This window comes from Anoplopoma fimbria, chromosome 19, assembly GCF_027596085.1.
Source record: "Anoplopoma fimbria isolate UVic2021 breed Golden Eagle Sablefish chromosome 19, Afim_UVic_2022, whole genome shotgun sequence".
Lineage (NCBI taxonomy): Eukaryota > Metazoa > Chordata > Actinopteri > Perciformes > Anoplopomatidae > Anoplopoma > Anoplopoma fimbria.
In genome coordinates this window covers 13457610-13522381 of record NC_072467.1, presented here as the reverse complement: position 1 = coordinate 13522381, position 64772 = coordinate 13457610, and the positions used below count along the sequence as shown (strand labels likewise).

Sequence of the window (64772 nt, the reverse complement as noted above, 5' to 3'; positions counted from 1 at the left end):
TTTACATGTCTTTAACTGGTCACTGATTGGACATAGACTCTATACTCTGCTTTAAGTTTTGAGGGAAGTGGCCAATTCTACGTAGCATTTTTACCTTTTTTGAATGTTTCTAGATGCAACGGGCACTTGTTTTTTATTAGACAAAGCTCCAATAAGTCCACTATGCATTACCTGTCCAGCAACGAGCAGCAGAAGAAAACAATTAGCAACTAGCTGGTGAACATATTGCAGCAGTTAGCAGTCAAAGAGCCAGATATTTCCCTAAGGAGCGGGAGGAAACCAAAACAGAGCTATGAAGAGAGTGATAACCAACAAATATTCAGTTTGGTCCTTTTTTTAAATGTCTTTTTTGAATTATTTGACCACAAATAACAAATGATATCCACCCCCAGGTGAGACACCCTATTTACTGATCAGTTTTGAGATTTTGGGGTATTTTCTACTATTTTGTCTATTTGCGTCTGTAGATTTCTTCTAAAGCTTCCAAAGTTATAGATAATGCATAATTAGCATATTAAACATAACAATTCAGAAAAGTTGTCACACAAAATGTTATTGTCTTAATGTAAGTAATAAACTGGGGACGTTTAATTGTGATATCTATTAGGTTGTTTTTTTTAACCCTATATACCTGTAGTGTCTTCAGAATTTAACAATTCAAATCTTTAAAGGTAGGTTTCTCCAGTTTAGTTTTTCTTCTCAGACTCTGAGCCAGAAATCTTAACTTCAGTAGCACTAACTTACATTAAAATTTCCAGTTTCATCTATATTCTGAAAGTATATATATAGAGGGATTTATTCATATGTCATTCATAGACTCATTTGTAGAACATTTTATTCCTAAAAACATGGACAAAGATTTTTTTGGTGCTGTTGACAGTATTTTCTGATTTATGAAGTGATTAAAAGAGATATTAAAAATTTCCTCTGTAGAAACCTTTTTATTACATTTTATTTTGTTTATTTGCATATACTGTATGCAACATATATATAAAAGTGAGTTTGAAGTTTGAACTGTTGGAGAAGTTAGAAGCCAATAATGGCTTATAAATATACCTCCCTATTAATACTGTCCTAATGCAAGTATTGACTGAGGAAGTTTCATGGTGATATCTATTTGGTAAATGGTTCACCTGAGGTTTCTCCCATTAAGGGGTTATCTGTCTCAGCAGGTGTCAGCAGGGTCTTAATCACAGGAAAGCCAATCGTTCATGCCATTTATTTATTTGTGCAAAGGGATGACATAATTTAATCAGGTGTCTCCCAGTGTCCTCAGGAAATCTTCCACACACTGGCAGTCTTAATAGGCACTTGGGCACAGTTGTTTGTAACACAAGTAGCACTTGAATTGTACACCTGCAACTACCACAATAGGCGCGTACTGGGAGAGCTGATTACAGTCTATTACCCAAATCCAGAAAAACAAACAGGTAATGTCACAGATGATAGAAATTCTCTATGTTTTTATGTTAAAAGGTGAGTCAAGTAATATGTGAATTCCATTGGCCTCAGTTATGTATGCAGGTCAACAAAACCTCAGTGGCTGTTGGCATTCCAATAGAATGCTGCAGGGATGACATCCTGTTCCGGGACATAGGATGTCGCATTTGTACAAATTGTAAAGCCCTCTGAGACAAATTTGTAATTTGTGCTTTTGGGCTATACAAAATAAATTTAATTGAATTGAATTACATATTTTTGTAGGACAACGTGGAAGTTAGCATCTTTCTGGATCCCTCGGCAAAAAGCCAATGGAATTTTCCCATTGGAGTTTGGATTATTTCAGAAAATAGACTATGTGTCAAACACAAGTTTCTGATATTTACAAGCTTTGTTCAGGAAGATAATCCTCAAAAATGGACACAACTCATGTTTTTTGAATGGTGAATGCAATCAACAGATGTAAAAAGCTAAGCTTAGGCTATAAAACAAACTACGCCATGGTTTCTACTCTGTTTTCATTTTTTTAAGACACGTAAAAGCTTAAAAATTCAGCAGAGGGGTATTTACTGTCGATTTTATATCGAAGGATAAAAAGTTAAAATCTCTTAAGTTTGTGTTAACCACATACCATTCAAGCATCTATCCAAAAATCCTATCCAAAAAATGTATTCACTGCAAGACGAGGGAACCAGAAATGCAAAATGTAAACTCATGTCTGGGTTTTAGGCATAGACAGATATTAAGTGGATGTAGTCGTTATGACATCAACCATTGGTTTGTGGAGGGCCTTTTGGCACCCACCATCTTGGATTTTGGCCGTCACCATCTCGGCTTTTTGCAACCAATGAATGGAAGTGACCATATTTGGATTGCGGAGGAGTGACGTAGAGACGGCGAACATGGCTCTGGTAGTGACCTGTCAATCACATGGTAGCCTTGCCCTAAAGCATACCCTGCTTTATGGTCTATTTTGGGACAATGTTTTACTAAATGAACATCATGCTGTATTGAAGAAGACTTGGAACTAGAGATTGATACCATAAACTCTGTTTACAATGTTTACTGAGAAAATAAATCAAGTGAGAAGTAGAGTCATTTTCTCATAGACTTCTATACAATCTGACTTCATTTTGCAACCGGAGGAGTTGGCCCCGGATGGTCATTAGAGAGAATGCAAGTTTAAGACACTTACACATTGGTATCCCTTTTCAGAACCACATGTTGCTGCCTGGTTTTAAGACTCACTGTTGGAGCCTTGTTGTTAAAACAACAGCCTTCAATGTGAGTACTGAAAGCCAGAAATCTCCAGGTAATAGGGAAGTCGGTAGTATAGAAAAAATAGATCCTATCAAAACCCAGGAGATTTATTAAAATTATGATTTTTTTTAAGCCATGGGATGGTGAAAATCTGAGCGATTAGCCCTTTAACCTCAGTTAGGAGTTTATATGCGGATGCTGCCCCGGAGAAGTGTTCAAGAACAGAGCGACCGGTGTGGAGGCTGAACAGATGCCCTCTGTTCCTCCGAGGCAGATGGGCTGGCTCAAAGCCTGGCTGAATCTTCCCAAATAATGCAAAATCAAACGCACCCAGGGGTGACGCACTCACACACCGACAGACGCTACGATTTGCACACTTAAATGCACAGACCGTCAGTCACACACATTTGGAAATGGACAAATAAACATGCACATGTGTACAGAGATGCAAACAAACACAAGGGCAGAGTCGCGCCCACACACTCCCACTCACACACACACAATTCTAACTGCCGAACATAACGTGGTTTTAAACCAACAGCTATGCATCATCATCCACAACACTTGCTTTTTGATGATGTACTGGTATTTTAGATCCGCTGACCACTGAAGCTGACAGGATTACATCACCTGGCTCATAGGCAGATAGCATCTTTAGTGATCACTTCAGTGCAGGAGCAGTTTTATTGCACATTATGCGTGAACGCTGTCTTTATACTGAGGTAGTTTGTATTCATAAAACCTCCCCACGGCCCCTCTTTGGTTGCAAAAATCAAATGTTGAGTGGTGCCACATGGGAGCGGTTACAAAAACACCCTCATCGCCTCTTAAAATATAATCTGTCGGCAAAATTAATCAAAATCTCTTCTGCTAAAGATAAGTTGTTATGCTTAAGTTGTATTTAACCAATGCTATTATTGCCAGACTGGAAGTTTTTTCATCATTTTCTGCATGCACATACAGTGGATACAGAAAGTGTCCTCACATTTTCTGCATGCTAAAATCACATTTTTTTATATGTCAGCAACCCATCTTGATAGAAAACAGAAATGTAGAAATTTTTGCAAAGTTATTAAAAAAGAAAAACTGAAATATCACATGGTCATAAGTATTCAGACCCTTTGCTCAGTATTGAGTAGAAGCACCCTTTTGAGCTAGTACAGCCATGAGTCTTCTTGGGAATGATGCAACAAGTTTCTCACACCTGGATTTGGGGATCCTCTGCCATTCTTCCTTGCAGAATCCAGTTCTGTCAGATGGTGAACAGCCATTTTCAGGTCTCAAAATTGGGTTTAGGTCAGGGCTCTGGCTGGGCCAGTCAAGAATGGTCACAGACTTGTTCCGAAGCCACTCCTTTGTTATTTTAGCTGTTTGCTTCGGGTCATTGTCTTGTTGGAAGGTGAACCTTCGGCCCAGTCTGAGGTCCTGAGCACTCTGGAGGAGGTTTTCTTCCAGGATATCTCTGTACTTGGCCGCATTCATCTTTCCTTCAATTGCAACCAGTCGTCCTGTCCCTGCAGCTGAAAAAACCCCCATAGCATGATGCTGAACCACCATGTTTCACTGTTGGGATTGTATTGGGCAGGTGATGAGCAGTGCCTGGTTAAAAACACATACCGCTTTAGAATTAACGCCAAAAAGTTCAATCTTGGTCTCATCAGACCAGAGAATCTTATTTCTCATAGTTTGGGAGTCCTCCATGTGTTTTTTAAAATATGTCTTGCACTGGATGTCGGGCCACTCTGCATAAAACTGGTGGAGGGCTGCAGTGATAGTTGACTTTGTGGAACTTTCTCAAATCTCCCTACTGCATCTCTGGAGCTCAGCCACAGTGATCTTTGGGTTCTTCTTTAGCCCTCACCAAGGCTCTTCTCCCACGATTGCTCAGTTTGGCTGGACGGCCAGGTCTAGGAAGAGTTCTGGTCATCCCATACTTCTTCCATTTAAGGATTATGGAGGCCACTGTGCTCTTAGGAACCTTGAGTGCTGCAGAAATTCTTTTGTAACCTTGGCCAGATCTGTGCCTTGCCACAATTCTGTCTCTGAGCTCCTTGGGCACTTCCTTCGACCTCATGATTCTCATTTGTTCTGACATGCACTGTGAGCTGTAAGGCACCTCCTTGTATAGACAGGTGTGTGCCTTTCCTAATCAAGTCCAATCAGTTTAATTAAACACAGCTGGACTCCAATGAAGGAGTAGAACCATCTCAAGGAGGATCAGAAGAAATGGACAGCATGTGAGTTAAATATGAGTGTCACAGCAAAGGGTCTGAATACTTATGACCATGTGATATTTCAGTTTTTCTTTTTTAATAACTTTGCAAAAATTTCTACATTTCTGTTTTTTTTGTCAAGATGGGTTGCTGAGTGTACATTAATGCTAAAAAAAAGAACTTTTTCGATTAAGCAAATGGCTGCAATGACACAAAGAGTGAAAAATTTAAAGGGGTCTGAATACTTTGACCCACTGTATATGTATAAGAATAAGGTTCACAATAGAAAAATTAGAAAAACACTAGAGTAAGAACATATGTCAGCAATAGAGTACAAAAAGTAACACTGACACCACTGCAAAATAGAATAGCAATAACAGTGAGATAAATTCACAAAAATAACGGAACTAAATAGAAAAACTGCATTCTAGCAACATAAGAATAAAAACACTGACAACTTTCATTGGAATGAACGGGCCTCTGCCTCCGACGCTGTATCCAGTTCTCTTTATACATCCATGGGTTTGACCCATGGATGGGTCAAAAACTGGCATCAAACTGGTCAAAAACTGGCATCAAAGCTCGGGCTCTTCTTGGGGGCTTGTGCTGGCAGCCCCAACAACCTCCGCTGTTACCTGAGAGGCAAAGTCCAAGGTAGTAAAGAAAAAAGCAAATTACCCCTCACTACTGCTTGTGAAGCTCAAATGCTGTGAGCATGAGACAATAAGTGAGGGAGCCTCAGATGACCCCTGGGTCAGGCTGAAAGATGTCTTGACACATGACACGGCCGATACTTTGCACCTCAGGTATTATGAGTTTTTTTATTCCCATCCCAAAAAACATCCATTTGCTCAACTGCTAAAGAAATAAGAATGTCATTTGGTTACCTGGAGTTGTACAGAGCTTACCTCTGACCCTGGTCTGACTTTTACGAGTCTGAGATGAGTATTACATCAGTAAATTTAGCTGGCAGTGTCAGCTAGACCTCGGTGAAGGGCTCTGTGTACTTTTTCTGATCTAACAGCTGTGTTTGACCTCCACACTCTTGTTATTACATCAATTGCGTGCGCTAGAAAAATGGCCCAACGGCCACGGTGAGGTAAGGCACGTAAAATAAATCACTTCAATCATTTAAACCAGAGTCGTCTACACAGAGAATCCTAATTCTTCTCTTGTTTTCAAATGTTTTACTTTTTCCTCTGTTTTTTAGCTGTATGTCTTCTTTTCCATTGCATATCTGCTTGTTTATACAGAATCTCTATGGCCAGATTGTTTGTTAATGCAGCTAAATCTGTGTTTTCTATACAAACAATGTATCAAATGAAACTATGTTGCTCTGTTGCAATGTGTAAACAGGCAACTGTTTGCTATCAAGGTCGCCATATCAACTTAGAAAGTGATAATATGTCAAAGTGACATCCACAACTTGTTTATAGTGGCCCCAAGTGGCCAAAAAATAGGCTATTGCAGATGCGAGAAAAATTTGAAAGTCTAACTAAGTGTAATGGATTGTGATGTTATTATACTTTTTTTATGGGGGAGTAGGGGGAAATATGTCATCATAACATAACAAAAAAGTACAGGTATCATTAACACCAGAAAATGCTTCCCTTATGAAAAGAAACAAAGCAATCACTGTTTCACTGCTTCACCATGAATTGTTCAATAATGTTAAACGGTTTTATCCTATCAAACAAAGAGCAGTATAGGTAGCTTTCTGAGTCACTACTGGACGAGTTGTCTGGGCAGCATGTCAGTGTGGAGAGCTGTGTTGACAGCGTTGAGAAATGCTTGCAAACACTACATTGTGTAACTGAGTAAGATAATAGAAAATAGGTTTACTTTTGCGAAGGGCATAACTGACTTTCTGCTCAAGATGAAAAGGGAACAAGACAGAAACCTCTGAGCAAAAAATAGGCTAAGAATGAAATACAATCCCATCTGCATAAGATAAGATAAGATAAGATAAGATAATCCTTTATTAGTCCCGCAGCGGGGAAATTTGCAGGCTTACAGCAGCATAGAGTTAAAGTGCACACAAGAGACATAGTAAAGAAAGACAAGATAAAAATAAAAAATGAAAAATAAAAAATAAAAATAAAAAAACAAGTATTATAAATAAGCAATAAAAACAGTAGAAAAACACAATAACTGAAATATAATATTTACAGACAGAAAAAAACTATTTTAACTATTATTGCACAGTGTTTTTATTGTCTTTATTGTTTTTATTTGCATGAAAAGCCTAACAGAAAGTGGAATGTTCAAATATTTCTTGGCAAATATAATGGCAACTTCTTTGGTCATTACTCAAAGTTTGAAACTACTCTTTGCATGTTAGCAAGGTGTGAAGACACCTAGGATACAAAGGTTAATGCCAACTTTACATCTTTAAATTCAACTAAAAACCTTCAGAGCTAACATTAGCAAAGTAGGCATCATAAACGAGGCTACGCTAGCTACTGAAGATATACTGAATGTATACACATGCTGTTTTTGCTTTTTAATGATTGTAACAGTGAATAAAGTTCATTGTCTTCTGTCTTTATAGCCAGGTGATGTTGTGGTTCACTTTTAGACTGAGATCTGTAGCTTTAGCTTCTATCTTTATCTATTTAACCTGTTTTCTCTGCTGAATCAGTTTGATACTCTGGATCTATACTTTAAACTCATGTTGTAGACCCTTCTGTCTGCATCTCTTTGAAATTGCCTTTTGTTTTTCCCAAAAATTAATAATGTGCATCCAGTGGGTGCAGTTAGTGACAGTGTGGGCTCCATGGTAGCTCTGACAGCTTGATGGAGTAGCAGCGATGGGCAGGACTTAGCCAATTCTGTGGGTCTCTTTCATATAACAAAGAGACTTTTTATATATCTTTTTTATATCCAAATATTGATCAATGTGGCTTTAAATAAAGGGTTTTGTGGGAAAATAATTGTGAAAATGTACCATACTCTCTTCCCATTGCTTCAGAGGTCAGCAGAACCCTCTTCCAGTTATGTGACATCAGTTTGATACTCATCCTTATATATATGCAGCTAAAACCACTGCCAAGGGACATAACAAAGGCTTCACAGTCAAGTTATTTTCATGTGTTTGGAGCTATTTGCCGATACACTAAAAGGCCTAATACTTTACAAACACACGCATAAAGGGACAAGAGAGACACTGAGGCGGGGAGGCCTTTATTAGCTCCACCACCGGGGCTTTAATGTGACATTTAATCGCTCTCGCCCCTTCATTACCTAGAGAAAAGGTCAGCTGTGTGGGGGCCCCACTCTCTCAGGTGTTTGAGCCCCCTTCACCCCCGTTTAAACAGCTGCTACCCAGGAGAACACTGTGGATATTACCTTCATTACTCATGTGTTGACCCGGTGAGAGGAACCACATCTTTGGCTTTTTGCTCATTAGACCTCGGAGAAAAAGGAAAGGAATGCTGAGGGACTTCATGACATTTGCACAGTGTTCAGGTAGAGGGGAGGCGCACACAGTAGTGTCTGTACTGGCTTTGACTTCTCTAGTGAGGTGGGACAGCTGCTGCTTGGATAGCAAGGAGATGGTGGTGGTGGTGGAAGTGGAGGAGGGAGGGGTTGGTGGAGGCAGAACTTCCTGTCTGTCTCTCCGCATCCCAGTGCATTGAGAAATAACTGAGCTCAGTGAAAGCCGCGCATTCATTCAAAGACCTTCAGTGGCGCTGCTGAAGCCTGGAGGCTCAGTTGGGATTCAGCGGCGGAGCTGAGAGGAGATAGAGGAGGGGGGAAGTAAGACAGAAAGACAGGAGAGAATATAAGGAGAGGGAAGAGAAAAGAGAAGAGGAGGATTTGCGCACCGGATTGGAGACGTTATTTCATTCCTCAACAACAACAAAACCATGGGATGGATGCTTCTTTTTTTTTACGCATGAAAACTTCTCTTCTCTCGACTAAGACCACCACTTTTTACGCACAATTCACCTGGACATAAACACATTTTAGGATTTCGCGGATGCGTCGAGGGCACCGGACCTATCCACGGGTGTAGCCGCGGTGCTGTCTGTGTGTGTCTGTGTGTGTGTGCTGTGTGTGTGACAGAGAGAGGTGGTGGTGGTGGTGGAGGATCAGCCGGAGTGGCCGACCAGTCAGAAGGATGCTGGAGGGCAATGCCTGCAGAACGAGAGGATGAGATTTGTCGAAAGGCGCTGGAGCTGCTCTCCGACCTGTGCTCCAAGGGGGAGGTGCAGGACGACCACTGCCTGGATTTCATCTACTACTTCAGGGACCTGGCCAGACCGCGCTACACGGACTCAGGTCGGTGCTCCTCAATCTTTCTTTCTGACAGCTGAAAGTAGATCCGGAGTCCGGAGTTTTTTTTTAATTATAGGAACCCGCAGCTGTCCTTAAAATAAACATCTAAAATATGCGGTTTTATGGTCAAATCGATTTCATCACGAGCTCCGCAGGGGGGATGATCAAAAATGAATTTCTATTTTTAGAGGAGCATTCCGCAGACTTTTATCTCAAACCGCACAGCTTCTCTTAAACTTTCCAAACAAGGTTTAAAGAGACATACATACATAGGGATATAAAATGATCATCTATCCTTTCGCCTCATGCACACCACACTGTGTTCCACCCAGTTCACGAAATGCCAAAAGAGTGTGATCTGTGAACTTGTTGCTTGCAACCATTAGCGCCCACCAGCAGAACCTAACAAAGCACTTCAGGACCAAAAATATATGCGTGTGTGTGATTTGTTTGCTAATCCACTACAGCATCCATCTATCATCCTCCTCGCACACACTTGAACCGCGTGAGTGTTGGTCTGGTTTCTCTTTTACTGTGGCGGAGAGGGGGGGGTGAAGCCCCACCCGATATTTCCCCAAAGCTCCCAGCACTTTGCAGACACGGGTCTGGCGAAAACAATGAAGACCAGTGGTGTATAATCCAGTTATTTAAGACTCCGAGTATGAGGAGGGGTTGGCAATTGGAATTGGAACTTCTTTGATATTGATATTAGAAACAATGTTGGAGGCCAGTCTGGGAAAAAAAACCCATCTTGTCACACTTTGAAACTTTAATAAGACTGTACATTAAATAATTACACATACACAGCACGTTTGACCACAAAAATCGACAAGAATAATGTAGGAATATTTCAAGAATAAATCACACAAATACCAGAAATGTAAGTTATTTTCTTGGAGGATTCTACAAAACCAGTCATCTCTACTGTACTGTGATAAAATGTTCAGTAGAGAGAGAGTGTGTGTGTGTGTGTGTGTGTGTGTGTGTGTGTGTGTGTGTGTGTGTGTGTGTGTGTGTGTGTGTGTGTGTGAGTGCATTTGTGTGTGCTTTGGGCATGTATATGCATATCAGAGCCTTAGGGCTGTTTGATTATCTTTCCTATGCATGCATGGTCTACAGTGTACATACAGTAGAGAAGGCGTGTTTGTTAATTCATTTCTTCCCATCTTTGTGTGTATGTGTTTGTGTATGAGCCAGTGTTTACATGTATGTTATTTTTCTTTTTTTCCTAATAGCAGCTGTGGCTGGGCCGCTGCCTTTAAACATGTTACAATCCATCATTAAACATGTATGATGAAGAGGAAGTTCAAGCTACCAGAGTGGTTCCCCTGAGGAGCCATGACCCACTTCCTCTTGTATTAGACTGCTCTAAATGCACGCACGCACACATGCACGCACACGCACGCATGCACAGGCACGCACAGGCATGCACACACACACACACACACACACACACACACACACACACACACACACACACACACACACACACACACACACACACACACAGTTTGATCCACAACAAACAACTATCCCTCTTAGCGGAGAAGGGAGAGACTTGGAGCTACTGCTTTCTGATACTGGACATTTTTCTGCAACAGTTTCAAGAAAGGCCCCTATCCAAACAAGTGGTTTTACGCTCACAGATAGAGCGACATGAGGAATGTAGTTCTTCTAACGCGCCATAACAGGCACAAACGTTATCAGCCCACATGAAACTATAATGTGTACTTCTTGATCCTCCAGAAATGTATCAAAATAGTTCTTAGTCAATTAAGTGCTCAACACAAAATTCAGAGTGTGCCTCCATTCGGCTCTCAACATGGCGACTGCATGGCCGGGGGCTCGCAGCTAACGGTGCCGATAGCGTTAACAGTGCAGTCAAGGTAACAGTGCTTAAAAAGCTAAAAGTGTTTACGTGAGGGGTAACTAGAGGGTGGGTGCTACATTGTGCAACGACGCTTTGGTTAGGACAGCGTTATTAGCTTTAACTGCTGTATGAGGGATCATGTCCTTATTTCCGCAGTGCTGGGGTGCTGGGGTGAAGGAACATCAATCATGAGAGTTACAGGGTGGTGTCTCTTCACTGACAACTTCATCATGAATTTTACGGAATTTAAACAGAAGTAACAAGTTTTTTGCCAGACAACACCACCCCAAATATTAAATCTACACATTACACTTTTTGTGAAAGGTGTAGACAGAACAAACAGGAGTTGCTAGAGACATGACAAGGGCCTGATCCCTCACCACTTTTCCACCACCACCACCCCTTCCTAATGTGTTTATGGGTCCAAGTCAAGCTCACCACTGCCAGAGGTTAAACTGGAATATCTATGATGGCGGTGAAGTGTTTTCTTTTTTTGCACCACGTGGTACAGCCATTCAGTAAATCCAGTATTTATAGTAAAAATACATCCTCAGCACTAAACCTTTAAGAAGAAGGGAGTAAACTCTCTTCAATGTCTCATTCACTAGATACTTGCAGAGCAGCTCCCCTCACTGACCGAAAGAACTGTCAACTTGTGTGATTTACAGGATTTTGACATTAGCCTTTACTATTCTTTATGTTTACTGAGCCTTAAGCCTTTTACACATATCAAACTAGCAACAAACTGAACTTTCTAATAATCTGAGACTAAATTGCAGAACACCATGGCTGTGATCTGTACCCTAAACTATCACAAACTGCTGTGTAACTTTGTATCAGACAATCAATGTGCTTTGGAAGGGCCATTCTGTGTCTGTTATTTTACCTTTGAGAAAAAAATGACCCCTTAGAAAGAAAATGTGCTCTATTTTTGAGTGTGCAGCCTGCTCCTCAGTGGACCTCCATGGAGGCAACAGCTGTGGGTGCTGGATTGGTGACGCAATTGCAATGCTTTTTTTTTCTTGTCCTCATTTGTCGTCTCACCATGAGGCAAATAGGCTGGGATACTGAAATGTTGTCAGTTTTATACATAAGTTTATACAAATAAGTATGTTTTCATATATGTCAACTTCCTCATTAAGGTTGGTGATTGTCCAAATTTGGAAAAAGTTTGGTTGAGTCAGCTCTGCCTGAGTTTTTGGACCACCATACACCAAACGATCAAGTGAGCGTGAGCATGACACAACTCTTGAGGCGGATCATCCAGGATAAATAACAAGTTAGTAAAATTACCTGGAATTTCGCTGGCACTGGTATCAACTACTACATTTCTGGTATATTGACATTCAGTCATTCTTTCTAAGGTTGGCATTACTCTGGTGGCTTGTCTCATTCATTTACATCTGATTATGCCAGGGCCTCCATAGACAGTTCCAGGGGGTATAATGACAAGAAAATGATCTGATCCCGAAATTTTCCACAAAACACAGATTCTGAAGAAGAGTCGGCAGTGGATTGGAGTGTAACTCTGAAGGCGGCGTTTTTTTGGCTACTACAGATTCAGATTTAGTTTAGCTTCAATACTTGTTATTGACCCGGATTGGGTAACACTAGATATTAGTTAACCCATCAATATATTTGCGTTTAAAGCCCCACCTAAATTCTATGTAACTACAAGTTATTAACTTTATTCTTTAAATATAAAACAGTTGCTTTTCAATCAAAAGCAGCCAATTATACAAACAGGAACTAAAGGTAGCCTCACAAGTTGTAACTTAACTTACTCCCAAGTGATATGTTAAACTTAACTGCTAATCCTTTATAAATGAAGGCATGACTTTATAAAATTGCTTGCACCGCAGAGTAAATGCGCCCGCCGGTGTAAAAATATATTTTCTACATTCTGAAACTGTGGCGGGACAATTAAGATTATGGCAGGCCGCCACTGTCTCTGTAATTTATGAAAAAAAACAGGCGGTGTTGCAGCAGACAGTCCGCAAACTGTCTGCATATGTTACGTGCTGCCATCCTGTTAAACTTAAAAGCAGAAGAGACTGATGCAAGTCAATAGCCACAACAATGTTCCATGGAAAGATGAAATGCAGAAAAGACTTTCATTTCCTGGTCTCCATGATGAGGGATTGATTAAATGTTTGGGGAAATAGGTTAGCTGTCATTACACCCTTGATTGCATTTTTGAGGAGTGTTGCCAGGCAACATAACATTATTGGATACTTGGCTTAGAAATCTTTGAGCCCCTGGTGATAATCTTGAATGAGCTCAATAAAGTTAATGGCTCTCGTCTTGTTTTCTCTTCTCTTAATCTGAAATCCACCTACTCACAGCACTCATTTGAATCCCCGACATACAACTACATTCCTTCAGGTGTTATCCATGCATAAGTATCCCATTTTTACCCCACTGCAATATAAAAGTCGTGTATCCCCATGCTTCCCCTTAGAACTACACTCCCATGCCCTTTCACCTCAGTTATTGTCTCTTATTGACCTGCTGCTAACTTGGCTGTTGCAGCTTATTGAGCTGCACTCAGTGCTGCGCTCCCCGGAGGATGGAGTATCGTACATTGAAGGGTTTAATGAGATGGCTGTAGCTCGAGGCCCGCTCTCTGACTGAAGCAGGCAGCGGAAAGATAAATTGGTCATAATCATCAGCCTCCGTTACTTAATCTGAATGTGGTGTTAATCATTTTTTTATTTAGGCAATGTTTTGACCGGTCTGGCAATGTTGAGCTAAATGCAAACATGCTCACATTGACAAAGCTGAGTTGCTGTTGCTTAGCAGGTAATGTTTACCATCATAGTTTAGCGTGTAAGCATGCTAACATTAGGTCATTAGCATTAAAAAACAAGTTACAGCTGATGCTAAATGGAATGTTAGATTGGTCATCAACCAAACCCCCAAAAAATGATGGTATAATATTAATGGATCACCAAAGCTTTGGTATGACAAAGTTAGGACATGAATGTTTACCAAATGAAATGGCAATCCATCCAATAGTTCTTAAGTTATTTCAATTTGGACCACAATGGTAGACTTACCAACCTGCAGATCCATCCTCAGAGCAAATTATTAAAAATCATTATAAGCGGACCTTTCACCTCTCTTTGGGAGCATCAGTAAGTCATTTATAGTCCAAAATGGAAATACAAAGCGTAATTGTGTTAAATTAATGAGAATTTCAGATGATTCAGCCTTTCAGCTATGATGTTAACACCGGTACAGTAGTTTAATTCAAGGTTATTATGTGTGTAGGTGTGCTGGTTAGTAAACAAGAATAAACTGGCATCATTGTGAGTACCTAGTGTGTCTCTGATCAGTGTCTGCCCTGCTCAGGGACTTAACAGTGGGTGTGATGGGCCTATAATGAACCTACCTCACAGGCATGGTGACCTCTTGGCCTTTAACCACTCATCACCAGTAATGCTTGCAACCACAGAGATAACCAAAATAAAACCAACGATAAAAAGGTACGTCCCCTAACTGCCTGAAGTCAGTGGTTGTTTGTGGTTATTATTATGATGTATGGAGTTAATAAGAAGAAACAAAGCCAAGCACAGAGAGGTTTTGTGTGGCAGTCTGTGTTTATACAGTCAAGCATCCTAAGGAGTTTATATTTGAAAAGCCTGCAGCACATGATTCGCGAAGATTCAGCGTGGAGGTCATTCGATTTTTAAAGGATGATTTAATAACGGCAGTTTGGAGCAGGAAAACGCCGATAGCAGATTAATTGACCAATATTGGGCTCTACGCCTAATATTGGTCAATTACCATAACCACGTTGTAGGTCTCCTCCCTTAGCCTAGACTGGAAACAAATGTGAAGGATTACATTATGCCTGTTCCAGCCTTTCTGCATTGGCAACTGGTAGTTTTCAAATGATTGTAGTGATTGCATTTAGTTCAGCTCCTGGTCACCTCTTACATCTTCTAACCCCTTGTAGGTTGTAGTGGGCCAAATGTACTTGCTCAGATGGACATGCAGCATTTTAAAAATCTAAATTAAACGATTTCAGATTGTTGTAAGGCTTTGTGTGTGTTTCACATGTCCTTTGTGTTTGATTGTAATTCACCAAACATTCCTTGACCACCAATCTGCAGAGGTTGGCATGTGTCCTAGGGAGAAAGCGTTTTCATCCCTGATGATAATGTATTCTTGGTACAAAATGAAAGAGATAGAGTTGGGAGGGACAGGCAAAGCCATGCTAAATTAGTTTTCAGGAAGTTTCGATGTGCACTGTAACCACAGCTGTACAGATCATGGGATTACTTTTGATATTGGAGATAAAATCAATTTATGGATGTATATTGTTTCCAGACAGAAGCTACTCTATAATTCAGCTCCAGCAGAATGTGTATGATGTCGGTGCCTTTTGATTTGTATGTGTGAGAAGAAAGGCAATCTGTCGGTAGGGTGCTGAGGGTTAAACACTTTGAATACAGAATAAAGATTGCACAGATGGATACACGCACACTCAAAAGGTTAATGAATAAATCCTAATTCCTGCTTGGAAACTCTCCTAGCCCCCGACAGGAGACAAATGTGATGGTGTGTCTGCATGTGTTAGTGTGAGCGCATGTCACAATAACCAACATGATCTCACGGAAGGCGTGTAAATAGAACACCACTTTTTGAGGACATTTCGTGTGGCGTGTCGCGCATTTTAAGCGCTTTTGACATTTGGACGCGCGGTCGCAACAAAACTACCTGGTCAAAAAAGGTTGTGGTTTGGGTTAAAATAAGGACGTTTGATGCATAAATTAATTTACGTACATTAGCTAAATAGCCAACAGAAATAAGTTGACGGTTCGAGCAGAACATTGGACACGCAAAAATAAAAATGCGTTGCAATAAGATGCAAAATGACTTAAGAAATTGGCACGCTACTTGGTGGGACCATGCTGCAATATGGCAAATGCAAAATTAAACATGCAGGACTGGGAGCAACATTTAAGTTTCATAGTTGGGTGCTGGTGGATTCTCTTTCTGCTCCTTTCTACAGCATAGTTGGATAATCAGCCGCCCTAGAGTGTGTTGTTGATTCTCACAACGCCTCATCAAAGGGAGATTTAGTCAAAATCAATAAAAGCAGCCATCTGTGTGTCTGTTCGCTTTTGGGTTTTAAGCTTGATTCGCATCAGAGGCAGGAGAACGCCCATGCCAAGGCTTCTATCAGGAAAAATCCATTTGCAGTGTTGGACAATGAGAATCAGACTCTGATCTCTCCCAATGATGTGCTTCCTGGTGGTGAGACATTCTCTCTGTTGCTTCAAAACCTTAGATGCATTTCTTTTATCAAGTAATGCAGAATGGACCTTTTTGACCATTCTTGCATGGCACATACAATTCAATTCAATTCAGTTTATTTTGTATAGCCCAGAATCACAAATTATAAATTTGCCTCAGAGGGCTTTACAATCTGTGCACATGCGTCATCCTCTGTCCTTCCCTCACATCGGCACAGGAAAAACTCCCCTAAAAAACATACGAGGCAGTTCACCATGATTACGGCACATTTACCACTCTAAATTCCTAGCTCTTTTATAAGCTGTAGCTTATTAAACTAACTTTAGCTCCATGAGTTGGATAAAAACAGCGTCTCAAAAATAGTCTTAAGGGGAGATACAGTTGAATAGGGGAAAAAAACCCCTTAAAGATATCACCATTAAACTTCCCCAGTTGATTTCTTACATTAAGATAATTAATGTTATGTTTAAATATGCAAATGAGCCATTATCTTTTAATATATGATCTTATTTGCATTGGATAAAGCCAGGTTCAAAATTCTTATTTCATTTAGTTGACGAATGGAGTCAACGTTTTTTTACAGAGGGAATTATATATATATTTTTTTATCACTCCATAAATCAGAAAATACAGTCAACGGCAATGAAAAAAAGAATCTATTTTCACCTTGTTTTTAGTCATAAAATTTAAATCAGGCTGTGAATGATTTATGAAGAAATCCCTCTGTAAAATCCTTCAGATTATAGATAGGAATGAAACTGGAAAGTTTGGTGTATGTAAGTGCTACTGAAGTGGATATTTCTTGCTCAGAATCTGAGAAAAAACTAATTTTGAGAAAATAGCGTTTAAAGATATGTTTTGTAAAATTAAAATAATTTTGATGATGTGAACAGGGTTAAAAAACACACCAATAGATATCCCCATGAAACTTCCCCAGTTGATTAATTACATTAACACAATGTTATATTTATATTACACATTTTCTGAAATGTTTGATTTTAATTTGAAATTGAGGCATTATAATAATGCTAACTTTTGGTGAATTTAGGAGAAATCGCAAATCGACACAGTAGTTAAACATATACTTAAATGTATTGTGAATGTTTTCGTTCCACTACATGTATGGAAGCAAAATAGCCCAACATCTCAAAGTTCACACACAATTCTCACTTGATGGCTAAAGGACTGTGGCTATAGTTGCATGTTCCAGGCAAAAAAAACCTAAATCCTCAACCAGTTAATGAAGAAGAAATGGAAGGAGCAGAAATTGGTATTGCAGTGAAGGCCTAGTAAATCCTAGCTTTATTAATATGATGAAGAAACATGTAAAGCCAGGCTGTGTTTTCATTCTAACAACTCATTTGGCTATCTAGCTTACATACTTGGACATTCGACACCAAGATTAGTTTAACCCCTTTGGTTCTTTTTTGAAAAGTGTATGTTTTAACTTATAACGTTACAAGAGAAAAGGCTTTGAGGATGAGAACAAGAGTACTAGACAGGTCTAAACATGATTAAGGTTTTTGGAAAGTCTAAAAAAGGATTCCAAACTCTTTATACAAATTTCATAGTCACAACATTAAAATAGCTCTTCAAAGCATAATAATTACATATTTGTTGAATGTATTTGTCTGAATATACAAGTAGGGCTATACAATTGATTTCCGAGGAATCGCAAAATTGCTACAATTTCAGTCATAAATACCATTTTAAATTAAATATTGCTAATATTTGATTCACATTCTACAGGCTTAAGAAAACATCTTTGTTTGGTACAGGTCCCTTCAAACATCCCACCAATTGAATATGTTTTTTAAGTAAAAATGAGAGTAATGATGTGGAAAATATCATTCCCACTAATGTCACAAATCATACCGCAATTGTAATATCAGTCAGAACAATCACAGTTGGATATTTTAAGTAAAAGAGAGCTTTTTGAATTATGGTTATGATGGACATGTATGTTCTTTGTTCCGAAAGTACCAAATGAGAACTCAGCAGGGGATTTTACTGCCCTATTGTCCACCTAGACTTTGATGTCAGCCACCTGTAATGCCTTAGTAAGTATTACAAGCTTTATACTTGCACCAGTTTTTCCTGCATACATAAACTCAAACAACCCCACCACAGACAATTACACTAATCAAAACCTCTCTAACCTTTTTTTGTAATTACAACTGTCGACTTCCTTTTGCTTATTGATTATTGAAGCTCCTGGATCCAATTAACTGCCACCAGCTGTACAGGGTTTAGACGTGGGCGCCTTGATTACATCCTGCAAAAAGGACTTGAAAAGCGGAGACACCATGCGGCTTTAGAAAAGGTAACTGAATGAATCCAGGGGCTGTTTAACCTATTCTCAAAGCCAAACTTATGAAATAAGGAGCAACAGTGTTTTCAATATTTATTTATTTTTGGTCTCAAATATTTAGAAAGGAAGACGGTTTGAATGGAAAGTGGAAAGCCTTGGATGGAATCAAAGTTTATATAAGGGGAGAAATTACTGATATTCGCTGTAATTTCATTTATATTCAGAAAAGCTGAAATCTGGCAGTGGAATATTTCTTTCAAAAAATGTTTTTTTATACAAATGAATCACCTTTTTGGCACTTCAAAGCCGGGGCACAGCGGAACAAGCTGCATCTCCTGTCCTGTGAGAACATAAACCCTGCACTGTGTTGGGGAACACTCGCTGTATATCATCTCTCCGCTGCTTTCTATTCACCCCAGCTGGTGGTTGTGCCCATAGCTGCACACACAAGAGGGCTGACTGTGTTCCTGCCAGCCTCATTTCACAAATCTTAGCGCCTACTGTGCTCTGATAGCAGCGCTTTGCAAACATATTCATATCACTTTAGGTCTTTGCCCATTTTATTGGGATATTAAGGCTGGGGTTGGTGATCTTCTCTTTAAACATTCTTGGTATATTTGTTGTAATTCTCTTTACATTTCGACAGCAATCAGACAAATCAAATGCTCTGACCAAAAAAAAGACAAAAATCTGGTATTTGTATCCTTGCATTCATTGAACGTCATTGCCGTCTTCTAGGAGCTGCTAGCTTAACAGCTGTGAGTGCTAACACTATTCGTGTTCGTTGTTTACGTTCATAATGAACATTGTTTGGGAATGGCTTTGGAGGTAGGCTGGAAGGGACAAGCCCGCAGGGTTGCCGCCTTGGCGACTTTTCCCCTAGCAACTTTTTGAGCTAGCACTGCTAGCTGCTTTCATTGGAAAAGAGTTAGCAATACCGGGCTGTTGTTTTTATGGTTGGATATTTTTTTATTTATTTAGTGTTCTAGTGTACTCTGAGAAGTCACACAAACCAAGGTGTCAACCAACGCTCTTAACGAGCCATCCCCCAGATCAGAAACAATTGCTGTTGTTCAAGCTGTTTTCTTGAGCTTTGATTTTTGGAAACATTGAAGTCTGAGCCAACTATCATATTTGCATTTTCAGGCGTAGGACAAGCTGTTCTTTAAAAATCTGAGAGGGTAAATCAACACTGAATTACATAGCGGCAACGTTGCTGCACCGCAGTCTGTGGGCTAACATGTTCAGTCATGTTTGCTGTGCCCTAATCGGTGATGTCAAAGCAGGTCGTTCTCTTTTGACAGCTGATGGACGCTGTGCCATGACATCACTGTGGCCCAATTTGCAACATGAATGAAAATGGCAATTAAATGGACATAAAATAGATCCTGAGCCTCCCTACTCTGCCCATGTTCACAGCCCCCTGCTTTGCTGGAGAGGCCAACGGTAATTGTTGCGATGGATACCAATCAACGCCGCAATCTCCACATCTTGTGCCAGTTAATTACATGTTCTATGCCTTGACTTGATGAAGGTGGCATGTCTGTGGCAGATATTTACACTGCTTGTATAGCAAAGATGATGAGCAGGAAGCTGGCTTACAGTGTCTTCAGAAAGTATTCAGACTAGAGGGTGACACAGGAGTAGATTTTTCGCTCCACTAAATTCCACAAAAACTCCCAATCCCAGAATAATGACTTCCATCCTTTTTGTATATAATAACTGATCTATTGTAATTATGATTCACCTCCCATTTGCTCCCATTGACTTTTTCGTTTCCTTGATGGTGAATAGTCAAATTGACTCGCATCTATAGACTGTATATACGAATTGGACTTAGTCACCCATTGTTTTGTGGACTATGGTTTTGAAAGACTGGGTTCAGCATTTAGGCCGTCGCCATCTTGGTTTTTGGCCATCGCCATCTTGTTGTTTCCCAACCAGAAGTGACAGAGGGTGGAGCTAAATACAACCAAACACTGACATTTTGAAGTGACCAAATTTTGCAATTACGTTTCTTGAACTGAAAAGAACCTGTGAAAAGGTTAAAGCTCTAAGACGAAAACAAGGACGACTCCCAGGAGACAGCTGTTCTTGTACCATAAAGTGACAAAATTGATTATTTAAAATTAAACCATGTTTTTACTTAACCTGACCAAATAGTTTTGTAGCGTTTTATTTTCATTTTACTACTTTAATTACCATCCAGGAGAAAATAGGTTTTTTGATCACTTCAGTTCAACACAGTGATGCTTAATACATCTATAAATGAGTCCAGTCGTTTAGAAAAACATACAGTCAGGTCCATAAATATTTGGACATTGACACAATTTTGATAATTTTGGCTCTGTACACAACCACAATGAATTTGAAATGACACAATCAAGATGTGCTTTGAGTGCAGACGTTAAGCTTTAATTTGAGGGTATTTACAACCAAATCAGGTGAACACTGTAGCTATTACAACAAATTATATACATGGTCCCCCCTTTTGAAGGGACCAAAAGTAATTGGACAAAGTAACATAATCATAAATCTAATTGTCACTTTTAATATTTGGTTGCAAATCCTTTGCAGTCAATTACAGCCTGAAGTCTGGAACCCATAGACATCACCAGACGCTGGGTTTCATCCCTGGTGATGCTCTGCCAGGCCTCTACTGCAACTGTCTTCAGTTCCTGCTTGTTCCTTGGGCAGTTTCCCTTCAGCTTTGTCTTCAGCAAGTGAAATGCGTGCTCAATTGGATTCAGGTCAGGTGATTGACTTGGCCATTGCAGAACATTCCACTTATTTGCCTTTATAAACTCTTTGGTTGCGTTTGCAGTATGCTTCGGGTCATTGTCCATTCAGTTCAGATAATATTGGCCGAAACACTTCAGAATTCATCCTGCTGCTTTTGTCAGCAGTCACATCATCAATAAATACGAGGGAACCAGTTCCATTGGCAGCCATACATGCCCATGCCATAACACTACCACCACCATGCTTCACTGATGAGGTGGTATGCTTTGGATCATGAGCAGTTCCTTCCCTTCTCCATACTCTTCTCTTTCCATCATTCTGGTACAAGTTGATCTTTGTCTCATCTGTCCATAGGATGTTGTTTCAGAACTGTACAGGCTTTTTTAGACCTAGAACAGGTCTTCCTGTTTTTGAGGCTCACCAATGGTTTACATCTTGTGGTGAACCCTCTGTATTTACTCTGGTGAAGTCTTCTCTTGATTGTTGACTTTGACACAGATACGCATACCTCTTGGAGAGTGTTGTTGATCTGGCCAACTGTTGTGAAGGGGTTTTTCTTCACCTGGTAAAGAATTCTTCGGTCGTCAACCGCTGTTTTTTTCCTTGGTCTTCCGGGTCTTTTGGTGTTGCTGAGCTCACCAGTGCTTTTCTTTCTTTTTAAGAATGTACCAAACAGTTGATTTGGCCACACCTAATGTGTTTGCTACCTCTCTGATGGGTTTGTTTTGATTCTTCAGCCTAATGATGGCTTGCTTTACTGATAGCGACAGCTCTTTGGACTTCATATTGAGAATTGACAGCAACAGATTCCAAATGCAAATCCCACACTTGAAATGAACTCTAGACCTTTTATGTGCTCCTTGTTAATGAAATAATGAGGGAATAACACACACCTGGCCTATGAACAGCTGATCAGCCAATTGTCCAATTACTTTTGGTCCCTTCAAAAGGGAGGGACCACATATAAAATGTCTTGTAATTCCTACACCGTTCACCTGATTTGGATGTAAATACCCTCAAATTTAAGCTGAAAGTCTGCACTCAAAGCACATCTTGATTGTTTCCTTTCAAATCCATTGTGGTTGTGTACAGAGCCAAAATGCTGAAAATTGTGTCAATGTCCAAATATTTATGGACCTGACTGTAACTCAGAGATAGTTCAGAAAGAATACAAAAAAAAAAGTTGAAATATGGATGCATATTTTTCTTCTTCAATTAGTTTCTAATTGAAACTGGGCCCTGTGTATTTTCATCATAAAGACTGGAAATGCTTTCTTTTGAACTCAAGGACTGGACTCTAATTGCATATATAATTGAGCTCATACACATATCTCACATTGTGCCTGAGCACTCTCCGCTGTCCCATTAAGAGATGCTCTCAGCTCTTTTAGCAGGGAGGTCAAATGATAACGGAAAACACTGTTGAATAGATTTGCAATGCAATATGAATATGACAACTGACAAATGTTAAAGCAATGCATGTTTATCATAATGTGAATAACCTACCTTGGATGCTGCTTAGAGTATTACTGATATGGCCAGTGTATCATGGAGAATGCAAAGCATTGTACCAAATAAGGACACTCAGTCCGATGGGTACAAAGAAAACTTCAGACGTTCTTTTTCTGTGTTGACTCTGATTCAGAACGACTAGCAACAAAGAAAAAGAGAGCTGAAGAAGAAAGCGATGGTGGAGAAAGATACAGAGAGCACAGTCATATCTCTCTCTGTAACTCTTTCTCTCTTTGGGATTGAGAATGAAGATGTCATGTTACTACATAGCTAGCCACCTAGAAAAAGTAGTGACAGAAGATGGCAAGAAGCACGTACATTTACTGTGAGGAACTAGTTATGAAACAGTATCAATGTAATATGGATGCCCCTATATAACCCACATAAGTAAACAAGACCATAAATGAGAAGGTCAACTTTTTTCTCCTCTCTGAGAGCCAACATGGACACAAAATGAAAATTCACGGTAGTAGCTTTAAATAGACATATGTTTGATCGATGTGAAAAACTGCTTCTAGTAAAAAATGAAGACAGCGGAACATTACCACAATTAATGGTTGAATGAAAAGAGTGAAAAAAAACGACTTCGGAACACCTTTTCAGTCCTTCGTTGTCCCATTTATGTCCAAACATCCAATCATGAGAAACCATGTACAATATAGTGAAATACATAGGAGCAATCCTTCTTGTTTGTCTAAACTACATGTTGGAGTACTAGAATAGAAAGCAATTGACAGACAGGGTGAGACTAGTGTGGAGAATTGTTTTGGGTTTTAATGGTTTGGATTTGATCATATGCAGATTATATTGTGTATACAACATACTGGGTCTCATGCATCAGAGTAATCAAATTACATTCACTTGAGTCAGGTGAGCCTGGTGAATTTTTTTTATAGTCTTTCCTTCTCATTTAGCATTCTGAATAAACACAGTCTGTCCTCCCTGGGGAGCCAGGTTTGTCTGTGCCAGTGCTTTTCACTGGCAAAGCTGTGTTCACTGTTCATTGAGTCCCCCCCTCCCCCACCTCACTCTGCCATCTCTAGATGTATCGGTGAGCCTGTTGTCCCTGCTGGTGACCACCTGTGGTCTGGCTCTCTTCAGCGTCTCCCTCTTTGTCTCGTGGAAGTTATGCTGGGTGCCACTGAGTGGCCGCTTCCTCCCAGATATCCTCAAGGGGGCGCACTTCCTGGGAGGAGACCAACAGCCTGTCCTCACAGAGGTAAGGATGAGAGGTTCACATTTACAAGTGAAAGTATTGATGTATTGGGAAACATTCAATTTGTCATATGACTATTTTCTGAATATAAACTGAGCGTTGATTATAGTATCATGTATAAAATTTGGATGAATTCTCTGTGACATGACCCATGGGTTTCTGAAGAGCCGTTGTTAAGCTCAAAGTGGGTGGCTCCAAGCCCTTGACATGTTGCCCATGCCAGCTTACTTGCAGCAGCTCCCACCTGATCTCGCATCCATCTTATTCAAGTTAATTTATAAAACCAATTTAGCAATGGGATTTATGAGGGATTGGCTTAGTAGCTTATCAAGAGCCAACACAAGAGAGGCTTTCTTGTCCCCAATGTTAGCCTTTACTGCAATTCCACTGATTAAGTCAAGCGGATGGCTAGTCCAAAAGGAGAATATCAATAGCCTGATGTGATTGTAAGCGAAACTGTTGGCTGTTGCCACTATTGCGTATTTGCATTGCTGTAACTATTACAGAAGGTGCTGCTGATGTCTGCCATACAGGTGGACGGGGACGAAAGGGAGTACAGCGAGGATTGCTGTATGAAGGAGCCTTCAGGACCCCTCACGGCTGTGGCTGTCCCAGAGTCAGGCTTAAAGATAAGCCACACGTCGCCTGACATCCCACTGGAGACCCAGACCAAGGTGGAGAAAAACCAGGTCCACACTCTGGCTAGGGACCGGGTCCAGAGACAGATTACTGAGCCTACTTCGTCTGTACGGTCAGTACACATTGAACCACAAAGCTACTGTTCATCTTTTTGGTGTTGGCAGATTAAAAACAGATGGACACACACAGTCACATAGTCACAGACACCCAGATCTCTGGGTTCAGAGATACCTTTTCACAAAGTTGAAAGCATACAATACATCAGGCTTAAGGTGGCTCCAGCAGTGGCCTCGAAAATAGTTTGTGTTTTTATATGTCCACTTTTACACTTTGTTTCAGACACAACTCCATCCGTCGTCAGATGAACTTGTCCAATCCGGACTTCAACCCTGCTCAGTTCCAGCGCCAAGAGTCGCTGTCTGGTTTGGGCCGAATCAAACCAGAACTCTACAAGCAGCGATCGGTGGACGCAGAAGACGGACGCGGCCCCGACGGCTGTGGGCGTCTCCTCTTCGTCCTGAAGTTTGACTTTGACCTAGAGCAGCTGATCGTGAAGATCCACAAAGCCCAGGACCTTCCTGCCAAGGACTTCTCAGGGACGTCCGATCCTTACGTCAAGATCTACCTGCTGCCCGACCGCAAAACCAAGCACCAGACCAAGGTGCACCGCAAGACACTCAACCCTGTGTTCGATGAGGTGTTTCTCTTTCCTGTGGCGTACACCGAGCTGCCGAGCCGCAAACTGCACTTCAGCGTCTACGACTTTGACAGGTTCTCTCGCCATGACTTGATTGGCCAAGTGGTGGTGGACAACTTCCTGGATCTTGCCGACTTTCCCCGGGAGACTAAATTGTGCCGGGACGTACAATACGTGACCTCGGTGAGGAAGCAACTTTTATCCTTTTCCTTTAATTCTATCACTATGTGGCATTCTGTCTTCTTCTCCTCCTTTGCACCACTGTTTCTACATGTCTTAGTAAAGCTTTCCATTTGTTACTGTCAATACTACTATGGGTTGATAATAACACGCAACTGACTAGAATGTTGCAGCATGTTTGCAGTTGGATACATTTGTACGTCTGTTAGACCAGCGGTATCCATACCAGCCTAGATCCCACAACCTTTCTTGAGTCTGGCCAGAATATGCTCAAACAATCAGAAAGAGCACAAAAACGTGTAACAACAGCAGGGGGAGGGAGATATATCAATGGACTTGTGTCTAATTTCCCCTTCAAGTGGAACTAATCTGTGGTTTCAGGAGACAGAAACATAGAAATATACTTAGACGCAGTTAAATTTTAATGAAAGCAGTAGGAAACACTTGGGGGTAGTGACCCAGATCTACACTGACATAAGACTGGGGTTGGTTTGACAGAGATACAGCGACACTGTCTATACTACATTATTCACTTGGATAGATCTACAGAGTTGGTACACTGAGTAACTCAGTAAGAAAGTTATAACCTCCTGCAAGGGAATTCCTCATGGTCCGCCAGTGTTATAGATTGATTGTAGACTGGGGTGTCTCAGTTTGGGATATAAACTCTGGTTTTCTGGTTTATTGGCAAACAGTGTCAGAAGACAGTATACTTTGCTCATGAGCATGATTATGCAGTTCATGGAATGACATTACATAAACATGTACGATTCCATATTAAATGAATAGTTTATGGTATATAACTCATAACAACTTTTTCAGAAGTATGAAGACAGGACTTACACTGGTTCCATCTACAGTCTGACATTGACTCCAATCCAATCAATTTCCATTGGAATAGTGTTGATTCGATTTACCGCTAACCAATCCCTAGAGACCTATGTATGCGCCTGAATCCAACTACATTTTAAGTTATATGTTGCCATGACAACATACTTTTTGCTGGTGTTTCAAGAGTGGAGCGGAGCCAGAAATAAGAGAAAATGTGTCAGTAAATATCAGAATTGTATACAGTATAATGTAAAGGTAGAGTTATTTAAAGCTTTGAATGGGAAGACTGGGTTCTGGAGGTGTGCAGCAATTGCCCAAGATTGGTTTTGCCTGTTAAATCCCTGGCGGCGGCCTTGGATTTAACAACCTTAAAAATAACCAGAGGCACCTGTAACAAGTCCAAGTATTGTGTACGGGGCAAGTTTTAGAACCTTGGAAGCAATACTTGAGTAGGTTTAGCAAAAATCATAGCAAATGTTACAAAATCATGCCACTTTCTCGGAATCTGTCTGATGATGATTTAACCTCTGGGGGCAAGAACCAATAGGGTTCCGGTGTAGCCAGCGTATATCTGAATAATGGGTTAAGCAGTTACCTTAGTAACAGCAAAGATCAAAACCTTTGGTTGTGTGTGTTATTTTTGTATGAATAATGTAAAAAATTTGCTGTATTCTTATGCATTTGTTATTCAGACTTGGAAAACACTAATTCCCTTGTGTCTTATCCCTTTATTACAAAATGAACTCGAGAACATAAAAATATGTTTTGAAGGAACAAATGCCCAACTGAGTCAAGGCCGAGGATACAAAGTTCAGCTACATTTTGAGGCTATTTAACTATTTACATAAATACTGCAAATGTACTTGAAACTTGGAAACAGAAAACCTCCAACACAGAAAAGTGCAACAGAGCTGTCATTCCCGTTGGAAACAAGAGCAAGATTTATCTAGCCCTAGTTGTGTAGTGATAATGTTGTTGTGTTGCAAGCAGCCAATACTAGCCTCTCTTTTAACTGATTTTCTGAAACGTTTCCTATATGATTCTCTAGTTCAGTGGTTCTCAACCTTTTTTCAGTGATGTACCTCCTGTGAAATATTTTTTCAGCCAAGTACCCCTAACCAGCGCAAAGCATTTTTGGTTGAAAAAAATATTTAATACACAGCGCTCTGCCATCAGTGTCTGATTTATTAAACTGTCAACACTGAAGATTGCATTGTTGCATTGAATTCAGTTTATGAACTTACACTTATATTTTATTGAATATTTATTAAATAACTATTTTTAAAGTATTTTTGAAAAATCTCACCTTCCCCCTGGAGTGCCTTCATGTACCCCCAGGGGTACACGTACCCCCATTTGAGAACCACTGCTCTAGTTGGTAATTCAAAGGTTATAGGTTGTAGATACTCATAAAGCTCAGAGACTTGCCGTACAAACTTAATTTTGCTGCGTGCGTCCATGGGTTATTTGAATGTTTTTTTTTGTTAGATGCCCAAAATTGAAAAAAGCTGAGATTTTAACATTTTGTTCTACAACATAAAATAGGCCTACAAAATATGTCGTCCCTACTACTACTGGAGGGTTACTATATTACTTCTACATCTATTGTCACATGTATTGTATATTAGCTGTATTGTATTGTATATCAGTTGTATGTTTAAAATATAAAAGTAAAGCCGCAGTTGTTGGACATTGTTCTGTTAACACTAAAACCAACTTTTTTCAAAAGATTTGCTTCTGAAGCAAAACATGTCTTAATATTTCTACATATGTACAAAACTTTTTGCATATCAATTATATATAATTTGCGGGAGTTAAGATCACTTGCCTTTTGCAAAGAAAACCCATGAAACTTGTATCAACGGACTAGAAATCAATATATCAGACAGAGCGTTTCTGGAAGCCTAGTGTCTACAGTGTGGCCACTACTCTGACGGATTTTTGGGAGAGACTTTGAACTTTACACTGACAACAAAGCTGCTCCTCAACGAATAATTAAGTTCAAAGCTTCAGAAAATGATCGTTAGCTGGGTCAGCACTCAACCAGCTCTGACTTGTTATTGCAGCGCTAACTACAGAAATGCAAAGACCCTTGTGTGATAACGCTCCCAACACACACAAACACACACAAACACACTAATCTTGTTGGTTTGCAAATATTGATTAACACCTTCCAGCTAAATAAGGTCAGTATAAATGGGTCAGAAGCTCCTTTGAGGCATCCCACTTGTGAACTATAGCTGTCCTGTCTACTGTGTCCAAGTCTGAGGCGTCCACCTTCTAAATATAATTCCTTATTAATCCTCCATTCACCCAACACAGACTGCAATAAGCAATCCAAACTACTGGACTTTTCCAACTCGGATATAATGTTTTTACTTTGACTAACTTTGGTATACTTTTGTTTTCCAAAGAAAGAGAATAACATGTGCTGTATTACAAGATATATTAATTTTTTGAAAATGGCACCTTTTTATCTTTTGAAATGTTTCTAAAATATGTAAAAATTATATATATATAAAAAGCATTGATTCACCCAGGTGCATGCAGGTTCTATACCTGCCTACCTAATTATATAACTTCAGGTGCCCACAGTGTGTTATCTACTTCACAAACAGACCAAACCAAATACTAATAATGCACATACCTAATGTACTTAACAAGAAAATAATTCCACAAAACAAACAACTAGCAAGAGAAAACACTTTCAAAAGTATCAATATAAAGCAAACATCTAGAATAATCAATAACTCAATACTACCTATTGTTAGTAAAATACAGTGGGTACGGAAAGTATTCAGACCCCTTTAAATTTTTCACTCTTTGTTTCATTGCAGCCATTTGCTAAAATCGAAAAAGTTCATTTTTTTTCGCATTAATGTACACTCAGCAACCCATCTTGACAGAAAAAAACAGAAATGTAGAAATTTTTGCAAATTTATTAAAAAAGAAAAACTGAAATATCACATGGTCATAAGTATTCAGACCCTTTGCTGTGACACTCATATTTAACTCACATGCTGTCCATTTCTTCTGATCCTCCTTGAGATGGTTCTACTCCTTCATTGGAGTCCAGCTGTGTTTAATTAAACTGATTGGACTTGATTAGGAAAGGCACACACCTGTCTATATAAGACCTTACAGCTCACAGTGCATGTCAGAACAAATGAGAATCATGAGGTCGAAGGAACTGCCCAAGGAGCTCAGAGACAGAATTGTGGCAAGGCACAGATCTGGCCAAGGTTACAAAAGAATTTCTGCAGCACTCAAGGTTCCTAAGAGCACAGTGGCCTCCATAATCCTTAAATGGAAGAAGTATGGGACTGAGTGCAGTTCCTTAGGAACTGGACATGACCAGAACTCTTCCTAGACCTGGCCGTCCAGCCAAACTGAGCAATCGTGGGAGAAGAGCCTTGGTGAGAGAGGTAAAGAAGAACCCAAAGATCACTGTGGCTGAGCTCCAGAGATGCAGTAGGGAGATGGGAGAAAGTTCCACAAAGTCAACTATCACTGCAGCCCTCCACCAGTCGGGGCTTTATGGCAGAGTGGCCCGACGGAAGCCTCTCCTCAGTGCAAGACATATGAAAGCCCGCATAGAGTTTGCCAAAAAACACATGGAGGACTCCCAAACTATGAGAAATAAGATTCTCTGGTCTGATGAGACCAAGATTGAACTTTTTGGCGTTAATTCTAAGCGGTATGTGTGGAGAAAACCAGGCACTGCTCATCACCTGCCCAATACAATCCCAACAGTGAAACATGGTGGTGGCAGCATCATGCTATGGGGGTGTTTTTCAGCTGCAGGGACAGGACGACTGGTTGCAATTGAAGGAAAGATGAATGCGGCCAAGTACAGCGATATCCTGGAAGAAAACCTCCTCCAGAGTGCTCAGGACCTCAGACTGGGCCGAAGGTTCACCTTCCAACAAGACAATGACCCGAAGCACACAGCTAAAATAACAAAGGAGTGGCTTCGGAACAAGTCTGTGACCATTCTTGACTGGCCCAGCCAGAGCCCTGACCTAAACCCAATTGAGCATCTCTGGAGAGACCTGAAAATGGCTGTCCACCAACGTTCACCATCCAACCTGACAGCACTGGAGAGGATCTGCAAGGAAGAATGGCAGAGGATCCCCAAATCCAGGTGTGAGAAACTTGTTGCATCATTCCCAAGAAGACTCATGGCTGTACTAGCTCAAAAGGGTGCTTCTACTCAATACTGAGCAAAGGGTCTGAATACTTATGACCATGTGATATTTCAGTTTTTCTTTTTTAATAAATTTGCAAAAATTTCTACATTTCTGTTTTTTTTTCTGTCAAGATGGGTTGCTGAGTGTACATTAATGCGAAAAAAAATGAACTTTTTCGATTTTAGCAAATGGCTGCAATGAAACAAAGGGTGAAAAATTTAAAGGGGTCTGAATACTTTCCGTACCCACTGTAAATAGTTCCTACTATTTCTTTTGGCGATCAAATCTGATGAAATGGATTCCTGAGATGGCACATGCTGTTGTAATCATGCTGCATGAACAGAAGAATAAATTGGTAAGGTAATTTCTGTAACGTACACCATGATAATGTTGATTTTTCTTTTGCATTTCTTACTCTATTTACAGCCATCTGAAGGCAGCAGGTATCTGCTCCATGTGCATTCTCTAAATGGAGTGATGGCATCAATGTCAAACCACAAAGTTACTTTCTGTGCAGCCAGCATCAGACTGTTGTAAAATAACCACAGAAACCGACGTTTTCATGTGCTTATCATGTGCTGTTTTGATAGAGGAGCAGAATTATATATTGCAGTGAAGAACAAGGCCAAGTTGTTTCTTTTGCTTTTGGTTCTCTCAGTGCGGAACACCTCCCAAACCCACCCCTAGCTAAATCAAGTTTCCTAGAACGACAGACACTCCTTCTACAGGCATCTTGATTTCAGAATGAATGCTGAAGACCAAATACAATCAGACTGTGCCTTAACATGCCCAAATACACCAAATTAATGAGCAATATGATACTTTAAGTATACTCACAGTGATACTGACTTTAACTTGGTTACAATATCGGACTAAGGCTACATCCAAAGCAATATGTTTCTGTTTTGAAACAGGCTTTTAAAATGAACACGATCTCCGTCCATACTAAAACGCCTGAAAACAACTATCACATGAGTATTCACGTACACTGGACATGTGGCTGCTGGTACAAACAGGAAGTGATTGGTTGCTTGGTTACAGTAAATACAAATAAAAGGTATTCTCTTGCTCTTTAATGATAAAGTCTGGGCTTCATACTTAAGATATACCTCTATAATCTCCCCCAAGTTTTATTTTTCAAACTGAGCTACAAGGCTGCAGGTCTTTCTCTCTTTATTAACAAAAATACACATCAAATTCACTTTAAAATGAACACTTACAAATCAAAGTTCGATTATGGGTCATTAAATTTGGTCAAAACAGGTCTCTATCTCTGTTTTTGTCGGTTTCGTTTCGTTTAAAAAAACGAAATGTAGTAGTGTGGATGCAGCCTAAGGCATTCACCGTATGTGACAGAACTATTCCAGTTTGTGTTGCTTTAATCTGATTTGTGTTTGCACATGTGTCTGTTTGGGGTCATGTCCCAGCGTTTTGCATCAGTAAGGGAGGTCTAAAGAAACATTAAGTCTCTACACTTTCTCTCTCGCTGTCCCCAGCAGAACTAGGCTACATCCCTTGGGATAACAAGGAGGGACCTTACGCTGGTCCAGTCTGCGTGCATTAATCATAGCTCCTGACACAGAGCGAGCCTCCGTCCCTGGCCATATGTTATGGACTGTAATGTGCATATATTTCTGGGCTGAATGCTTAAAGAAAAATAAATTATTCCTACTTGGAGGTGTCAACCATTGGAGCACTTACACATGTCGGCAGTGCCTGACCTTTTACTCTATACTTTTAGTCAGACATGTTGATTAGTGCTTTTGAAATTGGCAAATCCTCTTTGTGAGTTTTAATAAACTCGAACTTCAAGCTTACCAATAGCTTGACTAAAAGCAAACTGTCTTGAAAGTGTTTTTAGCCAACGAAGAACCAGAAAGTCCAAAATGTAGGAAGCGATCCTACCTTATTAGCAATGTTGTACCCATATACTGTATAAGATATGGACTTTGTCTCCAGGATGTCACCTAAAGGTTTCTGAAGAGCCGTCGTCATGTTGGCAGTGCCTAAGTCCAGGCTAATCCAAAAATTTGCAAAGGGGTTGTTGTGGTGGGCCTGGATGACACAGTAAAGGGAGACAGCTCGTGGCTAGCGACCTTGGATGGCGCCCACCTGCCACTTAAAGTGGCCACACCCTCAATTATCTATACCTTTAAGCGTTTATATAGTTTATACGATTGAGTTATATAATCATTCATCCCATGTACAGTTGTCATGAACAAAGATATAACCAATAGAGACCAAAAAAAGTATTTTGTTTATTTCTGCTGTAAAGTTGGAATTTTAACATTGGGGTCTATGTGGACTGAATTGCTTTTAGAGCCAGCCTCAAGTGGCCATTTGATGAACTGCAGTTTTCCGGCACTTCTGAGTCATTTTTCAGCCAAAGAGGTTGCTGCTTGGTTGTACCATCCATCGTTAACCAAGTTTAAACCACTCTAAAAAGAGGAAATGGTTAGCAGACAATTAAGAAATAAGTTGAGGGTACAAAAACATATTTTTACTAAACTGTGTAAACTTATGATCCAATTAGCAACCAGGCTAAGAAGCTTGCTAATGGCAAGAGCAGCGTATACAACAATGTAAAGAGAAAATAGAAGGGGAGTATTACTGACTTGCACTATCTTAGCTTGATTGGTGTTAGTAGTTAGCTTAGCAGCTAAAGTTGTTGTTTACCAAATGCTTTTTGAGGCACACTTACTTACATTCAAAGCACACAAAACATTACCTTTATGAATCATTTCATTTGATTGTGAACAAGAAAATGGTAGGCGGGCCATCCGGCACCCTATCTCTTGCCAGATTTGGCTTGAGTGACATTTAGTAAAGACATGCGGATTAATTTCATGTCGCCAAGTCTTGTGTAACAATTTACTTTTACACTAATTTAGCAGCTAAGGTGTATTGTAAACATTATTTTACAGGGTATACCACTTTTAAAAAAAAAAAAAAATTCTTCCCTAATGAACAGAGCTTACCTTTATGAGTCTCTAGAGTGTTAAGTGGTTGTTAATATCTTGGAACTTAAAGGGAAAAATTAAGCAGCATCACCAGAGCAAACTCACCAGACTCACTGCTCAGTCCTTACCTCATTACCAACCATCCAGTAATCCATTTGGCTCAATGTGCAGTCAATCAGCCGACCACTTAAATGCATCGTTTACTGAGATGTTAACATTTATATATTGAATAAATGCCAATGGAGAGTTCCCTCATTTCCTGCTCAACTGGTGCAGATGTGGCGTATTTAATGATTTTGAGTGTCAAGAGAATTCCCAGCTTGTTCACTGGATAGATTCAATTTGCATTGGACATCATGTTGTTACATGCCCCTGCCTATTTTCTCTTCAGCTGTAGATTATTTGGAGACAAAGACATTGAAGAGCTCAGAGACGCTGTCAACTGCAGCTCCTACAGGGCCAGTCAATACTATTGACTGCTGTGTCGTTGGCCTGTAATTCGGGCCTTGATAAATGGGTCAGCATGGGCATATGCCGTGTGTGTGTCTGGTTAATTCGGTAAAGGAGGTTCCCATTTCCCAACAACGACAGATGGTACCATATAACAAGCACTTGTCCTCCCATGTGCCCTCAGGGACTGAGAGAAATATGAATCTCTAGATGCTTACGGTCAAAAGAGTCAGTGGAAGCTCCTTATTACAGGGGCAACCATGCACAGAGGATGTTAGCTTACAGCATTATCTTTTTTTAAAGCTGGTGTATCATGAATGTTTCCTATAAGCATGTTGGTTTTGCCCTTACGTCCTCTGGCATTACTCTGGGCATTTTTCTTTTTCCCTTAAAGAAATTGTTTAACATTTGTTTTTCACTGTCTTGCCAAGAATACAATAATAATTAAAAAAAAGATAAAATTCAAAAGATGCTTACTGATCATAAAAAGGCGCTCAAGTATACTGGTATATTTTCAACAATTAATAAATTTAAGTAAGACAGAATGTAAATTACAATTAAGTATTAGTAAATTAAGTATTTCTGATTCTGTAAAGCTCCATCATAGGACTCTGACCTATTGATAATTTATGAACTTGGCTGTAACTTATGTCGTAGCGGTGCTCAAGCACTTTAACTATATGTTTTAAATCTGTATTGTCTACCATCAGGCGTGGTCGCATATATGCAGCGATACTCTGTAGCATTAGTTACTTTTGCTCGGTCTGAATCTGCAGTTTGAGGCTGTGCAAAATGGACTTACCTTCCAGTCAGTTTCTGTTTTGTTCCACTAATCCACACATTCTGGTGATGCCGTCCTGAAATAAATGTTCGAAGTGTCTCCACAGATAAACCCAACTTCAGTTTTACAGTGTCGGCATACAGTTTGACACAAATTGTGGTCCAGCAGAGCGGAGACTTCCTCATCCAACCCGAGTCTAAAGTTACCTCTCTGGACATGTCACAGTGGCCCCTGTGTGTTTTGGTGGATTTTGGAAAACGAAAAATCTTTTTTTTGCCTGCTGATGTGTTGTCCATGGTGTTGATGTTTGCGGTGGGTGTGCTAGAAGCAATGAAATATTCAAGTGGCCCAGTGAGAGTGACGCCACGCAGCATGCACAATACCAGGACAATGGAATCAAAGCAGCTAAACGGATCTCAGCCGTAATTAATTTGATCATTTACAGCTGGGCTCTTCCCTACTATGAGAAGTCTAATTGTCTCCTGTGAAATTGGCCCATTGTCCCCCATCCTGATGAAAACACATGAAGGGTTTCGGTTTGTGCATTAGAGAATATGGTCACCCTAAATTACACTGTCATTTCTGAATGAGTGTGGTACAGATTTAATGAAATGTTAAGTCCTGGATCAGAGAGCCTATTCTTTAGAACTTTTTTCTTAGATACATTAATACAAATGTCCATATACAGTGTATAAAACGATAGATGCCTAGTTTAATTGATGCCTATTCATTAGACAGTGTCACTTCCAACATGTGAGGTAGACTTTTAAATATCCTTCGAAAGTTGCAATATATTCAGTCTCATGCTTTTACACTGCATGTACTCGTCTACAAATCAGCTACCAGTTCTGCGTGGTTCTGTCTCTCTATTCTTTACTGAGAGTTATGACGGATATGTAACCTGATTCTGCCAAGCTATATTCATTTATACAGCTCAAGTCCAGCCTCTGCAGTGATTTATTTACTTCCTCCATGTTCAGCCAGGCAGATACTGTATATTGTACTGTTGATTGGCCCTCGTGTAAGAGAATCTCCAATGTTTAAGTGAGCTGAACAAACTCTCATGCCATGCATTTTAGCATTCAACTCCTTTCAGCCCTTTTGTTATGCAGACGCCATAATTTAAGTGGAAAAAGAATATTGGGGAACAATTATTATTTAAAGTTTTATTTAGACCACAGATCCAGCCATATTTGTACATGAGCCTGTGGTTTGGGAGAATATTTAGTAATGAAAAGAAGCATTGTATTAAGTTCTTGCCAACATTAAAATTCAGTAAAATATAAAAAAAATTCATACAAGGATATCCCTTCTTTTTACATTTCATACACTGAGCCCTAGCTCAAAAACTATTTCCTTTTTTATCAAATGAACCAAAAAAAAGGCAATAAAACTATATATAATTCAGCTAACTTACAATAAGGAAAAGCTAAGAGTACATGCAATGAAACAACACAAGCCTGGAACTAGTTTGCCATGGATACAGTCCCTGTGGTGAGAACATTAGAATCAAAAGTGCATAAACTAGGCTAAGAATAACATATTGCACAGTTTCAGTGACAGATGTGGCAGCAGAAGAATTATTCTCAACACTAGGAACAGGGAGGTTACTGAGTAGACATGACTACTACTGCCAATCAGTCTGAGTTAGAGCTAAATACACTTACTGAGAATCAGGAAAGCAACCGTTATTGGGGATTTAAATCCAAATATTATCATGTATTCCGCTGTGTAGAATAAAAAGGTGATGATATACCGCTACACATTCATGTGCCTTGCAGTTGCATTGTGTTACTGTAGGCCACCAAGGTTTACACAGAATGAATAATTGCTGTTTTTATGCTGTAGGAATGCAGGAATTTGAAAATGGGAACACAATAAGAAAGGCAAGGTAACCTATACAGCTACTATAACGTTTTTTCAACAACTGATGGTGTCTCATGTCAATTCTATATTAAACCAAGAGCACCAATTAGTAATTAGTTCACACAAGTTATTTAATCGAGATCGAGCAAACTGACTACAATTCAGTCGCATTATGTGCATTTCTATTTTGGTATGTAAACTGCTAAAGCATTTGAATATAATACGTACTGTCTGAAGGGAGCTTTCTAACTGAAAAAAATAACACTACGTTCCAAACTGGTACGTAATCACCCATATCTTTAAAAACAGAGTTCAAAGGATGTGGGCATTTACCAAGTAAAGGGACGAATGAAAGATGCTACTGAATTGCATTATGGGAATTGGAGTATTGTTTTTTTTAATAAGCCTCTTGCATGATCGGGTCCTTCCTCATATTTCCATTAAATGTTCAAAATATTGACACATTCATGTGGACAGGTCGCCAGACTATCACAGGGCATATTAATAACAAATGTCTCAAATTATAGATTATGGTCTCCTTCATCACATAACAACAAACTACGACAAGAACTATAGGTGTAACAATTTAGAAATTTATAATTTTCATAATTTACTGTGTGGCCCCTGAAGACATTTTCCGCCCTGTTAGTTAGTATTTTCTCATTTCCCCCCAAAAAGACTACAATTCCATGGAGACCCCTTTCAGTAAGTGACAGAATTGTTTTGGAGGAACCTCAAAGGAGTAAAGTACAGTTAGAATGACCTTTCACTCATGTGAAACTGTGGTTAAATCATGAAGAAAGTTGGTCCTAGCTAAATCTGGATAATTTAGCTCCAAAATTTTAACTCTGTTATGTTCCATGCTGTAAGACCAATGTAAACCATTCCAGTGTTATGGAATACTATTTGAGGCAGTTTAACATGACACCATTGTTATATAATGGGAGAAAAAAAAAGTTATAAGGCAGTTTTGTTTGCAAATTTCAACAAGCAATTTGTACTCAATGTGCCTTTAAAAATACAATAAGCCTGCCCTGCACAGGCATACACACACACACACACACACACACACACACACACACACACACACACACACACACACACACACACACACACACACACACACACACACACACACACACACACACACACACACACACACACACAGAGGGAGCTACAAAATAGGAGGAAGAGGAAAAAAGATTGAGAAAGAGCAAAGAAAGATCGAGTTAGACTGAGCCTGTGATCATTAAAGACACAGCAAGAGAGAGGCTTGTAGAGAAAGCCTTGCTGCTCCTGAGGGAGAGAAGGTGCTAGTATTATAATTGGAGAAGATGGACTGTCCACACTCTCTCTGTGCTTTATTGGAGCGCTCTCGAGCACCTTTCTAATTTCATTGGCCCAGCACAAGTGACCATAATCCTGACCGCAGGCTTGATTTGAGTGCTCAGAGGAGTAGCGAAAGCGAAAAGCACTGTACAGTCTGAAAACTTAAGCTGCATGAGCGTGCGTGATGGGAGGAGGATATCACATTATCTAGTGAAGGGCTGAAGGGCTTGCTGCCGGTTTGTGGGGGTGCCTGTTTGTTTGCATTTTGTCGGTGAGTGTGTGAATTCCTGTGCGTCATACGTGTGTTTCACCTTGGAGACGGCACAAGCTGTAAAGTATCAATGATGATGCAGTGTCAGAGGTGGATTCTGCCTCAGCAACATATCAAACACATCAAACTGCCAGAATGTCACAGATCCTGGACAACTCTGATTCTCCGTGTGTGTGTGTGTGTGTGTGTGTGTGTATGTGTGTGCATATGTGTGAGGACATGTGTTTTTCAATGCTTGCAGGCGTGTAGAGGCTGACATCCGTGATGAATCAACTCATTTTGTTCAATTGGATTTTCAGCAGAAGACCCAGAGCAGTAGCATCCTAATGTGTGTGTGTGTGTGTGTGTGTGTGTGTGTGTGTGTGTGTGTGTGTGTGTGTGTGTGTGTGTGTGTGTGTGTGTGTGTGTGTGTGTGTGTGTGTGTGTCTGGCTGCCCATATGAACTGACTCCAATTAATCTTAATCAGCATCAGAAAGAGCAAATATTGATGTCACAGGCATACAATGATTTTACAGTTTAAGGAGCAGTGACCTTTAACTAGGCTTTCTATCTAATTGGTGGCTTTTGACAGAGACAGTACAAAATCACCAACATCCTGTGTATTCATCATTGATTGGACAGAATGCTTTTAGACCCATCGTTGAGTTAACCTGCTTGGCAACTGTGCCCCTTGAAATATAAAGCAGCTGATTTTTTGTTATAATAGTAGAATAGTAATAGTAAGTCCTTTCAAATCATTTGCTGTGATTGCGTTGCCAAAATTGGGAGTATTATATTTACAAAGTCCTATGTTCACAGGTATTATGTTACAGGGTCCTACATTCCCAGGGTCTATGTTCCCGGGGTCCTATATTTCTAAACTCATATGTTCCTAAGGTCCTATGTTCCTAGGGTCCTATGTTTCCAGGATCATATGTTCCCAGGGTCCTATTGTTCAAGGGTCCTATGTTCCTAGGGTCTTATTTTTCCAGGGTCCTATGTTCCCAGGGTCCTATAGCCCTAGGGTCCTATATTTCCAAGGTCCTATGTTTCCCGTAACTATTCCTATGTTCCCAGGGTCCTATATTTCAAAAGGCCTATGTTCCCAGGGTCCTATATTTCAAAAGGCCTATGTTCCTAGGGTCCTATATTGCCAGGGTCCCCGGGTCTGATGTTCTTAGATTTCTGTTCCAAATGTCCTATATTTCCAAGGTCTCATGTTTCCAGGGTCCTATAATTCCAAGATTATATGTTCATTGTGTCCTATGTTACCATGGTCCTATTTTCCGAGGCTCCTATATTGCCAAGTTTTTATGTTCCTTCGGTCCTATGTTCTAAGGGTCTCATGCTCCAATGGTCCTATTTTCCCAGGGTCCTATATTTCAAAAGGTCTATGTTTCTAGGGGTCCTATGTTCCCAGGGTTTGATGTTCTAAGGGGTACCCAGTGTGTCTAAAAGTGAAGCCAAAGGGTCCTGACCAAGCATTTGTATGTGACGAGTTGGGAAATAGAAAGGGTTTGGGGAACACAGAACCCAGGGAGAGAACATGTAGAACTGGGGAACATAGGACCCTTTGGCATGTTCCCATTATGTGCCTCGAAAAAAAAACGGGGAATATAGAACACTGGGAACATAATAGTGTCCCTTCAAAAAATGTAGTAACATTTTTGCTCTTTACACTTCTTATTTATGATTATGTAACAGGGAGTTCTGTTTCAGCCCAATGTGTGGGAGAAAGTGTAAAAAACTTCCCCTGTAAGAAACCTTGTTTGGGTCTGTGTCTAATGAACGCACCAACCCATCTAACACCATCACACGTTATTTTCAGATGTGTTAATTGGGAAAAGAGCTTGGCATGTGCATGACTGTGGGTAAGTTGTGAAAGCAGGGATATTCTCACAGGAAGACAGGAGTAATTTTAACCTGATGGCCGACTCTGCAACTTTAACCAAATACTGATTTAAAGACCAACTTGCATATCACTGAAATATCACCATGATATTCCTGTGACAGAAACACATGCTGATTAATGATGAGTCATGCTCATGCTGTTGCGGCATGTTGCAGATGTGATTAAAAAAGATTCCATGTGGTTTTTTTCTACCGGAGGTGTCACAGGCATGATCCATATCTGAGGTGCAAACACATGTGTAACATTGTGTAATATTATAATGAGCCTTCTGTTGAATCTACCCATTGATGTTTGGGGATTTGACTCAACCGTTTAACCTCATTAAACCTTAACCTACTTTGATTTAATTGATTATCCCAAAGCTGTTTTTCCCAAGCTTAACATTACAAACCCAATTTTTAACACTACGCTACAATACACTAAGTAGTTTTCTTATATTCTATATGTGACAATGTCTATGTTTGGCATCAGCCGAGGTTTTCACAAGGCAGGAAAACCCTTGATTTTTCATGAGCTGTGTAGCCAGTATCTGTTTTTAGCTTGTATGTAAAGTTAATGAGCTTAATGTAGGTCTGCACGAGGCATTGTTCAGCATCAACACTGCGATATACATATGCACAATGGCCTCATGGGAGGACGTACTATGTCGGCAAATTAACACAAACACAAAAGGAAAACTTAATTCTCCATGACTGATCCAGTGTTCCTCATGAATTAACTACAGTCTAGGCAGGCCAATCCAAGTTTAAAATTAACCCTATATACATTTTTACACTGGGTTCCGTCCTGTCTCTTGTTTGTAAGAGGATCCTCCAAACGTGCATTTCCCCATAGTGGTGAAAAAAATGCCGTTTGGCTTGGAAATGCCGGGGGCTAAAGGTGTCTATGGGTTCCGACTGTGAGCGTTACAGCATCCCTCACCCGGAGCCGTGGACTGTAGTGCTCCCTTCGCCTTCTCTCCCTGCGTGGATGGCTGGGACTCTGGCAATGTCGGCAATACATACCCCTTCTCGCTGACCATGCTTTGTGGGTGTGACTTTTTTGCTGTCATCACCATTCATATCTATACAACCAATATGTTTGTTCAATTGTTTACTAGAGAACATTTTTATAAATATAACTTTGCCCTCAAAGTGCACAAAATTGATGCATTTAACTTGAAAATTTACAAATTTCATTTAGAATTCTTTAATATCAAATATATATTGCAACATCGTTTTTTCCCCCAATAACATGCAGCCCTAGTTTAATGCCTCTTTTTGACCAGTGGTAGCGCTGTGGAGCAAATTATTTCTGTGTGGGTTCATTATTTCTTTGTATCTCATGCATAAATTCACATGTATGTGAATGAGAGCACATCCATGCAATACACTTTGCTGCTGAGAGTTTCAGTCTATTCCAGTGGCCAACTATACTGCAACAATAAAATTCCCTGCAGCTCAAAAAAAACATCATCCCATACCATTAAAAGAACTCACTTCTTGTTTTTAAAATATTGATAATGAGAGAACAAACAGTATTAATATATGACTGTATTTTATTTCTTTACAGGACAATGTGGACCTAGGAGAGCTGATGTTCTCATTGTGCTATCTCCCCACGGCTGGCAGGCTCACCATCACCATGATCAAAGCCAGAAATCTCAAAGCCATGGACATCACTGGAGCTTCAGGTGAGCGCTGACTTACAAAGCAGTGTTTCCACTGACCGAGAGGTGATGTAGTCAGATGTACACAAAAGGTATTAAAGTGCTTTATTACTGTAAGTCAACGTAGTACTTTGTTTAATGACTTTCCGTGCAAAGACATTTTGGCGCCCTCATTGAACTCTCCACGTGTTACCTCTCTCCAGATCCGTATGTGAAAGTGTCCCTGATGTGTGAAGGCCGGAGGCTAAAGAAGAGGAAGACGTCAACCAAGCGTAACACTTTGAACCCTGTGTACAATGAGGCCATTGTGTTTGATGTTCCTCCTGAGAATATCGACCAGATCAGCCTGCTCATAGCTGTCATGGACTATGATCGGTTAGTAAGTTACCTAAGCACAGTGCCTTTTTTAGGTGGACATTTTCTTTGGAAACACACTCTGGACGGATAATTGACAAAAAATGACGTTTCAATTAAAATGCATGCCTTTATGGCACTGCATTGCGTTCTTTTGGTTGGTTGCCTAGTTTTTGGTAGGTTAGTGATTGGTTGTTTTTTTTGGTTTTGGTTTGTTGGGACAGCTGAAGTCTTCTGAAGAACAGTTTTAGTCATTGTAGTTCAATGCAGTGTTCAAAGGGTCAGCAGTTGGTGCTCTCAGAGCAACAGACCTATTTGCAAGGATAATGATGATAGTCATGGTCGTCCATGATGAGAAAACCAAAAAGGCATACAATTGGAAGTTGACAAGTTTAGAGGATTTTTTTATCAGTATTGTTCACAACAGTCTTTATGATAATGAAAATTGACAACCAGGTTGGTGGGGGTCTAAGGGCCAGCTTTTATGGAACTGCATAGCATTTTTTGGTTTGTTTGGTTGGTTGGTTGTTTTTAGGCTCTGCATTGTGTTTTCTTCATTGGAAGGGCAACCTTGAGGGCACTTTATCATGTTTTATCAACCATAGTGGCATCCAAGTGTGTTTTTATTTTTCAAACATGGGGACGCCAAACTAAATAAATGTATTCACTAATGTACTCATAAATGAACCATCCTAAGTATTATTGTTTTTTGGTATATTCAGAATTGCTGCAAAAACAATACATTTGACCACAGTAGTGATTATGTTTAGTCTCTTTTTAGAAAAAAAAAATTATACCGTTGACTTTCATTCTTCAGGTTTTTGACCCATGTCTGTAAGTTTCAGATAGATTTGTGTGAATCATTTTTTTTCACTCTACAGAGCACAACAGGACATTTGATATTATGACTTATAATCAATTCTGTTTAATTATTTCTAAAATTCCCGGGTGATGACATTATTTTGATGAAAATCTATTTCAAAGAAACATTTAGCAGCAGGTTTATGACCCATGTTGTGAATTAAAATGTTTTTAATGTCTTGTGCATCAGACGGTTATATTTTAGAAAAAGGCAAAATTATAGCAGAAGCCGAGGATGTTTTATGTCATGCATTCATCCAGAAATACAAATTTCTAAGTTAATCAGTATCACTCACAGTTTTTCTGCCCTGAATAACCTGTCGCCTTGACCTATGTATATATGTTTCATCCACAGCACATTTACTAATGCAACATTTTGGAGTCTCCATGTGATGTTCTTTCTGTCCTGCAGGGTCGGACATAATGAAGTGATCGGGGTGTGCAGGGTGGGCAACGAGGCGGAGAGCCTGGGCCGAGACCACTGGAACGAGATGCTGTCATACCCACGGAAACCCATTGCACACTGGCACCCACTCATAGAGGTATGGGCTGCTCTGTGTACTGGTAAAATACTCTCCCTTGAATATTTGAATATAAAGTTGCGAAGTAACACTCCAAGCATCATCCAAAGAGTCTACAGCCATGCTAACACCTGTGTGAGACTGTACTCTGGAACACCGATGCTTTGAGTTAAATGCTAATGCTAATATGCTCACAATAACAATGCTAACATGCTGATGTTTAGCAGGTTTAGTGTTAATATGTTCAATGTCTTAGTTTAGCATGTCGGCATGCTAGTATTTGCTAATTAACACAAAGTACAGTTAAGACTGATGGGGATGTCACAAGTTTAGCTAGTTATTTGTTTATTCAACAAAATATTGGGCCCCCAAAAAAACTGACCTGGTGTTAGCGCTATATACAAAAATGTTGATTGTCAAAGCGATTACAATTCATCTTAACAGAAACCTGAATATCAAGTTGAAACACAAACGCTGCCCAATGGCTGACACCCACACATGTCCCAAAATCAGCTGAATAAGAGGAAAAATTGTTAATAAAGGCAGATGGCAAGGTTTCATGAGTTACAGAAACTTCCCAAAAGATAAGGATAAAAGTGGTGGACCAAATCGACTGGCATGACTTAAAATTTGGTAGATAGTTAAAATGAAACCAGAATTACTTTCTCATTGAATGACCATTCACTGCTGATGAATAAAAAACACTCAGATCATCTAGAGGTGAAGTGCCTCCATTGTAAGCTGTGCAATTGGTTTGATTTCATACAAAAGTAATCAGTTGTCTGGTCCTTCAGATACAGGCTAAGAGAGCTAAAATAAACTCAAGTAAAACATACTTGTGTAGGAATATAAAAAGTGAAAAAAAAAAGATTTTATTGAAGTGTGAACAAAAGTTAGAGTCTTCATTTAAAACAGAAAAAAATCACATCAAAAATACTAATAAAGAGACTCATAAATGATTCTCGTATTTCATTTTGCCACGTTGTTCAATTTGTTGTTAGGTTCAGTGAGAAAAAAGAAATGAAACAATTACATAACAGAAATACTGCATAACCCTCTGTATACTTGACTTGTTTTTACTGGGATTGCCACAACAGAGGCACTCATCTTACACAGAGAGACTACACACACACACACACACACACACACACACACACACACACACACACACACACACGCACGCACGCACACACACACACACACACACACACACACACACACACACACACACAGGTGGCTACATTCATGGAGCTGTTTCTATTTCTGAATCTCCTGCCCACACTCATTATGAAAAAAACTAAAACAGATGCTGGACTGATTCATGTAAATTCATGTGGAGTTGTCAAAGCTAAATCTATTTGTGTTCAGCTGGAGGAGTGAGAAGATAAAACACTTTAAAATGGATTGCTGTTGGGATAAATGTGAGGCCTATCATCAGCCATGAAACACATCAGTAAATGCCGACTCATACGTGTCTTCAGCTCAACGTAGAGATGTGTTTTTAATAATCCTTAGTAAATGTATATATATAATCCTTAGTAAATGTAACAGACACTGGCTAGCTTGTTAGCTGTTTAACGTAGGTTGTCATGAGGACTGTTGACACAAACCCTCTGTAGACATCATTATTTTCTACCAGAGGAGGTCTGATGATGCTCATTATGAGGAGTATTATTCCATCTCTAATGAACGTGTCTGACTTTCCCGCAGCCACCCTAATGACATTTCCATCTAAAATCAGGCCAGTTAATGTCTAATGAGTATCCATTTTGATTGCCTTGCCATTCAGATGATTTACTTAACCTATGCGTGCTGCATTCCCCAAGTGATACTGATGCTTCAGAAAGATGGATGCATTTATTTACAAGATAAATTTGAACTCAGGCTATGTGAAATCCTTTGTTTCCGCTGGTATGAGCGCATTGCAGAGCGGCGGTGATTAGCTAGCCAGTGGGCCACACACCATAGACTGTTTATAAGATAAGAGAAGTGGACGAAGTCGTCGAGACATCGCCCAATGGTTTGTGAACCAATGGTTGGTTTTGAAGCCTAAAGTTTAGCATTTGGACGTTGCCATCTGGGTATTCCGGCCGTCACCATCTTCATATTTTGCAACCAGTAAACTGAAGTGACCATACCTGGATTGCGGAGGAGTGACGAGTAGCGACCTGTCAATCACAAGGTTGACCCGCCTTTAAGCATACTACTAAATGAACATCATGCTGTATTGAAAAATACTTGTAACTAGCGATTGAGACCATAAACTCATGTTTACAATGTTTACAGAGGAAATAAATAGAATGAGAAGTAGAGTCATGTTCTCATAGACTTGCTGCTATATTAATGCTCCGTATAGAGAACCTTTAAACAAAAGACACACCATGACTTTTCTGGGTAGAAAACAAAAACTTGTAAAGACAATGATGGATATGAGGACGTTTCAACACCAGCTATCTCTCTTCAGGGCTTCATGCTGTCATGCATGATGACACTCAAGGGCAATGTGAAATATGAACTTCAAAACACAAATCACTCCTCTGCAAAAATAACAAGCAAAAGTTGGAAGATGAAAGTTGGTCTTAACTGTTGCTTTTACTTTTCTGACCGATAGGTGAGCAGGTTTATGTGTGTCTTTAGCTGCTTTGCATCTTTTTCATTTTTATGGATTATAAAGTATTTCAACGACACCAAGGGAACTGTTTTAGGGCAGTTCGAATCTCCTTTCAGAATATTTCTTCCACACATTTCACTTCACTTGTGTGTATGTGTGTGAGTTTGAGGAGCAACAGGAAACCCAAAATTTAATTGGATTTAGTTGTGTTTCAGTAAGTGGTTGTGCAGGCGGCTAAGATATGTTTTTCCAATACAAGTCCACATGGCTATCTTGTTAAGTCGCATCCTGGTACCAGGATTCTTCCCGATCAACCACTTAGGGGTGATACACAAAGGGTTTGCGGGGCGTTTGTTGTTGCTAAACCTGCACAATAGGACAAAACAGAAAATGTTCAACTCTTAAAGTACCTCTAAACGGTGAAATGCACTTCTAACTGCGCTGCCAATCAAATAGCATCTCGGTGTAGGAGGTAAAGTGAAGACATTTTAAAAATACATGAGAAAAAAGAGATTTAAATGTGCTCACTTGTTCTCTGTAGATATTTAAAGTAAAAAAACAAAACAAAATACTAGTTACAATCGGACGCAAAAAAACAGTTATATCATTCGCACAACATCTTTTGTGAATCGGACTTTAAGACGGGGAAAACAGCAGGTTGCAAATGATACGCGATTCACACTGCAACCATCGGCCGCGATCCATTCCTTGTGAATTTGCCCCTGGCATGTGTTATGGGGTTCTGCTTTAAGCTGCAGAAGTAAATGAAGTGTTAACTGTCACACTGTGTCTACCGGAGGAGTTGCAGTTTGTCGGAGGTCAGTGACCCTGATATCGCTGACGACGGTGAAGCTAGAAGAGCTCTCATGCTGTCTCTTGGGCCACTTGCGTAGCACTAAAAAACACACACACACACACACACACACACACACACACACACACACACACACACACACACACACACACACACACACACACACACAAACAGTTTTTGTCAGACACTCTCCAGTAGCCGCGGCTTATCTGAGGCCATTAGCAGCAGCACTGGACTACAGCAGCAGGACTTGAGATCCAGACTAATGGCTTATTTGTGTTTCTTTAAAAGATCCACACGGAAGTCCCGAGGGAACCAGGCCCACCGGTTACATCACACACACACACACACACACACACACACACACACACACACACACACACACACACACACACACACACATATAAACACACACAAACACGCAGAAGCACAAGTATTACATAACAAGTTTCCACACATAAAAACTAATAGATTATTTCAACATGCAACATCTGTGTCTAGCACACACACACACACACACACACACACACACACACACACACACACACACACACACACACACACACACACACACACACACACACACACACACACTGTCTTTCTGACACACACTTGCACACTCAGTTTTTTCTTATCCACTTCATGCTGTAAAGGCTTTCCTGAATTGTTGGAGTTAGACTCACCGGCCCTCTGACCACAGTCTGAGAGCATTCATAATTCACCGACTCGATCTCTTCAGCCAGGACTGTAAAACACACACACACACACACACAACACACACACACACACACACACACACACACACACACACACACACACACACACACACACACACACACACACAAGGCCGAGACCAACAAGAAGAAGATGCTCTTGAATTCCCCAGAGCCGCTTTGAGCCAGTTCTGATGCTATTGAGCGGAAAGCAAAGGAGAAAGAGGCGCACTGCAGGGGGCGCTCTTGTGAAGCGTGGTTAATGTGTTTGCAAGCCATCGGTGAGCTTATATCTCCCCGGTTTTTCAGTCTCACAGTGGCTTGGGCTGAAACATATCGTCATGGAAACCTGCTCCCTCTACCTGCTTCAAGGCAGGTTGAATTCTGATCAGTTGAAAGTCATCTACCAACTCTGAGAGAAAAGTTAAGGTATTATTTTGATAGAATAGATAGAATTTAGAGATGAATTTTGCAGCATTTCTGACATTTAAACTGGCTGGATGCACCAGACATTTCACAGCAGAATCAGTGTAGTAGATTTTTTTTCGCACAACTTTGTTCAACTTTTGACAACGTCTTATCTTATCAGCTAAACTTCTCTGTTAACTGCTCCACGAAAATAAAAGGAGCAGTTATGAAACAGGACTCAATGACACAAATACGTATTTTGAATAAACTGTGTGAATTTATGGCCACATTAACGACAATTAGCGTGCACTTAGCAATTTTGGTAGCTATCAGAAACTTGACCTTATTTTTTTGTAATAATCCAAAAATCCAATGGAAAGATCCCAATTACTTTTTGTTGAGGGAACAGTGCGATGCTAATGCCTGTGGTAAGCAACAAAAATACATTATTCCTGCAGCACTCTATTGTGGGCAACATTGTGGAACCTCTTTCTTACATATAACGCTGCATGTCGTTTAACAGGTGGATTCATCTCCTGGATTAATTGTCCTTCATAGAGGTTAACCTTCAATGTTTCCATTTATTTGCAGGTTTTAGCAGCTGACTTTGCTACTTTGTATCTGTAACCAGTTGATTGTCGGTGGAAGTGATCCCTTGGTGATGTTGTGTCGCTAAGCAACCAGAAGAACTCATCAGTCTTTTTTTCTTAGATGCAGAGTTATACTGGAAGTGCTCAGACGTCACCAGCTGACCAGCAGGGGGCGACTCCTCTGGTTGCAAAAAGAAGTCTGGTCGTATAGAAGTCTATGAGAAAAGGATCCTACTTCTACCTTGATTTATTCCCTCAGTAAAAAAAACATGAACATGAGTTTATGGTCTCAATCTCTAGTTTCAAGTCTTCTTCAATACAGCATAATGTTAATTTAGTAAATTATGGTCCATTTAGAGTAAATTAGACCATAAAGCAGAGTATGCTGTAGGGCGGGCTTAATGTGATTGACAGGTCAGTGCTGCTACCAGAGCTGTAAACGGCATCTCTCCGTCACTCCTCGCATTCCAAATATGGTGACATCCATTCATTGGCTGCAAAAAAACACAACATCGGGACAGCCGTAGTCCAAGATGGTCACGGCGAAATCGCCGAACTCAAGGCTTCATAGGGGCAGTCAACAAACCAATGGATGAGTCTCTGTGACCACTTCTTTTATACAGTCTATGGGTTATTATAGAACAGGTGTGAACCAATCAGATTGCTTTAATTGCTTGTCCAGCCCTTCGGTCCAGAGTATATTTTTTGAGATTGATTTTTCGTGACCCCCTAACTTTTTTGTCCAACACCTCCATGTCAAAATGCCCCCTTGACCCACTTTGTGTCCCCAGATGATGAATTCTCATATTTTGATGCCTAATTTGATATATCAGGGCAAAACTTTCACTTGTACTCAAACAAATCTTTTCATTGAATTTACTGAACACATTCATAGTATTTCTTTGCATATGAATTAAATAATTTTCACAAGCTTTAAGTGTATTTTCATCAGTTGTCGCTTTCACTACGCAGCCTGTGTGGACATTGTGGAAGGAAAAAGTTTTAAACAGCCATGTCATATTACCCATACCCTTGCAGCTGCACACACACACACACACACACACACACACACACACACACACACACACACACACACACACACACACACACACACACACACACACACACACAACAAAAAAAATTAATGCGGTGACAGAACATAATTTAATTACTTGGATATCATTTTACTCTTGCATTTAGCTACTCTATTTGCTATTTGCTCACTTAGTGACCTTCGTCTGCTTCAATTGGACACTTGGCAAAAAGTAATTAGATTTCCATTTTGCAGACATTTTCTGAAGAGCTTCAGTTTGTTTCTCTCTTAAAAAGAGCAAATCTATATCCAATAGATATCATGGAGGTCAACATTGGCTCCTCTTCTTCAAGCATTTTTACTGCTTTTAAATACAACTATAAGGAGGACATCTTTGAAATGCCATCGATTACATGCCCATGTGCAAATATAATTGACAATTTCCAGCACTGGTGTCACATTGTGGTTATTTCGGCTTTTCGGTCACCAAATGCTCTCGGTGAATGATGCAGTGACAGTTCCCAAGGTTCTTGCTGGCCTGACACAGAACTTGACATAGATGGTTCCCTGGTTAACGGCATGCGATTTTCCTCTACGAGGAATGCGTCTTTCGATCCAATAACTGAAGAGACTGTCTCTCACAGGATAATAAGTTACATACATGATGGAAATACAACTAAGATTCAAAATGAAACCTTTAGTTTTGTTTGGCTTCTGTTTGCATCTAACCCGATCTTCTTTCTCTCCATCACTCTTTCTTTACTTTGTCTTGTTCCAGTGGGTCGGACAGGGAGCGACGGGGAGTGGAAGCCAAGGAGGATCCACCAACTCCCTGAAGACACCACCATCGCCATGACCGCACACACACACACACACACACACACAGCCTCAGGGTGGTAGAACGATAGATGATGAACCTGCAGATAGTCCTTCTTAAATGTTAGAAAATATAGTGTGACTAACAAGTGACTACAGTAGAAGCATCAGCTAAAAGCCATTAATCAAGCTGGTGTGTCATTAGATTGAACAAGGCTTTAGTGAGCTAAGACCGCTGCAAAAGCTAGCCCCCACTTCTATCTTTCCTCTTGTGTATTCACAACCAAAAATATCACTTTAACTACATTCCAACTGAACTACTACAGTGCTTTCATTTGTCATTTGAGTTGTGGCTGACGGCATCAACAGATTGAGATTATCGAACAGGTCGAGCTTTTGTAACAAATTGCAGTTTTGTGGACCAAAAATCATTCATTTCTAGGCCGTGATTGTGATTGGTGTGAGTGATGAGCTTTCATAGATGCAGTAAGAGTTAGAAATGATGGACAGGGCATTCTTGTTCAGAACGTCAAAGTTTCATGCAGGCATGAACAAAGGAGATTTACTGAGCGGAAGCCTTAGTTTTACCTTTATCAGCAACTTTCTCACAGAACAGTTCTTGCAAAGATGTAAATGAAGAGGATTTGCTCCAAGAATGTGTAAAGCGGCGGACAGAGGGAACATAAAGGGTTTTTTATTTACTGCATGTTAAAATTGTCATACTTTGTTAACAGGGTGTGGTCAAAATTAAGCAAATACAGCTGTTGGTGAAAGTGGAAACTTCTTCTGGCTAAAGGACAACTTCTGCTAATTCTCAGTGACGGTTTACATGCACAAAATACTGAATATACAGCGGGTAAAATAAGTATTGAACACGTCACCATTTTTCTCAGTAAATATATTTCTAAAGGTGCTATTGACATGAAATGTTCACCAGATGTCAGTAACAACCCAAGTAATCCATACATACAAAGAAAACCAAACAAATAAGTTCAGAAATTAAGTTTTGTGTAATAAAATGGAATGACACAGGGAACATATGTGCTGTATACGTTTCCACAGAATGTTCCTAAAACCCCTGCATATCCCACATTTCAGAATTGGAAAAGCAAACATTGGGAAAAAGACCTAATTCAGAATTTCCAAACGGAGTATGCTGTTCACATGACCCCTATCAAGGTGGAATATTAGTTTGTATGTAAATGTAGACAGTGATATTTTTGGGTTCAGAGTTAAAGGATAATTCTGTTGTTTTACGACTTGAGCATTATATTTGATGACTACGATGATACTGTAATGGTTAAGGTTACTGGAATGGGCCACCGCCCAATCAGGAGGTAGTACCTATACACTGAAATGGGATATTACTGTGGAGATTTTTTTAATCAATTGTATGTTTTATCAGATAATTGTTTCAAATTATTGTCTATAATTAAGAGTAGTGACAAGAAATGGCATTTGTAAAATGGTAATTCTGATAGTGTGACTGCTTGTTATTTTCACCCCAACTTAGAAATGTTGACGTGTTTAAGAAGAAAGAAGTTTAAGAAGAACTGAATATTCCCTGATGGTTGCAGATCTCACTTTCAATTCCAAAGCGGACGCTTGGTCAGTCAATTTTTTTTGTCAGTTGTTAGTCAACACAACCCTCATTTATCGCTTGCTAGGCACAGGAGTCATTGGTAAGTTAATGCCAACCACGCTCTTTTCCCTAAATTTCCCTAAATGTTGCAGATGAAGGTCTGCCCTCTTCAGAAAACCTTTTTTAATGGCTTACATAATCAAACCAGTGTGTTTGTGCCTTTTTGACGGGGGCTTTGTCACCCCCAAAAAAAAAAAAAGATGGCTCAGAATCTTTCCTTTGTCTTTCCCTTGACATGAAATGACCACGAAATCTACCTGTAACGGGACTTAATGTTATTTGTTTAGACCACACCCTGCAGTTGTTTTAATAAAGCCAGTGTTTGTTTTTTGAAATTCAAACTAATGCCAGTATTGTTTATGTCTTTGTATTGGACACTGTCACAATTAACAATGAGAGTTTCTTCCGTGTTTGTAGGGTACAGTGCATGCATCATTTTTCTGTGAGTCTTTTTTGAAATCTCTCTTCTGTTGTGAGATACTAATCAAAGTGTAAACTCAAGATGTATTATGAACTTAAGGCAGACTGTGTAAATTGTCCATTCAGATGTTACTAATAAATATTTCTCTCTCTCTATATATATATATATCCAGTATGGAATGTTTTTATGGGATATGTGGGCAAATGTTTGAGAAAGAGTTTGAGAGATTGAATGAGACGGAGAGGTATGAACACACACACAAACACCCCTCAGGCCTTTTGCCCCCCCACCTTACACCTGTGCTGTGAGTTCTCCCGACCCACCGCTGTGATTGAAAGACATATGAAGAGCTACTGACAACACACACACACACCTTCAATGAGGACAACAGAGATGGGACCCCATGGGGCCAGAGATGCCTAAAGGCAAAACGTCCACGTGTATGGTGTTGCTCGTGAAAAGAGTTTTTTTTTTTTAATCTTGGAGTGGTGATTCGGGTTCATTGACATAATCACCTCGTAGATTGGGTACATTTAGCAAGCAGTTGTCGAATGTAAGCCTCCTCAGGGGAAATATCTGGCTCCTTAGCTGCTGAAAGGTCCATTTTGTTCAGCAGCTAGTCGCTAACTTTGTCTTGCATGCAGTTTGGTGCTGGGCAGGTAGCGTACTGCTGGTTACATCATCAATTTCACTTAAATACAGGCACTGCTGCTGCTTGATGCATGGACGGTCGAGACTGTTGAGAAACCATGTTGTCATAATTCTCGGTGGATTTGTCCCCAATAAGCCCCATTTACATTGCACTTCAGTATTTAATCCATTGTTTATAGAAAAATATGTATAGGTGCATCTTTAAGCCTTAGGTGATCGGGTAAGTGGGAACAGGTGATCAGAAATTGAAGCGACTACTGGGGCTAACGAGGGACAGGTGAAGCTGAGCGGGGTGGGGCAGACAACCAAAACTGGCGGGAAAACACACAAAGGCTAGAAGTGAAGTGTTCTGAAACCAGAAAAAGAGGCAAGTGACAATTTAAAAAAAGGAAAGAACTAACTATGATCATATGAATGAACAAAAGGGAAGTGACCTCAGAATCCGGAACAATAATCTTACAGCAGATGCACGTGTGGGAACATGCATAGCCTTTAACATGAAAGCACAACACTGAAAATGTGCTGTCTACATGTTTCCACAATTTTTGTTGGTGTGTCTTATCTTCACGGCAATGGGTCATGTTCAAAGACAAAAAAAGGCTTTTGTCTTGGCTGCAAGAGACGTTCTGAAGAGGCACTTTGCTGTTTGACCTGTAATAACCCCTCACACTGTAATCCGTTATTTCAGCCCCCCAACGAATACCCTTGCCAAATCGATGAAGCAAAAAATGAATAATGTGTTCTTTTTTCAAATAAAGCCATTCAACAAGATTTCCCATGTTGTCTGGGAGGTTGAGAGTATGACAATACAGGGAGGACATCCGGAACAAGACTCTCTAGGCGGGAGATAGCTGAGCCCAACAGAGAGACATAAAGCAGTGGCAGCATGCGATGTGGAGTCTTGAGTGATGTGCAATATTCCGTCTGAGGCTCTCCTTGTTACAAATACAGTGGGATGACACTTCAATTTTCAGAGTGCACAAAGGCACCGGGGGGAGCTGGAAAGTGCTTCCAGGACGATACCGCTGAGGATAAAACCGAGAATGAGGAGACAGTATTTCTGCTGATGGTATTAATCAGTCAGTTAGATTCACGGTCCCACAGATCGCTGAGGAATCAGGGCCCCATTCCGAAGTGAAGGGGCATTAGTGAAGACAAAGTGGATTTCTTGGCTGTAATCAGACTCATCAACAGGCGCTAGACGTGATCCCTCAGCGAGGCGCCCTCAGGTTGCACATGGTGCCAAATTTGGCCACCTGATTTACCTCTACTAAAGCTGCTGCCAACCACTTTTGGGGAGGTGTGTGTCGCTCCGTGGATATTTTGTGCTCCTCTTGTGATGGCTGCTATGTGGCGCTCAGAGCCAGATGAGCCTCCTGAAAACTGAGGAAAGGTTGAGTAGCTGTGCCACAGGCTACTCTATATTTTGTCAGTTGAATTGTGCTCCTCAATAACCTGCAGCTGATCTGAAAACCAAGAACTTTAAAGGCATTTTTCTTCTGAAGTAAAAGGCCACTTCGCATTCACTTCTACATTCAAGGTAGTTAAAGGGCGGGTGCTTTATTTTAAAGGTTTTTAAATCATTTTGAGCTTCCCAGTGATGTTCCCTTATATATTCAAATCCAAACATTCAAATTTTGGTCTAAATATGTTTGTTTTTTTGCGACAACATGCATTTTCTCCAAACACTTCTAAAAACTTTCTCTGCATGATGACGTTGGTACATATGTTACACACTGAATGATGACAATTTCCATTCAGTCGCCAGATGAGTTTTTAATTCTGTGAATACAAACAAAAAGACAGTCTCGAGTGAATATCTTTCACTGCCGCTATCCTGACTGTCCTTTCTTACGGCTTCACTAACTTGCTTCTCTTAAGAATTACAGTGTCACTGCCAAACATACATCAGTGAAACTATCTAAATACAACTGTAATTAGGTTAAACAAAATATAAATACACAACCTAAAATGTACAGCTTAACATAACTAATAAAGCACTGCTTATCACCAGCACAGGACAAAACATTTATCTGTGTACGAGCCTGCATGGAACAATGCAATTATACAGCTAGGTTAGTGACGTCACACTGGCGCCAAAGAGCTAGCGGGCTCGACATTCTTAGTTTAGCTACTGATGCTAGCTTTAGTTAGCTGCCTTATATGTCAACAATAAACACTTCATAAACATGAAAACATGGCACCGCAAAAGCGAGCGAACTTAACATAATGTATATGACGCTTGTGTACTTCTCTCACCTGTAAATACAAACAAAAAGACAGTCTCAAGTGAATATCTTTCACTGCCGCTATCCTGACTGTCCTTTCTTACGGCTTCACTAACTTGCTTCTCTTAAGAATTACAGCGTCACTACCATACAAAAGCCGCTACTGCCCCCTATTGGCGAAAGTGATTTTCGCCCTCCGATTACTTAAAGTGAAAGCAGGTTAGTTTAGAAGTAACACAAAGCGTTTTAAATTATAATAACCAGAAAATAATGGTGTGGGGGACAAGTTAATAACACACACTAATACATTAACAATCCTGCAAATAATTGTAGCCATTCAAATGTCCAGGGTGCCACACATACATATATAAATATATCCTTATTCATTCAGTGTGTATCACCAACAGTAACTTTGGTTGTTACGCTCCCAATTTAGAGAAGCAGATAGAAGAACTGTGTTGGAAGCTAAGCAATGTACTGATGTGGATGCCATGTTATTTTGGATTGAACAATCACACAATAACACAAACCAAACAATCCAAAGAGTTGGTTCACAAGTAACCTGTCTTCCACACTGTGAAATAACTGTTTTTGTCAATGGAGTCTACTGGCTGTGATTAGAGAGCGATGTAATGGATACAGCTTCCCTCCGCCAGATGTAACTGCTGTCTGACAGCAAGGTACAGTGAGGAAAATATTCTAAATATAGCATACCCTGAAATAAATAGACTTTTCTTTCAAAATGGGACTTTTTTCAACAGTCGCCTTACCAGAACTGAATTCGTTAAACCGCTGTCTTCAGTGCCACCCGTCTCCAGTATGCATACAACAGTTCCAAAAAAACAAACTGACTCTTTTGTTATTCCCAGATTTAGCACAGCTAATGTTGACTTAGCTAGTGCTAGCGTTCACATTAATCATAACCTTTATCGACTACCCCACTGCTGTTTGCTCACAGCTGAGTGGGCGTTTCCACTTGAAAAACCTGCACAAGGACACAGATGGAGTCGAACTTTGCCGCACCATTGTTGTCAATGTCAAGTCAACAGTCACAGAGGTCAGTGGCAGGGAGAGAGAGGTCACCTGCTGCTCTGCTGAACTCCCATGGCCATTTGCGATTTGTGAGTTGATGGTAAAAAAAAAAATTCTACTTGTTGCCGCGTGACCATGGTAGAATAATTGTGTCGTGTTGCTAACCATTACTCAAAAAACAGGAAGCCCAAGCTCATAACCATTAATAAATCAGATGAAAACTAAGAACATCCATTACAAATGTTTCCAGTAAAATACCAGTAGTTACCTGAAAATACTCTCTGCATATTTTATTAAAACACATGAGGATACATAGCACAACCAAAGACTGATGAAAAATGTATGGAGAAGAAAAATGAGCGTAGAAACATAACAAATGCAGATGCTTCCACACATGGAATAAAGGGTCACTAATCACAGTGATTTGATGAGTGTGGAAAAAGATGTGATTCTTCATCTCATAATGCAAAAAAATAGTATACCATTCCAGCAAAAGTGGCAAAGTAATGACATGGTAGAAGTAAAGTAGGAAAGAGTTAAAATCATGGAGAACCATTAGTAAGTGTTGACTGAAGAGCAGCAGTGAATCCTTCTTTATTTTAAATTGTCATAGGTGTATTGATGTAGCACATTCCAAAACTGTTACTTGACGGAAAAATGGTGCTACCATTGTTACTTGTTCTCCACAGGTTGACTTGTAATATCTTTGGTAATCACCTGGATTCTCATATAGGATTAGATTGGATGAGGAAATAACTAAATTAATTGTTATTTAGTATGAATAAAATTGGGAAGAATTACACTGTATGATACGGGCAGAAATCTAAATATTTATTAATTTCAACATGTAATGATATAAGCATCATATATACTACTTAACATTAATGAGATTTATACCTTTGAGTCAAATAAAAATCTAAAGACATTGATCGTAATTTGCACAATATTTATTTAATTAAGATGTCACACATCATCAGATTTCTGAATTATATATATATTGGGACACAGTTTCTAATATAAAGAGAAATTTAGAAAGTTTGTCTTACATGTATTGCACATTCAGGAGATACACATTGTAAATACAGTTTACACTAAAACTGTATTCTCTGTAACAAACTTAAAACTTTTAGAATTAATGTTCTCATTTAGCCAGAGTGTTCTGTCTCTTTCTTGATTTCTGAGCGCACATGCAAAGAGGTGTCGACAGCTTCCTGTGTGTGTGTGAGGAGCTTCACAAACCCACCAGCACAGGAGAAGCAGATGGAGACAAACAACGTCCTCTGTGCTGGTGGGGACAGGACGCTCCTCGTCCTCCCGGCTGGTTGGCGGAGCGGTCGGTGTCGGTGGTTGGGGTGATGGGCAGGGGGACTCATTAGGGTGCTGAGAGTGGTTCAGTGGTCTGCCCCACACACACACACACACACACACAGTGAAACGTGCACAGAGGAGTCCTGCCCTATGAAACACAAACACAAGGGATGAAAACTTTAGGACTCAACTATACAACAGCTCCTATAATAAATATAATCCACATATACAAAAATAACTTGTATCTGTCACAGTCACGCCTGTTCACTCTTCCTGCACTCTGTCTATTTCTCTCAGCTCACAGCCCAGCCCCCGCTCTCTTACCACACCCTCCCTCACTCACCTAATCAGCCTCATGCAGTGCACCTGTCTGCCACGCACAATCACTCTCACCTGCTCACTCTGCTGCACCTACACCCTGCAGTATTTAAACCCCAGTCTCACACACACTCACTGCCAGATCGTTCTCCGCATTATGCCAGACCTTCCAGCGTTATTCCCCGGACTGATTTCCCGTTGCCGACCCCCCTTGTTTGGACTTCTCCGCCTTGCCTCTGCCCCGGTAACTGACTCAGCCTTCCGTCCCAGACCACGGTATTCCTACCTTGCCTCTGCCCCGGTTAACCGACTCAGCCTTCTGTCCCTGACCACGAGATTTGCCTTTGCTCCTTTTGGTTTTTGTCTGCCTGCTCCGCTGACGGATCAGTGCTCTCTAGAGTGGAATATAACCCGTGAGTTATCTCCTGCCTGTTTGTTCCGCTTTGAATAAAGCTCCTGAACTTTACTCTGTCTCCTGGTCGTACTGCACTTGGGTCCACACACCACCCGTTACGGTATCACTACTTTTTCTGTAGTCTTAGGGGAGTAGAAGGGGATAACTTACCTAGCCCACGGAAAGAGAGGCGACCGCCACTCTCCATCTGGTCCTGTAGTCCTCCATCCTTCTCATCTGGTCTGCAGCTTACACATCTCCTCGGTCGTCAAGGAAACCGTGGATGCTCCGGAGTCCTCCACTGTTGGTGCAGCGTGTATGACCCTGAAGGTCTGTTACAGCCATTGATACCGCTTTGTACGCTGTGTATGACCCTGAAGGTCTGTTACAGCCATCGATACCTGTAAGTAAAAGAGACTTTTCTTAACGTTAGTAATTATTACTTTCTCTGTCTGGTTCAGACACCTAACTTAACCTCAAAATAACTTAAAAAAAAAAAGAGAGTGAAGTAATATGGTAAGTGATTAGTGGTAAGTGTCGACTTACCTTTGTCTGCATTAGCCATACTTTATAAAAACAAAGACATAACCAAATAACAACAATTCATTGTGAACTTATCTTTGGTGTCAGCATCTACAACCTTGTTAAAAATAAATAATAAAAAACTGGTGGAAGATGCTTCCCATGGCCAACTCCGCTAGATGCTTGGGACAGCTGTCTGGGGCCTGATCAGTCCTTCCAGATCCAAAGTTTTTCGCAAACAAGGCAGTCAATCCGAGTCACTGTCTTCAGCCCACTGCCAGTATCTTCTGGTTGGGGAGGATCCGAGACCTGAAGTGGAGGGCGCTGACCACCTGTGGTCCTCTTTCCTGGTCTTCTTCGTAGAGGATTCAAGGCCTGAAGTGGAAGGTGGTGACTCCCTGTAGTCCCCTTCTCTGCTCCTGGTCGTGGAAGATCCGAGGTCTAAAGTTGAGGGTGCTCACTCCCTGTAGTCCTCTTCCTGCTTCTCTTCTTAGAGGATCCGAGGCCTGAAGTGGGGGGCGCTGACCACCTGTGGTCCTCTTCTCTGCTCCCAGTCGTGGAGGATCCGAGGCCTGAAGTGGGGGGCGCTGACCACCTGTGGTCCTCTTCTCTGCTCCCGGTCGTGGAGGATCCGAGGCCTGAAGTCGAGGGTGCTGCCTCCTCATGGCTGTCCTCATGGTTCCTCTGCCTCTTCACACTTACCTGCTCCGTACAGTCCTCTTCCCTACTCCTCTTCGTTGGGGATCCGGGGCCTGAGGTTGAGGGAGCGGAGTCTTCTGACCGTTGAAAGAGTGAGGGTGGACGTTCCTCGGGACGTTGACGAACACCAAAGCTGGGGATGGACAAAGGAGGGCCAGCAGGGAGGGGACCATCAGGACACAGCAACCATTGCACTTCCTGCCAAAAAGTTGGTAACCGCTGGGCTGGGGAGAGAGGTCTGATGTCATCTTCCATTTCATCCTGTTCTTCCTCTTCCTCCTCCCCATCCTCGTACATGGAGTCGTATCCAGAATCTTCACCCTCCCAGTCCGACAAGGCGTCTTCATCATCAGAGGGGAGTAAGGGAATAAACTCACCTGCATCCACGACAGCTAAGCGGACCTGACCTGCACCCTCAACGACAACCTCAACCTCACCTTCCTCATCAGAAGAGACCTGGATTGGGAGATTACCTTCGTGGTCAAAGGCGATCCTGAAGACTTCAGGGAGGCCATCTTGTGCAGGATGATCAATGAAGTAGTTCACACCACCTGAGAGCAAAAAAAATGTCTCTTTATGTTAATTATTTGGGATTAAATGAGCAATAATAATAATTTTTTGTAACAAAAAATTGTATAATCCACCAACACACACGTGGTTAACTGTGGTATCAAATATTGAGCAGTTCTGCCTCTGTTAGTTTGAACTGATGAGGGAACCAGAATAAATTAATTCTGCTCTCATGTGACACTTCATAATAACCATTATTTACTCTTTTCCCTTGTCACTTTATTCAAACAAGTGTTTTATATAAAGCACCTTTCAAACAAATCAAATGTAATTAAAAGTGCTTTACAAATGCCTGACAACACAGAAACAAGACAAAAATGGAAAGATGAAGAGTCTAATGCACGCCAAAGGCTAAGAAAAATAAATAAATAGATGAAATACAACACTGAATAAATTGATCAAAGTAAAACATACAAAAAATATAATAGTGCAGTAAAATAGGAAATAAAATATGTACCATAGCATGAAAAACTAAAAAATCAAGAAGATTTAATATATCAGAAGTGATAATGAGCAATTATAATTAATAATTATTTGTCATTGGAAACTAAACATGACTGAAAATACTGTTTTCTGGTCTATTATTTATTTACTGAGCAGAGTACACAACAAAACAGAGACAATGATAATAATTCGTATTTATTATCGTTTACTTTATTGACTTTACTTATTGTAAGTCCATCCATCCATTTTCCGTAACCTGCTTATCCAGTTAAGGGTTGCAGGGGTGCTGGAGCCGATCTCAGCTGTCAATGGGCGAAGGCAGGGTACACCCTGGACAGTTCGCCAGTCTGTCGCAGGGCTGACATATAGAGACAAACAACCATTCACACTCACATCCACACCAATTTTGGGCAATTTAGAGTCTTCAATGCACCTAAGCTGCATGTCTTTGGACTGTGGGAGGAACCCGGAGAGAACCCACGCTGACACAGGGAGAACATGCAAACTCCACACAGAAGGTTGTCCAGCCCGGGAATTGAACCCTGGCTCCTCTTGCTGTGAGGCGACAGTGCTAACCACTACACCACCGTGCAGCTTATTGTAAGTCGCTTTGGATAAAAGCGTCTGCTAAATGATTGTATTGTACTGTACTATTGTCATTATTCACGTTATTATACTTATTATAACTCATTTAAGTATATGTCTCAAACAGTGTTGGGTCCATTACAAAGGCTCCTAATCAGAAGGGGCACATAAACGACACTTGTTGGACGAGGAGACGAGGCACTCTACATGCTTTTACTCACGACTCTTTTTTTCCTCACTTTTCTGATCTGGATTCACAATCCAACTGCAAAGACGTTTATTACTAAGGACGCGAGCACAAGCTCTGTCTGAAAGACATTTGATCTGCACCAAACACGTGTTAGGACTGCAGTATTTTTGTGGACAAAACAACCGACGGTTTTCAACGAGCAGCTTGGATGTACTTAATATGCACACTACTGTACATTTATCCAAAATGACCCAAGTAACCTCTTAAGTATATAACTATATTATTCCAGTTTGCGAGCTACATGTAACCGCGCGTGGAGGAGATGGTCTCATCCTGGACGCAGCATGTGCGCTCTTGTCCCTCGAAGACTAAATACCACACCGACGAGCAGAGCGCATTTCAGTGTTAAATGTTAGAAACAAGTGTATTAATACGAGAAACTAAAAGGAACAGATATTCATAAGTCGAGCTTCAACAATCAAAGCAAAGGGTCGCATCGAGCCCCGGTTTGATTAAGCTACACCTGCACACGCTGTGCGTACTGGCGTTCGCGCCTATGAGTTCCATGGTTGCCATGGTAACCAGCTACAATATATTTTTTTAGCATTTTATGAAAATTGGCCCGGGCGCCATCTTTTTCTTTTGTAATTTTGAGGTTAAATGTCCAAGATTTGATGCCTTCAAAGCAAAATAACAGGGTTTTCAAATCCCTACACTAATTGTATTCACGTTCCACAGATTTTCCGCGATAAATAAGACAGTCTTTCCCTCAAATAATCATTTTAAATGGAAAAATCGTGAGAGAGTGTCTCATTTCACCAAATCTGTGTTTTTCCAACAGGCCTGATTAACATTATGTGAACTGTTCACTTTTAAACTCAAAAAGTTGCACTGATTTCTACAATGGGGACATTTTAAATGATTATAGGGAGATAAATTAATAGTTAGATGATAAAAAAAATAGAAAAATTGTCTTCCCATCAGGATAAATGTCCAGCTCATGGCGGACCCCCATCGGCAGCTGCTCCACCGTGACAAGTTGAAGACTGAGGGCCATTTTCAGGCTTCTCTGTTTCCAAACAACAATCGAGTTTTGTAGTAGTTTTGTTTTCCAACAAGTTATTAAGTAGATTTTCGCCAGAGGTTAAAATCTCCAAGAGTTTGCTTTTCACAGATTGAGTTCACAAGAGGTTTCCAACTCGTGTCCAAGTCCAAGTGCAAAGAGAGGGATCAGAATGGTCTCAGTCCCTTTTATACCTTACCTGGTCGGGTCAGCGTTCTGTTTCCATGGCAATTACTGACGCACGCGTGTGTGATTGAGCAATACACAAATCATTTTTTTATGTCTAATATTTGTTAAATATATTTAAATTTAATTTATACTCTTTAATTGTCTTTTTTTTTTCTTCATTTCAATAATTTAGGCCTGCTCCTGCAATAGTGCAAACCATTAGTTGTCTTCTTTTCTGAGCTGTAAACCTGTAAAAAATATCATGCTGAATTTGCAGGTTAGATTGATAGACCGATAGATGATGTAGACTGTCCAACTTTTTTGTCTATGTCGATGCAAAATTGTGCTTTGCGGTTATTCATGAGGTATGAAGTTTTCCCATCCGGGTTCTGTTATCATCAGTACCCCTCTAGTGTAAATTAATAGTACATGAGCATTTAGAAATAAACTACAGCAGGTTCATAAAGTGCTACCGAACTCATTACCCTATCTTCCCCACAAACATCTATTATCGTTGCTCAGTAATTGTAATACAGTATTCTGAATAATTAGTTTTAATTTCCCACATTGTAACTCTCTTATTCCCTAATGTTACACCTTGTTCCCTTGCACCTCCATGTATGCACCAGTACGCACTATACTGGTACCATAGACTGTGTATAAGAAGTGGAAGTAGTCTACGCAACATCACTCATTACATAGCTCATCACTAAGGTTTTGAAGCTATGAGTTAGAATTTTTGTCCGTCGCCATCTTGGTTTTCGTCCGTCGCCCAGCTTGGTCCACCAAAACGTGTCACTAGAGGGTGGAGCTAAGTACAACTGAATGCTGAATAAGACCTTTTTAGGTGACCACACACTGTGAAAGGGTTAACGTTGTTAAGGCCTTTACAAACCGAAGGCATGCCGAGTAAACAACATGAAAATATAAAAAATACTTGGCTGCCAATGTTTTGCATCAAAACTATTCATAGCGGCAGTGATGCAAATTTGCAATTCTTTTTTTCAATAAAATATTAAAATAGATTCACTAAGGCAGAGGACTAATAGGGAGCTTTAACCCTGTTCTCATCTACACAATTCTATACAATCAGACTCATTTTTTGCAACCAGAAGAATTGCCCCCTGATGGCCAGTAGAAATAATGCAAGTTTAAGTTTGAAGCAATTTGAGGAGTTGGGGAATGGAAATGTGTTTTTTTTTTTTTTTTTTTTGATTAAAACCAAGGTTTGTAAAGTGAACTTGACTGATTTGAAACTGAATGCACATTAACCATTTTTGTGGTGAGAAATTTGTTAAAAATGATCATCTTCATTCATTTATATTCCGTTTGTAAATCCATTATTCAGTAACCCAGCTTGTGATTGGAATGTTTTAGAAACAGTTTATCAGCCAGACAAACTCAAAAGACGTAAATCTCAACTCAAAATATATTCTTAGCCTCACAAGTGACTGACTAGAAATGACGAGGGACGATTAAAATGTGTTTATTGCTGAAGGACAACCGACTTCCTACCCCTGACAATATCATTATTCAGATTCAAAGTGGGAACAATAGTTCACGAAGAGCGAAGGAAGATCAAATAAAGAAACTGGCATGGTCTTCTTCCCTTACTCTTCTACTTTCTGTGAATATTGATCCTGCGTTGCCTCATGTAACGCCATTCTGCTGCTGGTTTTATCCAGGAGTCTTTGAGAGACGATCTCAACAGACCTCTGAAGTCAGAGTTCAATAAAAACAAGAATAAGACATTTCAAAACCCCAAATGACTATTTAACATAAACTTCAAATTCGTCTCTCATAATGTATCAAGGTGTTGGAGTTGGATTGAGAGAGGGGCTGTATTTGGACGCCCTCGTCATAAATGCTGTCAGTTACAGTTAGGCGCGCTGTTAATTCTGCTTATGCAGACGTGTAGGTGTCGAGCTACGGCTCAATTTGAATGCACTCCCACACACTGTTGCTTCGTGCT

General features: G+C 40.3%; 1 protein-coding gene across 2 annotated transcripts; it reads left to right on the top strand.

Annotated features, from left to right (window-relative positions):
• The first annotated feature begins 9049 nt into the window (after positions 1 to 9049).
• On the top strand, positions 9050 to 50605 carry LOC129108388 (synaptotagmin-9-like). 2 transcript variants are annotated; one of them, XM_054620180.1, is made up of 9 exons: positions 9050 to 9197; positions 23938 to 24113; positions 24644 to 24861; positions 25089 to 25629; positions 41748 to 41868; positions 42048 to 42219; positions 43472 to 43601; positions 48028 to 48034; positions 50544 to 50605. In XM_054620180.1, exons 1-9 carry the CDS (start codon positions 9050 to 9052, stop codon positions 50603 to 50605), a joined length of 1575 nt encoding a protein of 524 aa, XP_054476155.1. The 2 variants fall into 2 exon arrangements, with proteins under 2 accessions (XP_054476155.1, XP_054476154.1); XM_054620179.1 differs by lacking the exon at positions 48028 to 48034 and having other exon boundaries at positions 50528 to 50605.
• The last annotated feature ends 14167 nt before the right edge of the window (positions 50606 to 64772 follow it).

What these genes read in the sequence shown, in the direction of transcription:
- LOC129108388 (XM_054620179.1), top strand. Translation starts at nt 9,050, where the DNA reads ATGCCTGCAGAACGAGAGGATGAGATTTGTCGAAAGGCGCTGGAGCTG. An exon ending in AACAGCCTGTCCTCACAGAG is followed by an intron (nt 24,114 to 24,643) that starts GTAAGGATGAGA and finishes TCTGCCATACAG; the next exon opens with GTGGACGGGGACGAAAGGGA. An exon ending in GGACATCACTGGAGCTTCAG is followed by an intron (nt 41,869 to 42,047) that starts GTGAGCGCTGAC and finishes ACCTCTCTCCAG; the next exon opens with ATCCGTATGTGAAAGTGTCC.